General features: G+C 37.4%; 3 protein-coding genes and 1 long non-coding RNA gene across 5 annotated transcripts; 2 read left to right on the forward strand and 2 right to left on the reverse strand.

The window, feature by feature from the left end:
- Positions 1–11,202: 11,202 nt before the first annotated feature.
- On the reverse strand, positions 11,203–11,637 carry LOC142180751 (uncharacterized). Its single transcript, XM_075252817.1, has one exon. The coding sequence runs from the start codon at positions 11,635–11,637 to the stop codon at positions 11,203–11,205; it is 435 nt and encodes a 144-aa protein (XP_075108918.1).
- A 5,822-nt stretch (positions 11,638–17,459) lies between these two features.
- LOC107817780 (mitogen-activated protein kinase kinase kinase 20-like) lies at positions 17,460–19,137 on the forward strand. Its single transcript, XM_016643654.2, has one exon. It carries the CDS (start codon positions 17,855–17,857, stop codon positions 18,854–18,856), a length of 1,002 nt encoding a protein of 333 aa, XP_016499140.1. The 5' UTR covers positions 17,460–17,854; the 3' UTR covers positions 18,857–19,137.
- Positions 19,138–25,141: 6,004 nt separating this feature from the next.
- On the reverse strand, positions 25,142–29,228 carry LOC107815696 (formin-like protein 2). Its single transcript, XM_016641313.2, has 4 exons — positions 27,828–29,228; positions 27,552–27,751; positions 26,505–26,749; positions 25,142–26,026 (listed from the first exon to the last, which is right to left on the reverse strand). The coding sequence occupies exons 1-4, from the start codon at positions 29,135–29,137 to the stop codon at positions 25,337–25,339; spliced, it is 2,445 nt and encodes an 814-aa protein (XP_016496799.1). The 5' UTR covers positions 29,138–29,228; the 3' UTR covers positions 25,142–25,336.
- Positions 29,229–31,552: 2,324 nt separating this feature from the next.
- On the forward strand, positions 31,553–33,676 carry LOC142180597 (uncharacterized). 2 transcript variants are annotated; one of them, XR_012709204.1, is made up of 4 exons: positions 31,553–31,680; positions 32,606–32,670; positions 32,974–33,040; positions 33,347–33,676. It is a non-coding gene; the product is annotated as an uncharacterized LOC142180597 (long non-coding RNA). The 2 variants fall into 2 exon arrangements; XR_012709203.1 differs by having other exon boundaries at positions 32,977–33,040.
- The last annotated feature ends 38,413 nt before the right edge of the window (positions 33,677–72,089 follow it).

The following is a 72,089-nucleotide window of genomic DNA, read 5'->3' on the forward strand; positions in this document are numbered from 1 at the left end:
AGTACCCAACTCTCGCTATACAGACCTCCAAAACTGTAAAGTAAACTGAGTACCTCTATCTAAAATGATGGAAATTGGGACACCATGTAACCGAACAACCTCTGGGATATAGATCTCTGCCAACCACTCCGAAGAATAGGTAGTACACATAGGAATGAAGTGCACGAACTTGGTCAGTCGATCCACAATCACCCAAATAGCATTGAACTTCTTCAAAGTCCGTGGGAGCCCAACTACAAAGTCCATGGTGATCCGCTCCCACTTCCACTCTGGAATATCTATCTGCTGAAGTAAGTCACCCGGTCTCTGATGCTCATATTTTAGCTGCTGACAATTGAGACACCGAGCTACAAATTCTACAATATCCTTCTTCATTCTCCTCCACCAATAATGTTGTCTCAGATCCTGATACATCTTCGCGACACCTGGATGAATAGAGTACCCCAAACTATGAGTCTCCTCTAGAATCAACTCACGAAGTCTATCTACATTGGGCACACATATCCTGCCCTGCATCCTCAACACCCCATCATCACTAATAATCATATCCCTGGCATCATCATGCTGAAATTTGTCCTTTAGGACAAGAAAATGAGGATCATCATATTGGCACTCTCTTATGCGATCAAATAAGAATGACCGAGAAATCACACGAGCCAATACCCGACTAGGCTCCGAAATATCTAACCTCATGAACCGATTGGCCAAGGCCTGAACATCAACTACAAGAGGTCTCTCCCCAACTGAAATATATGTCAAACTCCCCATAGTCACCGCCTTCCTACTCAAGGCATCGGCCACTATATTGGCCTTTCCCGGATGGTACAAGATAGTAATATCATAATCCTTTAGTAGCTCCAACCATCTCCGCTGCCTCAAATTGAGATCCTTCTGTTTGAACAAGTGTTGGAGGGGCTAAGATGATCAGTAAGCACCTCACAAGACATGCCATACAGATAATGCTTCCAAATCTTCAATGCATGAATGATTGCAGCCAACTCCAAATCATGAATGGGATAGTTCTTCTCATGGGGATTCAACTGACGAGAAGCATCAGCAATAACTCTACCCTCTTATATCAACACACATCCGATACCAAATCTCGAAGCATCACAATACACGGTATATGAACCTGAAGCTGATGGCAAAACTAATACTGGAGGTGTGGTCAAGGCAGTCTTGAGCTTCTGAAAGCTCGCCTCACACTTATCTGACCACATGAATGGAGCACCCTTCTAAGTCAACTTGGTCAAGGGCGATGCTATAGATGAAAATCCCTAAACGAACCGGCGGTAATAACCCTCAAAACTAAGAAAGCTATGAATCTCTATGGCTGAGGACGGTTTGGACCAACTCTGAACCGCCTCTATTTTCTTTGGATCAACCTGAATACCCTCAATGGACACCACGTGCCCCAAGAAATCCACTAAACTGAGCCAAAACGCACATTTGGAGAACTTTACATAAAGCGTCTCCTCCCTCAATCTCTGTAACACAACTCTCAAATGCTCTGCATGCTCCTCCTGACTACGCGAATACACCAAAATATCATCAATGAAAACTATGACAAATGAGTCAAGATAAGGCCGAAACACGTTGTTCATCAAATGCATGAAAGTTATTGGGGCATTGGTCAGCCCAAAAGACATCACAGGGAACTCATAATGACCATATCTGGTCCTAAAAGCTATCTTAAGAATATCCGAGTCCCTGATCTTCAGCTTATGATACCCTGAATGAAGATCAATCTTGGAGAACACTCTCGCTCCCTAGAGCTGGTCAAACAAATCATCAATGCGAGGTAGGGAATACTTGTTCTTAATGGTAACCTTGTTCAACTACCTATAATTGATGCACATCCTTAGAGTACAATCCTTCTTCTTCACAAATAGTACAGGAGCACCCCATGGCAAAACACTAGGCCGAATGAACCCCTTATCAAGGAGTTCCTGAAGCTGATCCTTCAACTCCTTCAGCTCCGCTGGTGCCATACGATATGGTGGAATAGAGATGGGCTGAGTGTCCGGCACCAGGTCAATACCAAAATCAATATCCTTATCTGGTGGCATGCCCAACAGGTTTGCAGGAAACACATCGGAAAAATCCCTCACAACTGAAACAAAATCAATACTGGGAGTCTCTGCATTAACATCCCTCAAAAATACTAAGTATGAAAGACAACCCTTCCCTACGATCCGCTAGGCCTTTAGAAATGAAATTACCCTACTGGGAACATAATTACTCGAACCTCGTCACTCAATCTGTAGCACCCCTGGATAGCCAATGTGTCTTAGCATGACAGTCCAAAATAGCATGACACGAAGATATCAATCCATGCCCAATATCACATCGAAATCAACCATACTAAGTAACAAGGGATCCACTCGGGTATCCAAAACCCCAATAGTCACTACACACGACCGATATACACGGTCCACAATAATAGTATCACCCACCAGAGTAAATTCATGAACAGATGAAACAAGAGACTCGCGGGGCATATCCAAATAATGGGCAAAATATGATGACACATAAGAAAAGGTGGAACCGGGATCAAATAATATAGAGTCATCTTTGTGGCAGACTAAGATAATACCTGTAATCACAGCCTCTGAAGCAATAGCATCTGGTCTGGATGGAAGGGCATAGAAACGAGCCTAACCACCACCTAATCGACCTCCCCCTTTAGGGTGACCCCTAACTGACTGACCTCTACCTTGAGCTGACTGAGCGGGTGGGGAAGTAACTGGTGTTGAAATCGAAGGTTGACTCCTCTACTGGGATGAACCTCCCATAAGACGGGGACAGAACCTCTTGATATGACCCAAATCTCCACACTCAAAGCAACCCCTCGTATCAAGTGGCGGTGGGGATTGAAGGAAGCCCCGTGCACTGGGATGCCCACTAGAAGAACCAGACATAGATGAGCCCTAAACTGATGGTGCCTGAGTTGAACTCTGAGCTGGAAGGGCACTGAGATATGAGTGACCTGATGTGAACTGTGAGAACCATGGCCAGATAACCCACCACGGTGACCTGGACGGGCGGGTTCAGCATGTCTGAATGAACGGCCTTTGCCGTGCTGAAACTAGCCTCCCGAAGAAGAACCCCCAAAACTACCAGATCCCTGAGGCTTGTTGGCCTCCCTCTCCTCTATATCCTAGCGACGAGATGATTCAATCTCTCTAGTAATGTCAACCACCTCCTCATAAGAAGCGCTAGAAACTCTCTTTCTGGTCAGAAAATCTGTAGTTGATAGTTGAGGTCATCAATGAACCTTTTGATCCTTGCCTTGTCTGTGGGAACTATCCAAATAGCATGACGGGCTAACTCGGAAAATCTCATCTCATACTGCGCCACGGACAAACCCTTTTAACAAAGCTGCTCGAACTCCTTGCGCAGCTTCTCCTTACGGGAATGCGGTACATACTTCTCTAAGAAGAGAATGGAGAACTGATGTCAGGTAAGGGGTGGTGCACCAACAGGCCTACGCCTCTCATAAGCCTCTCACCAAGTGAAGGCAGCCCCAGAAAACTGAAAAGTAGTAAATGAGACCCCACTAGTCTCCAGAATACCCGCTGTACGCAACATCCTCTGACACTTATCTAAGAAACCATGGGCATCCTCGCCCTCTACACCACTGAAAGTCGGAGGCTGAAATATACCAAACCTCTCCAATCGATGTTGCTCGTCATCAGGCATAATTGGAACCACAAAATCCTGATCAGGTGCAACCGGTTGGGCTAGTGGTGCCTCCGGTGTCTGGAGTCCCTGAACAACCTGCTTAGGTGTACGGGCGGTAGGAGTCTGAGTGCCTCCCCCAGCCTGAGAAGTAGCTGCTGTAGTAGAAACTGCGACTGCCTGAGCAAGACTGGTGCACACAATCAGAATCAGAGCCAAAGTCTCCTGAATACCCGAAATGACAATAGGCACAGTCAGTGCCTGAGCTGGTACTGCTGGAGCATCCACCGATGGAGCCTGATCATGAACTAGGGCGGCGGGTGGATCTGCAAGTGTTTCCCTAGCTGTTGTGCTGGCCACACCCCTGCCCCTACCATGGCCTCGACTGCATCCTCGGCTTCTAGCGGCCCCAACTGGTGGTATTTGTGGTCGTCCATCCTGACCGGTAGCGCGTGTCCTCACCATCTGTGAGAGATTAGAAGAACAAAAGTTTAGTACTCAGATTAATAGATTGGCATGACAAGAATTCAAGAATATGAAGTTTTTCTAAAGGTTCTGCAGCCTCCCAGGGATAAATACAGACGTCTCTGTACAGATCCGCGAGACTCTACTAAACTTGCTCATGACCCGTGAGACCTATCTAACCTAGGCACTGATACCAACATGTCACGACCCAAAATCTAACAACGTCATGATGGCGCCTATCATGATACTAGGCCAGCTAATTATTACCTATTCACTCCGTTTTCCAAATTTAAGACTTAAGAAAAATCATATTTTTAAACAGAAACCCAATAAGATAAAGATAGAATTCAAATCCACCGAAAATAAATACATAATCCCGACCTCAGGTGTCACTAAGTCACGAGCGACATACTATAACTGTCTAAAATGTAAAAGACTATATAGTTTGAGAATGTCTGAATAAAAGTACTATAAGGAAGATAAGGAAGGGGAAGGCAGAACTACGGTCGCCAAGCATGTACCTCGCAAATCTCCACAGAAAGTCCTCAACTGGCAAGATCATTAACCGCTACCTTGCCCCGAGATACCTAGATCTACACACAGAGGTGAAGGGGGTAACGTGAGTACACCAACTCAGTAAGTAACAAGTCTACACTATAGACTGATGGTAGTGACGAACCAAACCTCATACAGGTTGCAACAAATAATTGCACAGAAAATTAGACATGCTTACAGTTCATGTATCTTCTTAGAAATAACCAAATATAGCATGAACAATACAGAGTATAAAGCTCAAAAAAATATAAGTACCAATGCACAGATAGCATGATCAATGTCACGCATGATATCTCCACTTATAGTGCTCAACTACTCGGTACTGTAAACGACCCACTCGGCCCAGGGAAGATCCATCCCGGAATGTACGTACATCATAGACTATAAGTCACCCAGTACAAAGGAAATACATACCAATCCACCCTCGTGGAGAAGATCCATCTTCATACCAATACTTCGGACAAGATCCATGTCCAAGGAAGATCCATCCCTCAATATCGTCAACTACTATGCTCACTGGGGTGTAAAGACTCCGGAGGGGCTTCTCTGAGACTAAGCATTATATCAATGCCAGTGAAAGCATGATTAGTATCTTGTTGCGGCGTGCAGCCCGATCCCATACTGTCAATCAATATCAGGCTTCGGCCTCACTCAGTCAATACTCTCCAATCTCACACACATGGTCTAAGATGTCGTGATACAAGCCCGAACAATGATATCATATGTTAAATAGCAATAATAGAGACTGAGGCATGATATAATATGCATGATCAGGACTGAGTATAGAATATACATGAAACTAATGACATGACAGCAAGAAACGACCTCTCGGGTCTCAACAGTATTGGCGTGAAGCCCTAACATGATATTTAGCATGATTTTGCAGCTTATCAACTTAATCACATAATTACAGCATAATATCAACATAAAAGAGTCACTAAGCGGTGCCATGGAATGATACAGGCCGCATTTCTCACGGTGCACGCCCACACGCCCGTCACTTGGCATTTGCGTCACCTCAATAGTAATCATAGAACACATAGTTCGGGGTTTTGAACCCTCAAAACCAAGTTTGGAAGCGTTACTTATCTCAAGCCAAGCCAAATCCTATCTCGCGACGCCTTTTCCTATCGATTCGGCCTCCAAATGCCCCGAATCTTTCCAAAAATTAGTATATAACCATCAAAATATGCTAAGGGAACAAAGCCCACTCGAAAATAATCAAATTACAACACAAATCCCGAAATTGACCTAACCCGACCCTCGGTCCCACGTCTCAAAATCCGACAAAATTCACATCAGTGGAATCCTTATTCCCCCACGAGTTCACTCATATCAAAAGTACCAAAATCCGCCCACATATGACCCCTCAAATTCCAAATTTTAGGTCTCCAATTTCCAATCCCTAACCCCCAATTTGCTACTAATTTTCCCATAGATTTCAAGCTTACAACCTTAAAGATCATCATAAAAACGATTTTAGGGACCAAGGACCTTACCTCTAAGAAACCCTCTTGAATTCTCCTTTCAATTAGCTCTCCAAAGCTTCTTCCCGTTTGGAATGTCATGAAAAATAACTCAAATTCGCGAAGTGTGCATATATATGTTTTGACCCAGCAAAATCGCATTTGCGGTCCAATTATCACACCTACGGACCCGCACCTGCAGTCCCAAGTGCGCATCTGCAGAATTCACTTGTCCGCCCAGCCACCGCACCTGCGGTCAAATTCCCACACCTGCGCCTTCGCAGGTGCGCCCAAAGTTCTACTTCTGCGGGCTCCAGCCTTTCCCTCTCTTGGCCGCATCTGCGACTTCACTTCCGCTTTTGCAGGCTCGCACCTGTGGTCCCCAAGACACAAGTGTGATTATGACAGAAAACTCAACAGCTTCAGCTACACCTTCCCAACTCCAAACTTCCCATCAACCATCCAAAATCACCCTGAGACCCCGGGACCTCAACCAAAAGCACGAACAAGTCATATACCACTATCCAAACTTATACCAATATTCAAAACATCTCAAATAATATCGAATCAACAAAATAACATCGGATTCAAGCCTAAGGTTCCAAAATCTTCTGAATTCCGCGTTTGATCAAAAAGTCTATCAAACCTCGTCCGAATGACCTGAAATTTTGTGCACACATCACAAATGACACAATGGACCTACTCCAACTTCCGGTATTCCATTCTGAGCCCCATAATTAAAATCTCACCTAACAACCGGAAAACGCCAAAAATTCCAATTTCGCCAATTCAAGCCTAAATCTACTCCGGACCTCCAAAACACATTCTGATCATGATCCTAAGTCCAAAATTACCTCTCAATATTATACGAACCATCGGAATTTACATCTGAGCCCTCTTTCACATAAGTCAACATTCGATTGATTTTTTCAATTTAAGATTACTCAAAAAGGACTAAGTGTCTCAAACCTTACCAAAACCTCTCCGAACCCGAACAAACAACCCGATAACATATAATACGGCTGAACAAGATAATAAAAAGCATAAATGGGGGAAACGGAGCGGTAACTCATGAAACGACCGGCCGGGTTGTTACATGGTTTTAAGGCTTTTTGCGACTGCATCAATCACGAAGTGACAGTTTTCATAATGACGTTTCCATCATTACCTTTTTTATATGATGATTGCTTCTGCATGTAAATACATCATTTGCCTTTGCATTCACAAAAAACTTTCTTCAGTATTCTTTATTTACAACATATTTTTGTTCTTCAATACGTTCTACTTCTTCATACAACTATGTCTTCTTCAAATCCTGATCCTCGTAAAATTGTTATGGTGGATGATCTTCCCCCTTCCTCTGCCCCTACCAAAAGTAGAAGAGGTGGCAGGTTACATAGTTTAGGATCTGTTTCTATCTGTAGCTCTATTTCTCATCCCAGTATTACTCCTCCATCGTCATCTAGAACTAGGGCTTCTTCTTCACACAGATCTTTTGTTAGAAGTAAGGATTCTAGTGAACTGCTTCGTGAACCCACTGTTGATGAGATCATTCATGCTGAACTTTCCTTCTTTACAGATACAGAATTGATTAGGAATCAAGTCATTTCCATGACTTCTCATGATCGTGCTGATGTTTACCTCTCCCAGATTACTGAGGGTTTGATTTCCATTGTACGTAGAGACTGTCACTGGAAATTTGATTTCCCAATTTTAGTTCCTAATGCAAATCAAAGAATCACCTCGTTCAAAGATGGCTATTCTTTTGTATATACATAGCCTTTTATGTTGGGTTTTAGACCTTCCATTGACCCAGTCATCATAGAGTTTTGTCATTTTTTCAAATGTTTGTTTAGGATAGATTGGTCCTATTATATGGAGGGCCTTGGCATGCCTTAGATACTTGTCAAACTCGACTTCTTTACCTTTCACCTTTTATCATCTGATTCATCTTTATTCCCTCAAGTTATTTTATTCTGGGGTGTTTACTCTTATGGCTAGAAGTAAAAGGGTTTTGGTTAGCCCTGGAGATGACAAAGATCGTGGCTGGTATGCCAGATTTGTTGCTGCTCCTACAAGTGGGTTAGTAGGTAAAGAAAATATGCCTTTCCTAGAGAAGTGGAATTTTGCACGTAAATTTCTCTTCCAATCTTTTATTTCTCTTCTTTTTTTGTGAAGAACTTGTACTCTCGTAACTGTTTTACTTTTCCTTTTCAGCAACCATGGGAACTGTTCAGGAAATTTCTAGTTTTCGGGGTTGGGTAGAAAATTGTTAATAGTTGCTCCAAGGGAAGAAAGGCCATGGAAATACCTTTCAAATATATTTGGATGGAAAGTTAAGACTCACGGTAACTTTCTCTTTCACTTTCTTCTTTATTTTCATGTTTATCTTGGAACTTATTAACCCTTTTCTTTATTAGGGTTTCCTATTAGAGGTGTGAATATTGCATCAATTTCTGCTTAGCGGCTCTCTATGTTAATGGCTCAAGATATAATCTTGAGTTCCTCATCAAAAAAGAAAAGCTGATAGAGCACCCAGTTTTAGGAGTGAAGAGGAGAGGGATGAAGGCTCGTTGGTTCGTAAGCCTCGAGCTAGGAGAGCTATCATTTCAGATGATGAAACTACTCCTCCTCCCAATTCTGTTCCCATACACGAACCTGAAGGTACTACCTTAGTGAGTTCTGATGATGAGATGCATGTTGCTTCCCGCGGTTCTATTGAACAACTCTTTTCACGTGAGTTTGATAAAGACTTTGGCTTTATTTCTAAAGAAATGCCTCTAGCTTCTTTTCCCGTGTCTGTTCCAATCGATTCTCAACTCCCCGCACCTATTGCTACTGCCACTACTCCGACCGTGGCTATTTTGACTCCCTAGACTATTCCTACTGTTACAACTTCTCATAATAAAGTTGGTTCTTCTAGTAGGGCAATGAAAAAGTTACCATCGAGGTTCCTAAGGATGGTAATCTTTTGAAGAAATCTGGCCAAGCTGATGTATGGCTGAAACCATTGATTGGCCCAGTTGAGAAGACAAAATTAGAGAGCCATAGTTCTTTAACGTGGATGAATGATATCTTACACTCATCTTTAAAGGTATAAGCCTTAGCTTTTTATTTTGTACGTGATTTCCTTTTCATGGGTACCACATTTTTCTTTCCTTTGTGTAGATCAACCTCATTGGCACAGAGATGATGAAGAGGATTGTTCACACAGAGCAGTTAATGAATGATTATCACATCGAGGCAGACAACTGGAAAGAGCAGTTCGATGGCCTTCAACTTGAAAAAGATATCTTAGAAGAAGAAAAGTGTACCTTGGAGCAACAGTTGAAAGTAATGGCAGCAGAATTGGAAGTTGAGAGAGCCTCTTCTAATCAGGCGGGCAAAGATAAAAACCTTCTCGATTCTTCATTTACTGAACAACTTTCTAAAGCCACTGAAGAGATTAGGGGTCTGAAGGAACTACTAAACCAGAAAGAAGTTTACGCCGGTGAGCTTGTTCAAATGCTCACCCAAGCTCAAGAAGATCTCCGAGTGTCTTCTAACAGAGTTCAATTTTTAGAGAGTTCACTTACCCCTTTACATGCTTCTTATAATGCAGTCTTGACTGAGAAGAAGAGCTAAGAAGTGAGATTGAGCATTGGGAAAGAGATTACGAAACTCTTGAAGATAAGGCCGTTATTGAAGTTAGTTGGGCTTTCTTGAACACACGCCATGACACTTTAATAGAGGCAAGCCGGGAAGGCTTTGACTTAGCTGCTAAGATTGCAAAGATCAAAGAAACTATTGAGAAAACCCAACAAAGTCAGAGATTTTCTTCACCAGCGGCAGATATTCCCGAGGGTGATGAAGTTACTCCTAGTGAAGTTGATGTTCAATCTCCTCCTGCTCAAGTTGTTCCTCTTTCTTCTGACGATGCCATTCTTTACCCTATTGGTTCAGATTTTGCCCCATTGTGAAAGTTTGAAAAGTTTAAAGTGTTGTTTCATTTTTTTTACTGGTGGAATGTTTGGAAGTTTACCCTTGGTCCCATTTAGGGTTTTTTGTATAAGACAGTCAGGTTGAAACTAAGTTCATACTTAGTTTTAACCAAGTTATTATAATATCATCTTCTAAGTTTTTTGTTCAACTTCTGTGATATTTTATTTTGAGTTTCTGTACTATTCTTTTATTATGCACTAAAAATGCTTCAGTACTTCCTGACTTTTTGAAACAAGCACGATTTATAAAAGAGGGCCCTTTTATGAACGACACTTAATGAAGAAGACGTCTCAACTTCATAATGGTATAAACATACGAAATAAGAAATAGGAACACACACGTTTCTTTGAATAACTTTGAGGAAAGTTTCGTATCATTCGAACTTTTAAATTATATAATACTTTACATGTATTTAAGTACCATCTATAATTCTTTCGTAACTGTTTTCTTTATAACAACAACAACAACAACAACTGTTTTCTTTATAACAGATTTGTAAAAAATTCAACGGTATATCTTGCAACCCATGATTAAATATTGCCTTTAACCTAAACATTCGTAAGATTTTGAAATTTACATCCACGAGTGTATTCTTCACAGGTTTTTGAATCAGGCTTGCCTTTTTGGCTCGTGACTTTGCTGTGAACTTTCGATTTGTTGGATAAACCTTAGGCTTGACTAGAATTCTGATTTTTCTATTCTTCTTTGCCTTTCTTATATATATAGTCCCACAAGTGTTTGAGATTTGAAGTATAAAATCTCGAGCACTTGATTATTCCTTCCATGTAGTCCTTTTCCTGAAAAAGGAAAAACGTATAGAACTCAGAGGTATATATATAATTTAGATGATGACTGCTTAACCCTTTATATTTCCATCAAAAAGGTTGTAAACTTAGACCGGGAATTATGTTACTTCCGCGTGTCTTTCAGGTCTAATATCATCATTTGGTGTGGGCTAGCTTTTTGCCTATCAACTAAAATTGTTAGTATAATTTTAACTATACAAAATAAAAATCATAATTGAGCGATACCTAACTGTGGGTATTTCTTTTGCTTAGGAATAGTACTTCTTCAAATGAACAACATTCCAACTTGAGGGTATAACCTTTCCATCCATGGTTTCTAACTCATAGGCACATTTTCCAATGATACCTCGAATCTTGTAAGGTCCTTCCCAATTTGGACTCAAGTTTCCTGTATTGGCTGCTTTCGTTGATTGAAAATCTTTCTTGAGTATGAAGTCCCTAATCTTGAAGAACCTAAGATGAGCTTTCCGATTGTAATATCGCTCAATAATTTGCTTCTGCGCAGCCATCCTTATCAAGGTTGTTTCTCTCCTTTCTTCAAGCAAATCGAGATTTATTTGCATCTCCTCCTCACTTGACTCTTCAGTTGCTTGGGTGTATCTCGTACTTGGTTCACCTATTTCAGCCGGAATCAAGTCTTCAGCACCGTACACAAATGAAAATGGTGCCTCTCCCGTACTCATTTTTTTTGTTGTTCGATAAGCACACAAAACTCCAGTAACACTTTTGGCCACTTACCTTTTGACTCCTCTAGCCTTTTCTTTAAGTTATTAATAATAACTTTGTTCGTTGATTCAGCTTGTCCATTGGCCACAGGATGATAAGGTGTTGAAGTAATCCTTTTAATTTGCCAACTCTAAAAGAATTCTGTGATTTTTGCACCTATGAAATGCGGGCCATTATCACACACGATTTCTTTTGGAACCCCAAACCGACATATAATATTTTGCCAAATGAAGTCCCTGACTTCTTTTTCTCATACCTGTTTGAAGGCACCTGCTTCTACCCATTTAGTAAAATAATCAGTGAGTACTAATAAAAATCGTACCTTTCCTTTGGCTTGTGGTAATGGACCCGCGATATCCATACCCACCTTCATAAAAGGTTACGGTGCAACAATCCGATGTAATAACTCTGCTGGTCGATGCATGTTGTTACCATATCTTTGGAACTTGTCATAGTTGGCCACACAGATTTCTGCCTTTTCTTCCATTTTTGTCCAGTAATACCCTGCTCTAATTAGAGTTTTTACCAAGGATCTTCCTCTTGCGTGATTTTCACAATGTCCTTCATGTACTTCTCTCATCACATATTCTATTTGAGAAGGTCTGAGACACCTTGCTAAAGGACCACCGAACATCTTTCGATATAAATTGCCTCGATCCAAATAATAACCTGCAGCTTTTCGTCAAAGTGCCTCAGCCTTTTTCTTATCTTTAGGTAGAATTCCGTATTGCAAAAAATTAACAATCTTGTTTCTCCAATCCCGGATTAAATTATTGAAATTGACCTCATTTCCATCTTGGTCGAGTGTCGAATGAAACAAATGTATTACGGAAGCATTTTCTTCATTTGTTAGTTCTGCATCGGATGCAAAATTAGCCAACTTGTCTGCTTCGACATTTTCTTCCCTAAGTATCTGCACGATTTTCTAAGATTGGAATTGCCTGATCAAATCTCGTGCCTTTTCCAAATATTGTTGCATCCTCGCCTCTCTAGTTATATAAGTCCCCTGTATTTGATTAACTACGAGCTGCGTATCGCTTTTGATTATAACCTGCTATATTCCGAGCTCTCGTGTCAATTCTAAACCTACAATAACAGCTTCGTATTCGGCTTCAATATTAGTAATAGGATGGCACTTTATGGCTTGCCTTATAGTTTCTCCCGAGGTGGGATTAGAATAATGCCCAAACCCGCTCCTTTAACATTCGAGGAGCCATCGGTAAATAGGGTCCAAGTACCCGGATTAGACCCGTTAAATACCTGCAGTTCTTTTTCTCCTTTTGTTACCATCCCTGGGCTAAAGTCTGTCACAAAATCTGCTAAGACCTGTGATTATATCGCAATTCTAGGTTGAATCTGTCACGATCCAAAATCCACTAGTCTTGATGGCACCTAACCCAACCCGCTAGGTAAGCCAACTAATAACTATCCAATTCCATTAAAGTCAACCAAACAATTAAATATAGAAGTTAACTGAATTTTATATTCACTTAGTTCTACGGCCCATTTGGCTACTCTACCTGATAACTCTTGCTTATACACTATATTTCGTAAGGGGTAGGCGGTCACTACAGAAATAGGATGACATTAAAAATAAGGCCTTAACTTTCTAGATGTCATAATTAGTGCTAAAGCAAGATTTTCTAAATGAGGATATCGAGTTTCAATAGGACTTGCTAACATAATAAATTGGAGATTGTTTACCTTTATCTTCTCGAACTAACACTGCACTTACCTCCATTTCTGACATAGCGAGATAGATGAGTAACCTTTCACCGTCCTTTGGTTTAGCTAGCAACGGCGAGTTTGACAAGTATGTTTTCAAATTTTTGAGCGCTTGTTGGCATTCTTTTGTCCATTCAAATTGATTTTGCTTTTTCAACACTGAGAAGAACTTAAAGCTTTTATCTGAAGATTTAGAAATAAATCTTTCCAATGATGTCATCCTACCTGTCAACCTCTGCACTTTTTTAATGCTCGTGAGTATATCCGATATTTCTTAAATGGTTTAATCTGCACTAGATTTACTTCAATTCTTCGGTTAGAAACTAGGAAACCTAAAAACTTACCTGAAGACACGCCAAATGCACACTTTTCGGGATTTAACTTCATATTGAATTTGCAGATAATTTGAAAAGTATCTGACAAATGTTGAATGTGATCCCCCGCCTGTGCTGACTTGACTAACATGTCATCAATGTAGACTTCCATGATTTTTCCCAGATGTTCTTGAAACATCTTTGTTACTAACTTCTGGTACGTGGCCCCAACATTCTTTAGATCGAAGGGCATGACTTTATAACAGTAAGTCCCCCTGTCTGTAATGGAATAAGTTTTTTCCTCATTTGAAGGATCCATTTTTATCTGGATATATCCTGAATAAGCATCTAAAAAACTCAACAATTCGTGCCCTGCAGTAACATCAATTAGTTGATCTATGTATGGTAAAGGAAAAGAATCTTTCGGGCAAGCTTTATTTAAGTCAGTATAATCTATACAAACTTGCCACTTACCACTCTTTTTGATACCACTACACTATCAGCCAGCCAATTAAGATATTTTACCTCACGGATAGACCCGATTTTTAAAAGTTTTTGTACCTCATCCCGAATCACCTGGTCTTTGAAGGATCCTTGCTTCCTTTTCGTTTGTTTGACAGGTGGATACGTTGGATCTTCATTCAGCTTACAGGTCATCACCTCCGGTGGTATAACTGTCATATCTGAATGTGAACAAGCAAAGAAATCTGCGTTAGCTTTTAAAAATTCAATTAACTTACTTTTCATCTCTGGGCTCAGGTTGGTTCCGATGTAAACTTTTCTATCTGGCCAATGTATAAACAGCACCACCGCTTCGAGTTTCTCAATTGCTGTTTTGATGTTTTTGTTCTCTTCTGGCTCTTAAATAGTATCAGGTCTTGAGTTTACATCCGTTTGTCTATCTTCAATTGAGGTTTGAGTTGTTAAACCCTCAATCGAATTCTGTAATTGCTATTTCACATCTACAACGTCATTTTGTATGCTTGAATCCACCACTGACTTGATACTTTTAAAAGCCTGCTGATCACCACGGATTTGCTTAATTTCCCATTGTGAAAGGAACTTAACGACCTGATGTAAAGTAGATGGAACAACATCCATCTCGTGAATCCAAGGTCTACCGAGGATAATATTGTACGCCATATCCATATCTATTACTTGAAATTTTGTATCATTAACTACTCCTTCTGCAAATGTGGTGAGTATTATCTCCCCTTTTGTGACAACTCTTGAATTGTCAAATCCAGATAACGTACGTGCTTTGGGTACAAATTTGTCATCAGCTTGCATCTCGTTTACCACTCTTAAAAGAATTATATTTACAGAGCTACCTGGATCAATCAAAACTCGTTTCCCATTAGTATCATGTACAAGTAAAGATATTACCAGTGCATCATTGTGTGGGATCAACACATCATTTGCATCTGCATCATCAAATGTTATACTGTCTTCTTCCAAAACTTGGCAAACTCGCTTCTCGTGGGTGACTGTGATTTTTGACACCTTCTTTACAGACGTATATGTCACGCCATTGACCTCCTCCCCTCCGCTTATGACATTAACTGTTTTATTTGGAGACAGAGGTTTTGGTGGCTCCTGTCTATTCTTCATATATACTTGCTTACCCTTCTCAGTAAACAAATCGGTTAAGTAGCCTTGTTTTAATAAGTGCTCTATTTCACCTTGTAGCAATCTGCAATCTATTTTTTTGTGACTGTGATCAGTGAACTCGCACCAGAAATCAGGGTTTCTTCTATTTGGGTTCGATCTCATTTCCTTTGGCCACCGCACCTTATCTCCCATGCTTCTTAAAACATCTACCAATTCAGATGTGCTAACATTGAAATTGTAACCACCAATCTTTGTTTTTGAACTTCTGTCGTTGTCCCGCGTGTCTCACTCTTTTCCAAAACTGGACGACAAACCCGAATTTCTATCCCTTGATCTAGAATCATACCTCGGGCTCTCTTGTTTTGAATGTGAATCCCTTCCTGCTGGTCCCATGTAAGGTTCGTACCTATTCTTATCGGACCTTTTTCATTTTTTGGTCGCCTCAAACTTACTCTTTCATCTCCCCAGGACTAAGTGATAGTATCTTCTTCTATCCGCAGTTTCGTGTTATACCTATTGTAAATATCATTCCAAGTTGTTGCAGGGAATTCTCGTAAGCTTTCTTTGAGTCTCTTCGTGGCTTCTGAGTTTTTTTCATTTAGATTACTTGCAAATGTCATAGCCACCTAATTGTTAGGTACATGTGGTAACATCATTCTTTCACACTGGAATCTATCTACGAATTTCATGAGTAGCTCTGTATCTCCTTGTTTTATTTTGAAGGTGTCATCCATCCTCTTTTCAACTTTTTGAGCTCCGGAGTGTGCTTTTATAAATTAATCTGCAAGCTCAACAAAAGAATCAATGGAATTTTCAATTAAAAGAGAATACCATGTTAGTGCTCCCTTTGTGAGTGTTTCACCGAATTGTTTTACCAGCACTAATTCAATCTCTTACTTGGTCAAGTCGTTGCCCTTCACGCCAGTTGTAAATGCAGTTACATGATCTCGTGGATCGGTTTTCCCATCATACTTCGGGATATCAGCTATCTTAAATTTTTTTGGAATAGGAAAAGGAGCGGCACTTGGCTTCTAGGGTTGTTGAGAATATATATCCATATCCACTCCTTTGATTATAGGTGGAACACCAGGTATCTATTCTATATTATCGTTCTGCTCCTTGAGTTGTTTTTGCAAAGTTAGTACTAAACTTTGTAAATCAGAATTAATTGGGATACCTGACCCTCCATCACGACATTCACTGGGAGTTCATCCGCTACCCGAATTAGTAAGTCATGAGCATAGATTCTCTATGGTTGCGGTGTTGTTTGGAGGCGGATATGGTGGTACAGTTGGTAATCCGCTAACGAAAGCTTAAAGAGCATTGTTCAAGTGTTCTGCAATTAGTTGCTTCAATGCATCATCAACATTTTGACCGTTCCCTTGTTGATTATTCATATGTAATGTTGATTTATTAGGTGAGTTGTCTCGGGAGTGTCGAGGAGAATTTTGAGGTGAAGGGATTGAGGTGGCATTCTCTTATTGATTCTATTGGTTCAGCTAGTCTTGTTGGTTTTGTAGGTTTTGTTGATTGTTGTCGTTAGCGGTCGACATGATTTTTTTGACGGAAAAATGAAATTGGAAAGTGAAAAGATTATCAGATTCTCGGTAACGGAACCAATTTGTTTAACCAAAAAATAGAAATTCCGGTCAAAGCCTATTTTTAGAAGTACTCGGGTTACTGATAATCAAGAAAATCAATATTCTTGCAATAAGAAAGGAAATTAGAATATGAAATAGCAAAGTAATCAATAGAAAGCAAAAGAAAGTAATTGTATTCCAATAATAACCAGAACGTGTATGTACAAATGATCTCTTTCTTTTTTATAGGAATATATGAGTATAACGTCTTTCCCCTTTTATGACCTAATCATTATGAGCATTAATGACATTAATGAGACGTTATAATTGGCAATCGTAACTGTTCATGAAGATGCTGTAATGTTTGAGATCATTCACGCTCATTAATTGCTGATTCACGAATCTTTCCTTTTTATTGTCTTGATTCATTCCGCCGGTACCTCTTCATGTAACCACTTAAACTTGAACGACCATATCTTTTCCTCTCATGGGTGATTTGCTCGTATCTATTATGACTCGTGCCTCTTTTAATGCATTTCTCCAGCTGTCGCTTTCTCAATGATAAACGTGTCTTGTCTTATCAGCCATTCACGTAAATCCACGTGTAATATTTATTTTTACCAATATAGAGATATGTGAACTTCTCATCAAGTTCGTACCTATTAATTAATTAACAGCAATTTGTAAGATTACTTGGAAAAGTGGTAATTAATCTGTTACAAGTTACAACACAGAAAAAAGAAACAAATTTTGGAAACTTTAAAACTTTAGTTTGTCGGCCCTAAAACCTTGTAACTCAAGAAACACGTAATCATACGTAGATACGGAAAAGGAAAACAAAGTAACTCGTACTAATACATAAGGAAAACAATATCAGAAAGTTACCAAAAAAAACAAAAACCAGGTTATCACTTACTATTAAGAGCAAGAGAACAATTGATTCAATGACGGCGATTAGCGATGCAGTAATGTGGACGAGAGGCAAAACCATCGGGAGAGGCAGTTTTGGCATCGTCACTTTAGCAACGACAACAAACTCCTCCGTTGATATTCCATCGACAATCGCAATAAAATCTGCCTTGTTTTCGCGTTCAAAGTCGTTACAGAAAGAGAGAGAACTATTACACGAGTTTCAAGATTGTGATCAGGTTATTCGATGTTTCGGAGCTGATGTTACTGAAGAAGGTGGAAAGATGTTGTACAACATGTTGCTCGAGTACGCATCTGGTGGAAGTTTAGCTGATCGGATTGGTCAAAATTCGGGGCAATGGTTGGGGGATTTTGAGGTAAAGCAGTACGCGAAATCGATTCTGTTGGGGCTTAGTGATATTCATGGAAGAGGTTTCGTTCACCTTGATATTAAACCGGATAACATTCTTCTTGTGGGTACCGAAAAAGTTGCCAAAATTGCTGATTTCGGGTTCGCGAAGAAGGTTGGAAAGAGTCAGAAAAGAAAGCGCGGACTCAAGGGCACGCGTATGTATATGGCGCCAGAATCAGTTCTTGATAACGAGTACGGACCTGAAGCTGATATTTGGGCTTTCGGGTGCACTGTTTTCGAGATGATTACAGGGAAGACAGTTTGGGATTGCAGTGAAGCTGACGATATTGTTTATCTGTTATGCAAAATTGGAATGGAATCACCGGATTTGCAGAACGAAAGATTATCAAAAGAGGCTGAAGATTTTCTGAAAAAGTGTCTTGTTAAGGAGCCGAGATCGCGATGGACTGCTGATATGTTATTGAAGCATCCGTTTCTTTTATCCGATAATGTTGTCGTTCGTGAGCAGACAAGAGAAAAGGAACTCAACCCACTTTTGTTTATAGAAATAGCAAGAGAAAGTGATCCATTGACCGATGATTTTTGCAATAGTACAAAGCTGAAACCAATGAAGCTATTGAATTGCAGATCCAACAAAAGAAGAAAGCTACTAGAAGGATGTTGATTATCAATTTTGATTAGAATTATACTAATGTAAAGAACTACGTTTGGGCTTGATCCCGATAGGAGTTTAGTTGGGGGTACGTAGGCAGCCTGTAATCAAGAAAAAGATGATCAGGTCCAGCCCCTTGTATTAAACAAAAACAATTGTGTGTTGGTTCTCTTTATAATTGAACAATCTGTACAAAGAGGTTTTTTGCCAAGTAAATTTGGCTAGCAATTGTAGTGCATTGATCTCTTTCCAAATTTTACTTTGAATGTGCTTAGGCTGACAATAGAACTCAAATGAATTTACAAGGACATTTGATCCACTGATTAGTAAGAATAAATTGAGATGGAACAAGAGATTTTTTTATTGAAACAGTAAAAATTGCTTACCTATTGATATGTACGTACATTTATGATCCTAAACTGTAGAAGTTCCCATATCCTGAATCATTCTTTCCAAAAACTTTTAAAAACACAGCATATAGCTGTAAACTGAATATTGGAAATTGCAGGTCCAACTAATTCCCTTTGGCCTTTAAATTTGGGGTTGGGGGGGGGGGGCGCTATTTTGCTGGCATTATCACCTTAATATCATGAACTATGTCCTTCAACGGTGAAAAATAGTCCTAAAGTATGATTTTCGGGAGGTGGTATTTCTCAACTATCAATCAGACATGACAATCATGCTCGTTTGACAAGGTCTTTTGCTCCACCAATTGACATTCCAAGCCTCTAATGCCTCTAATATCCTTTTATTCTTTGTTTCGGACTCACTAGCATCTCATATATTGAGTAGTGATTTTTAACTAGAAGTTGTTCTATCAATATAAGAAATTATGGAAGACTTGGGTTCGAGTTCCAGCACAGACAAAATACACAAGATAATTTCATCCCATTTGTCTAAGTTGTGGTGGGCAAAGTTACCTGCTAAATGTGCTAGTTGGACGTAGCTGCTGGTAACCAGTGGGATAGTCGAAGTGTGCGAGTTGGTCTGGATACCATCGTTATAATAAATAAGTAAATATATAGAAAACATTTCCTCAGCTTATGACTTTTGTTGTTCTCTGCTGTTTGACAGATTGCTATTGAGAAATAATAGCATGATGGTTATTGACTAGCATTATTTGGAAGATGCAGAATCAACAAGATAGGTAGGACGAACACCTTATAATGTACACATATAGTAAGATTACACCCATTCTGAACCCACAACTTTACATCTTAGATTCGCCTATATGCTAATAGTAAACTCCAATTTCAAGAGCATAAACTAAAAACATAACAAGCTAACTGTTGCGGAAGTCAAATGTATATAGTGTGAATAAGTCACAACTACTATACCAAAAATTATGACAGCCACCAAATAATAAATAAGACAATAAAGCAACAATAAAAGGAACACCAGAATTTACGAGGTTCGGCTAATTTTGCCTACTCCTCGGACACAACCAATATTTTATTCCACTCCAAAAATACAAGTGAAATAATACTAAAGAGAGAAGATACAAATGTCTTAAGAAGATAAGAAGGCAAATGAGAGGTGTGTTTAAATCCTAAACATTAGGCCTCCTTTTATAGGAAAAATATCCCTACCAAATGGCTAACCCACCGATGTGGGATTTGCCAAATTCAACAAATCTCCACCTTGGCAAAATTCCACATCTTCAATTTTTCTCTCAATAACAAATTTTGGTTATGTCTTCATCTTCAATCTTCAGTGTTCAACAATGTTGATCAAATCCAAACAATGTTGAAACTTGATCGTAGTTACCACCTTTGTCAGCATATCAACAGGATTCTCTGTAGTAGGAATTTTCTTCACCGTGACTCCACCTTCTTCTATGATTTCTCGTACGAAATGATACCAAACATCAATTTGCTTCGACCTTGCATGATAAACTTGGTTCTTCGCTAATTGAATAGTACTTTGACTATCACAAAAAATTGTGATACCTTTTTGTTCAACACCAAGCTCCTTTAGCAATCCTTGAAGCCAAATTGCCTCCTTTACAGCCTCTATAATAGCCATGTACTCTGCCTCTGTTGTAGACAAAGCAACTGTTAACTGCAAAGTAGACTTCCAACTAACTGGTGTCTTTGCAAAAGTAAACACATAACCAGTAGTTGATCTTCGTTTGTCCAGATCACCCGCAAAATCTGAGTCACAATATCCAATTACAGACTGATTGCATTCCTGCTCAAAAACTAACCCAACATCTACAGTATTATGAATATACCGTAGAATCCACTTCACAGCTTGCCAATGCTCCTTTCCTGGATTATACATATATCTGTTAATAACTCCAACAACTTGTGAAATGTCATGTCTCGTACAGACCATTGCATACATCAAGCTACCAACAATATTTGTGTATGGTACATTTGACATATACTCTCGTTCAGCTTCATCTTTTGGCGACATAGTAATACTAAGCTTAAAATTGGGAGTAAGTGGAGTACTAACTGGCTTAGTCTTTTCATCTATGCCAAAACGCTGTAGTATTCTTTTCAAATATTCTTCTGAGATAAACAGAGTTTCTTTGAACGTCTATCTCTTATTATCTCCATGCCAAGAATTTTCTTTGCCTCACCCAGATCATTCATCTCGAACTCCTTCTTCAGTTGAATCTTCAACTTATCAATTTCTTCCAAATTCTTGGAAGCTATCAACATATCATCAACATATAGGAGAAGATACACAAAGGAACCATCTTTAAGCTTGTGCAAATATACACAATGATCGTATTTGCTTCTCTTGTACCCTTGCCGTAACATAAACTCGTCAAATTGTTTGTACCATTGTCTAGAAGATTGTTTCAATCCGTACAACGATTTTTCAAGTTTGCACATCATATTTTCTTTTCCAACAACTTTGAATCCTTCTGGCTGAGTCATGTAGATTTCCTCCTCCAAGATTCCATGTAAAAACGCAGTTTTTACATCCATATGAACTAGTTCCAAATCCAACTGTGCTACCAAAGCCAACATAATTCTAATGGAGGAATGTTTTACAACTGGAGAAAACACTTCATTGTAATCAATTCCCTCCTTTTGAGCATATCCTTTGGCCACCAATCTTGCTTTGTAGCGAACATCTACTTGGTTAGGAAATCCTTCCTTCTTTGCAAATACCCATTTGCACCCAATTGCTTTCTTTCCCTTTGGGAGATTGGCCAATCTCCATGTATGATTCTGATGAAGGGACTGTATTTCATCATTCATGGCAATCCTCCACTTATATTCTTCTGAACTTTGGACTGCATTTTTATAAGTGGTAGGAACATCATCAGCTACAATTGAGGTTGCACAAGCAACTGTCTCTATGAGACGAACAGGTTTCGTTATTTTCCTTTTTGGCCTGCTTGTTGTTATTGATTCAAGTTGTTGTTGAGGTTCCTGAGTTGGAATCTCCTCTACTGGAACTCCTCCAGAGGATAATCTTCATTTGTTTCCTCCTCTGCTTCTTGTGTAGGAAAAATAAATTTTCCCTCAAACTCCACCTACTTAGAAGCATCTTCATTTTTTTTGGTATCTTCTGTTACCTTATTTACCATAGCAGATTCATCAAAGGTAACATCCCTGCTGAATATTACTTTCTTTGTCATAGGACACCATAAGCGATATCATTTGACTCCAGAAGTAATTCCCATAAAAATAGCCTTCTTTGCCCTTGGATCCAATTTTGACTCTGTCACATGATAATATACAGTTGAGCCAAACACGTGCAAAGAGACATAATCTACAGCAGGCTTTCCATACCATTTTTCAAATGGTGTCTTGCCATCAACAGCAACAGATGATAAGCGATTGATGAGGTGGCATGCATATGTAACTGCCTCAGCCCAAAATTCTTTGCCCAAGCCAGCATTGGACAACATACACCGTACCTTCTCCAACAAGGTCCGGTTCATACGTTCTGCCACTCCATTCTGTTGTGGTGTATGTCTGACAGTGAAGTATCAGACGATGCCATCATTTTCACAGACCTTATTGAAATGATCATTTTTGTATTCACCTTCATTGTCTGTGCGAATACACTTAATCCTCTTGCCTGTTTGATTCTCCACCATCGTCTTCCATTTGAGAAAAATTCTCAACACTTCATCTTTGCTCTTCATTGTATACACCCACACTCTTCGAGAAAAATCATCAACAAAGGTTACAAAATAGTGTTTCCCACCTAATGAAGGTGTTTTGGAAGGACCCCAAACATCAGAGTGTACATAATCCAAAATGCCTTTAGTATTATGGAATGTTGTACCAAATGTAACCCTTGTCTGTTTCCCTTTGACACAATGCTCACAAAACTCCAAATTGCAAGCCTTTAGTCCTTTTAACAATCCTTGATCTGATAGAGTTTTCAAGGATTTTCCTCCAGCATGTCTGAAGCGCATGTGCCATAGTTTGGTTGCTTCTGCCTCTTTGTCATCACTGGATGTCACTGTCGCTGTCCCAATAACTGTACTGCCATGATAGCAGTACATATTATTATTCTTCCGATTAGCCTTCATTACCACTAGTGCACCGGAGCATACTCTCATCACTCCATTTTCTGCAATGATTTTGAACCCTTTTGATTTGAGGGCTCCTACAGAGATGAGATTCTTCTTCAAATCCGGTACATATCGAACATCTGTTAATGCTCTGATCATTCCATCATGGTTCCTTAATCGTATTGAACCAATTCCATATGAGGTAAGAGGGTTGTTGTCCGCTGTGTGGATGACTCCATATTTTCCCTTTTGAAAATCCACGAACCAGTCCCTGTTGGGACACATATGATAGCTACAAGCCGAGTCCATCAACCATATGTCTGATGATGTTGATGACTCTGTTGTAACTAATGAGAAGTTTTAATCATCACAATCAGTTACATTTAAATCCATAATGGTCTTTCCATTGTTATGTTTGGCTTTATTCTTCAACTTCGGACAGTCTTTGTTCCAGTGCCCCTTTTCTCGACAAAAGGCACATTCATCTTTGCTGGGTTTGGATCTTGACTTGGATCTTCCCTTCTTTGTCCTCGTTTGATTTTGAGGACGACCCCTCATAAATAGTGCTTCTCCTTCTCCGCCCTTCTGTTTTTCTCGCTTTCTTTGTTCATAGCTGTACAAAGTCGAACAAACTTCTCTGAGTTCGTCATTTCCATGGAGTAGAGTAGTTTCAAGGTGTTCGTACTCATAAGGAAGTGACGCCAACAACATCAAGGCCAAGTCACCATCATCATAAGTTGTATCCATATTTTGCAAATCTGTGACCAACTTATTGAAACTAGTGATATGTTCATTCATCGTGGTACCAGGAACATAGGTGAAGTGAAACAGTCTCTTCTTCATGTACAATTTATTTTGACTGTTTTCTTCAAAAATTTATCCTCCAGTGCTTTCCATAATTTACTTGCAGAAGTTTTCTTTGTGTATGGATATTTCTGCTCTCTAGCAAGGTAGGATCGAATGGTACCGCAAGCAACACGGTTGATAATTTTCCAATCTTCTTCTCCAATAACATCTGGTCTCTTTTCTTCAATGGCAAGATCTATCCCTTGTTGAAAAAGGACATCTAGAACCTCGCCTTGCCACATCCCAAAATGTCTGGACCCGTCAAAAATTTCTACCGCAAATTTCGCATTTGACACATTTCTTGTCATAAGCGAAGATGCCAATGATGACGTATTGTTGACACTTGATGTAGATTCTTCTTGTTTATTGTCTCTCATATTTGACACAAATATTATTTAATAGCTGACGACACAAATCAAGATTATTTCCTTTCTGATGTAGAAGATCAGACTAAGCTGCAACCACAGAGCATACTCAGACACAACCTTGACTCAGTTTCCAAAATAAATCTTTTCTGATGTGGAAGATCAGACTATGCTGCAACCACAGAGCATACTTAGACAGTACCTTGGCTCTGATACCAATTGTTGTGGAAGCCAAATGTATATAGTGTGAATAAGTCACAACTACTATACCAAAAATTATGACAGCCACCAAATAATAAATAAGACAATAAAGCAACAATAAAGGGAACACCAGAATTTACGAGGTTCAGCTAATTTTGCCTACTCCTCGGACACAACCAATATTTTATTTCACTCCAAAAATACAAGTGAAATAATACTAAAGAGAGAAGATACAAATGCCTTAAACAGATGAGAAGGCAAATGAGAGGTGTGTTTCAATCCTAAACATTAGGCCTTCTTTTATAGGGGAAAAATCCCCCCCAAACTTAACTCCCAACCAATGTGGGACTTTGGCATTTTGCCAAACTTCAACAATATTTACTATAACATCATAATGTTAATCAATGATATTCTTCCACTTTCTCAGTATAACACATAAAAATACATACACGGATGAGGATTTACCTGGATATGATATATAAAGTACAAAATAGAAGAAGAAAATCCACAAGGGACATCAAACAGGCATATCTAATTGCTTTGACCATCTAGCAATGGAAAGGCCAGTATTTACTAGCAATGTTCTCTGTGTTATTTGCTCAAATCTTTGCACACTTGATCAAGGATAGAGAGGAAGTCCCTAACTACCATAAATATCCTGATCGGTCGAGCTTCTTCCTTGGCCGAATCACCATAGAAATATTCTGTTAGCTCCTTTACCATGGATAAAGCAACATCCTCTTGAGCTTGTATATTGATAATTTCTTCCTGTGCCTTCTTCAAATATCCATTCATCGACTCGAAAAACTTTCTGCTACTTTCACTCAAAACCAACTCTTCATTCAGCTTTAGGACATCAGTAATTTTTGTAACTCCAGTTGCTAGTTTTGCAACTTCATTGCTAAGAATATCAGTCTCCATAACAGCTGCTTTCTTCACATTGGCAAGCTCATGGCTCAAGCCAGAAAAAACCTCAAGGAAATTTTTTTTAAACTCAGCCTTATCGCAAACGACAGATTGCTGATTCTTTTCAACATTTGGATTTAGATCAGCAACAGAAAGATGAGAACCTTCTGCTCGAATAGTTTCATGAAGAACAAAATGCAAAAGGGTTGTCTTCCCATCAGCACCTTTAATATCTACAAGCTTAAGAAGCGTGTCGAGCTTGAAGGCACGAGCATCTCCTCTGTTCGTTCCAACGTTCATGCGGTTACCAGTTCTGAGTACAGCTTCTAGAAGCTTTAAGAATATCCTACTATTCCTTAGTTCTTCACATGCAGTCTGCAATGGCACATTGAATGTTAGAGATAAAAGGCTTTTAGGGAATGGTGTTTTTAACTGCATAAATTGGATTCCAAGGTTATATGATCAGCTTTTATCATCTTTGCTTTGGCTTAAATGAGGTCTAGAATGCAGACGCATCCAGGATTTAAACTTTATGGGTTCATATCTACTATTCATTGTAATTTTAATCAATTTTTACACATAAATTTACGCTCGACGTTGAAAGTACCGGGTTCAGATGAACCCAATATTCATATGCTACATCCGCCCCTACTAGAATGGCCATGTCTATGAACCATTGTCAAACTTTTAGACTTTAGTTACTTCAGATAGTAATGGGACAGATATATAAAAGTTGAATGAAAGATTTGAGATACCAATCTGTTGATAACTAGACTTGTGTGCCAATGCACACATCATATCAGCAGAATTGCTGCATTTACATACAGGAATAATGGCAAAAGCAATCCCATACCTCTAGCGTCTGAAATGATGTCCTAAGGTATTCAAAGTCTGAATCAAAACAACACATGTAAAGCATTGCATCCACCCTCTTGAATGCAAAAGGTATATCAAGAACTCCCTTGAGAAATTTCTCAGCAGGGCCTAGTTTGAATGATGATTCATCTTTGAAAACCTTCAGCTTCCGCTCTTCTTCTTTTGTAGGAGCCATCTTTATTAGACTCTCCAGTAGCTCCGCTCCCAGTGTGTCTGCGTCACCTGGTTTTTGTTTTATTACAAAGAAGATTCATAAGTAGTTCCCTAATGCAAAATCCACTTAATTTAAAGATCATTACATATGGAAATGCACACGCATGTTGCAGCGGTGCACCTGTCAGAAATGGAAGAAATAAGGGGTGGTCTTGAATTTTTGATCTTCGGGGCAGGTCACCTGATCAACGGGCAAACCTTCAAGGTCAAAAGTCAAGTTTTGCCCATTGGCCAGATGGCCTATCCCAAAAGTCAAAAGTTCAAGACCTGCTCTTTTCAAGGTCGTTTGTGTCATTGACACTGCACCATTGCCTGTGCACCATGCACCATGTGCCTATGTCCGTGCACTAATGCACCTGTGGCGTATTGCATGGTGCGCGGTCACATGTTTTTATAATAATTTTCTTTTTATTATAAGTAAAGATGTAGAACCAGATCAGATGAACATCAAAGTTCATTCATAAACTTGAAAGTGACATCCCAATGAAATAGTAGCTGTGTCTCAATACATGAATGATGGCCACATCACTTGATAGAACCAGAATTAAATGTCACCACGTTATAATGCCAAATTTGCTTTTCCTTCATTTAAAAACTAGAATGTGAAACCACCAAAGGCAGAATATAGGACCACAAAATCATGTTCCTTCCTTCTGGGAAAATACCATAAAAAGGCTTGGATTTTCATTTCATTAACAAGTTATCATAATCTGAATAAGCTATCTGATTAAGTGCAATACAAAAGGCGTCTCAAATTACTAATTTGGGAACATTTCTGAGTATGTCTAAAAGCAAAAATCTATTTATTTACCTTCTAAAAGTGCTTCACAAACTTCATCACTAGTGATCTGAATTGCCCTCAACAAAATTGCAATATTCTGAGACTTCTTCAAATCAAGCACCTGATTCTCTTGATTCATTACTGGGATCATTGGGCGCCTTACGACATCTTTTGAATTCAAATTTGAAGAATTTACAGTGAATAATGTTTGAATCATTTCCTCATTTAACCTACAACCACAACCACACTTCAAAATTAGGCAAGTATATAGCTCGGATTAAGTACTTCGAATGATGTAAATCTTACTGGAAAGTGCTAGAATTCAGTTGATCCCAAACCATTGCTCTATCTGAACTGGCCCTGACTTTATCCCAATGCAAAGGCTTGAGCTTTGGCTTCATATTTTCTTCATTCCTCCTTTCAACAGCTTCTGAACTTTCAGAATTTCCAGTAGCTTTCTTGATTAAAACTGGCACTGATCGCTCACAATTTTCGACTACTAGAGGTTCTGTGACTGTTGAACCTTCACAGAACCTTGGCCTAGGTGGTAGTGGTGGTGGAGGTGGCAGTTTTATCGATACATACCTCCCTGAATTGCTGAATTTCCTCATAGAAGACTCTGGAATTTGGACTGAGAAATTTGAAACACAAGGAGGGGAGATTCGAGTACTGCCAGAAGATAACGAAGACGATGACAATGATCCTTGTTCCACTGGTGGAAGAATAAACCTCAAATTCGATTTTCCAGAAGGACTATAGGATAATGAATCATTTGAAGAATTGGAATTCGGATATGCATTCAGGTTATGGAAATAACCTTCAAAATATGCATAGGGACTCTTTTCAAAGAAATTGGAACTACCTATATCCCCAGATGATCCTCCGGGGGAGAAGAATTCTTGCTCCTCGGCATATTCAGGTGATCCTGCCGAATCAGCATTTTTATGATTTTGTTTGAAATTTTGACGTGGCAATGGAGGGAGAGGGTGGAGTTCTGGTGATCTTAACATTTGGAAGTGTAGTGTAACACAGTCATTTGTTGCTGTGGAAGATTGAGCACCATCTTCATTGATTTTTCTAGAATTCTCAAGTGTGTAAAGATAATGTGTACTGCCAAATTCTACATGAGAGGGGGTTGCATTAGGTGAAACAAGGCGACGACTATCACTTCTCTCGTGATCATAGCTTTTGTCTTCGCGGTGAGGGTGGCGATGAAGGAAGAAAAAGAGGACAAGAGCAGTGACGAATGCAACAGAGAGGAGTGAGACAGAGACGAGAATGGCAATGAATTTGCTGGTGATGGAACTTTTAGAGGAACGCGAGGAGTGTGGTAGAATGAGAGAGGAAATGTTAGCAGGGAAAGTGGCAAGATCTTTAGAAGTTATTGGAGGAGGAGGAAAAGGCGTGAAAAATGGATAATCAAACTGAGGAGAAGGAAATGGAGGTTTAGTGTTAATGGATGGAATTGAAGTTGGCGCGAGAGGACGATGAAAGGGGAAAAGCGGTTGGTGGAGAAGCCGGCGATGGTAGTGGATAGTAGTGGCAGTGGCAGTAGTAGAGAAGGTGAAAAGGAAGAAGGTGAAGATTAGAATGAGGCTGAATAGTGAAGAGTGCATTGTCAGTTGTGAATTGTGACTGAAAAAATCTCATTGTACTGTCACTTAAAACTATCAAACAGAATAAAGCTAAGATAGGCACTTTGATAACAGTGGGGACATTATATTAATTACATAGACACTGGGGGTAATAAGGAGTTGGATGAGATTGAGAGGTGTAAATGCTATGGTCTTTGAAGAGTGGTAACTAGTAAGTGCAGGGAAATAGAGGTGTAAACGTAATAACTTTAAGTTTTGAGTTTTTAAAAATAGGAGTTTAAAACTTAAATTTGTCCTAATATTTTTCACGTGCTCAGGCACAAATACATGTGTGCGTATATACATAATGGTGGAACCAAAAATTTACACAAGGGATTCAAAAAACTTTTAGGAGCCACACTTGGGATTTAAACCTGTCTTAAAGCAACTTTAGAACCCCCTTCACTATAGTACTTGAATTTTTTTCATGTCAAGGAGATTTAACATTTCAATATAACCAAAAAATCATATTTATCCTATTTATATAGTATAATTTTTCAGCAAAGGAGGTTCGGTCTCCTTCACGCTGCTTAACGCACCGATATCTATGCTTTGACTAAAAATAATATTTTCAATTGAACTCACTCTCTATACTCTAGTTCCGCCTCTAAATTGGTAGGGAATTTAAGTTCTTAAAGAGTAGAAGTAAGTGGGGGTGGGGGATAGTAGGGGTTGGGCTGGGGTTATTACTTTGAGGAGAGGCAACTACTTAAACAAAGTCTTGATCATATGAATAGCAGCAGACTTGTCCTTGGTTTGCTCATTAAGTAGAAAGTTTGTACATTTGATGGCTACTTTTCAACATTACATGCACAAGGAGTGGGGGTCAGGAGAGGGTGAATGGTCTTCGTGGTTTAGAGGTAGGCCAGTGAAAGAAATGTAAAAGGTACAAGCCATGAATGAGAAGAGAATGTTCCTGCAGACAAGGAAGGTTGTACAATATGGTGGGAATGGAGAAAGCAAGGAAAGAATTGCTAGATCCAAATAAGGGCGAAACTACAATATTAAGTTTGGGTCACCAACTCAATAACTTTTGCTTACATCATGCATTGTATTAGAAATTTAATTACAAATCTAATTGTTTACCCTTAAAATAAATAACAATTGAATATATACGCAGCTAGACACAAATGGTCTAAGAACATCAAATAATCTATATATCTATATCTATCTATACTATATTATCTATCTATCTATATCTATATTATTATAAAAGCACGAATAATTTATGCTAAATTTTAAACGACTAAAATATCCCCGAATATTGATCGACTTTTATGCCATTAAATATTTGTATAATTTAAGGATCTAATGGTAAATTATCTAATGATAGAATTCTTTTTCGATTAAACTATACATATACCCGATCCTACAACGTTGGTCCTATTTGAATTAAAAAAGTGTGTCCATAATTTTCTTTCAAAGAATCGTTATTCTTAATTACACTTCTTTTATAATAAGGAATGTACTAAAATATACGCACGTACTAAAAGAAAATGTTAGGACTACATTCTGAAAATATCTATAACATTTTACAGAGTTGAAAATTCTTACTATCCTTTAAAGTCTTAATTTTTTGTTTATTTCACATAAAGCTAAAACTAAATTAAGTTAGTATCTTTTACCTAAATATTAGGAGCTACTACCTAATTCAAATAAATTGAGTTATTTTTTAAAATATTAAATAACAAAAAAACAATTAAATGATAATTTTTTAAAATATAAAATCTAATTTTAAAGGATAAAAAATAGGGGCAAATTTATATGAATATTTTTCTTTTACATGATAATAAAGTGGTTTTAAATAGTACAGATGAGATTGGCTCTTTAATTTATTTATTCTTACTTTAGTATGACTAATTGATTCATTTACAAATTTTTCAAAAAAAAAAAATCTATTGATTAGGTTTTTGTTACAACCCATGTTTTACAACGTGAGTCAATTGATGTAAGCTCAAAAAGGATGAAATCCTTCTACAAGGAAAAGAAAGGTTTGCCGAAGTGTTAAGCAAGTTAAGATAAATATGAGACTTGTTAATCATGATTTAAATGAGTTTAAAACCATGATATGACTATATATGTGTTTGTATATGAAGTATAAAGTTTAAGAAAAATCGGATTTAAGTTGCGGAAAAACCGACTAAAAATTTGCCTTGTAATGGAGCTTTTTGAGTAATAAATTTCGTGTACTATATGAAATCTTTTTTGGACATATTATATACCAAATTGAAGGTCTTGGAATGTAGTTTCCAACGCTCTTAATTTTTCGCTCATACGACATCCGAATGAAAAGATATAAGCGTTTGAAAAAGGGCCAATGAGATGGTGCCAAGTAGCACCTGTTTGACTTTTCAACAAAATGGGATATTTACATCCCTTATCTCGTCTTTTTCCCCATTTTTCCGGAGAGCACGACCAAATAACACCCCTAACCTTCCCCTCAAGCTCTCCACAAGGGTTTCCAATAAGATTATTATCCGGGGCACGAAATCAAGTAGCGATAACATTAAAACGATCCCTACGACGTAAGTATCGCTATAATGCCTCTCTTTTTCTTTGTAGTTTGAGTTTTGGAAGATATTTAATATCTAAGAAAATGCCTTATTTCTTTATTTAAGCTTTCAAATATGAAGGAAGGTTGATAAATACATTTCGTAATAGCTAGAACTCACGGGACGGTGATCGGAAGCCGTGAGTTCGAATTATTCGCCTTGTTGTGGGCTATTTTTGGGATGTTTCGTGTAGCTCTTGGACTGTATATTTTTCTGCTATTTAATGGAATTTTTGGAGGATAAATGGTGTGGAGAAACACCACGTAATGTCAAAATGATGGATTAGTCATTCTTTGTAATATTTTCGGGGTGTTGGACACTACTATAGTCGTCGTTTTTGGTATGAATTGATTGGGGTGTGTTGGGCTGTTGTAATCTAAATATAACATGGATTTCGACTTGCATCCACTGTAGGAGGTAATTATAATGTGTTCCTACAAGCTCTTAAGGTTATCTTGGCATTGACTAAGTTAAATGGATGAACTAGACATGAACTAGTGTATAAAGTTGCCAATTAAAAATAATTGGAGTTGTGGATCATTTTCTTTGTTATGGATATATGGTATAAGGCTGGAATTATTGATGAATGACTTCATTATCATGTTAATGATACTATTAAGTTAGAGTAAAAATTCTATAAGGGATGATATGGGGTATACGAATTCCAATTGGAGCTTGTCGCTCGTCGTAAAATAGTTGTGACTTGTTGTTGTTTTATGGTGTCTTGTTATTAATAATTATGTATTGCTAGATTTCTCTAGTAATTGTTGTTGGTATATGGTATTGGTGTAGGCTCGTGTTACAAGGGAGATAATGCCCGAATTTATATAAACGAGCTACAAGTTTATGTTGCAGACTTAGCCTTTACTCAATATTGATTTTGAATCTCCTTATGCAGTGTTAGATTGAATTGAGTTGTTTGAAGAGTTGCTTGGGAGGTATTAAGGACTCAACGTGGTTAAGGTATGTTAAGGCACTTCTCTCTTTCTTTTGGCATGATCTAAAGTGAAATGAATACGCTATTTCATAACGGATCTACTCCTAGAAACTAAGGTTGCCCATGTTGTTCTTTCCTTATAAAGTTATTCTAAGCAAGTATGTATGATCCTTGAATCCTATAGAAGCTCATATTGATGGTATGATATCCATAATGTAAATCGAAGGTGCAACGACCTTAAGTCACTCCAAAAAATTTAGAACGTGATTCCATGAGTCTAACATGCATTATATATAGCATCTATTTTACTCTACTGAGTCGCGCTATAGTAGGCCGGGTACGACACCTATTATGCAACCACTGATCAGTTGGATTTACCGAGCTCCACGTGGCCAGGTACGATTCTATTAAGCCTTATGATGGTCGGGTACATTTTTATTGAGCCCTCTTTGAGGTCGGGAATGATATGATGATGATGATGATGATGCCTACAGAGGCGTATGTCTTTAAAAGTTTATGTATATATATGTATTATGCATTTCATGTCAGTAGCCCCCAGAGGCACGCAGATATTACAGGTTGTATCTCCTCTATCTCTCTTTATATTACTGTTATTGTTTATGCTTTCCTGCTTTACATACTCGGTACTTTATTTGTACTGACGTCCCTTTTGCCTGGGGACACTGCGTTTCATGCCCGCAGGTCCCAATTGATAGGATGACATTCCTCCGAGTAGGCTATCAGCTCAGCGGAGGTGTTGGTGCACTCCACTTGCTCCGGAGTTTCCTATTTGGTCAGTATGCTTTGGATATGTATTGATTGGTATGGCAGGGCCATGTCCCGACCTTTATGATTTTATGTACTCTTAGAGACTTGTAGATAGATGTCAGGTTTATGGATACTTGTATAGTCTTGTTGGCCTATGTGTTGAGTTTACAAATGGTCATGCCGGCCTTGTAGGCCCGTATGTCACATGTATAAGTTTGTATATCATGTTGGGTCGTCATATGTTAAGTATTCCCTTACGTTTTATTCTTGTTATCTCATGATGGGTTTCTGGCTCATTTACTCAAGATAGTATAATAAGAAAGATATGTTATGCTGGTACTCGGTTGAGTAAGGCACTGGGTGCCCGTCGTTGCCCTTCGATTTGGGTCGTGACAGAAGTGGTATCAGACCAGTTCTGTCCTAGGGAGTCTACAAGTCGTGTCTAGTAGAATCTTGTTTATGGGTGTGTTGTGCACCACACTTATAAGCAAGAGGCTACAAGGCATTTAGGACTATCACTCTTTCTTCTTACTCTAGATCGTATTGTAGAGCTCAATTGTAAGAATTCAAACTTCTAAATTCTATTGTATTCTTAATACAACGATACCTCATCCAAATAGATAGTTGGTATGAGATTGAATGTGGTTGTGGAAGAGTTGAGTCAGAGGAACTCGATTTTGCATCATGCTTATGACGAGCAAATGTGGGGTCTTCAACTGATCATGTGTGTATTAAGATGTGTAAGCTTCTTGATAAGGAGTCATAAGGCAAGAATATATATCCACTCGTATGGAAAAAAGGAATAAGAGAATCGGAAAGTAGACACAAGTTTCAGCGAGTAAAACAAGCAAGATGACGAAGTGTAAGAGGTACCTAGTTAATGAAGATTATCAGTATTTACAATTCAGACAGAGAAATATAAGTATTGGTGTTACCTTCAATATTAACGGTGATATATGCAATTGACCACACCCATCTCAGTTGTGCCCTATGGGAGCTAACAAATATAGTTTAAAAGAAGAAGGTGATATCAAGATTCAATTCGGGTTAGAGTAACCAAAAATTGTGGATGGATTGTTATCATTAACTAATGTATCCAAAGGATAGTGCAAATATGGTAATGGATCTCCTTGTGAGACACCTAGATGGTGAACTTTAGAATAGTACAATCAGTTATGAATACTAGAATATTCATAAATTTCAGAAGATAGGTAGTGGGATCCTATAAGGGAAAAATATTTCCCTTAGTATGACTCCAGCCCCGAGTAAAAAAAGGGAAGATCCGAAGATCCAGTGAGATAAAGCAAGGGGAGCTAAAAGTGAAAGAACATTTTGTTCAAGTTTCAGAATAAAGTGATAGACAAAAATAATATCCGGAGAATAAGAAGAGAGTAAATGAAGCATCATGAGTAAGATATGATATATGGGTGATAACAGTAAATCAAAATATGACACGATGATAGAGTCTATAGTCGAGTGGAGGAAAATACAAGAGGTGACAGGTCTTGAGACAATAAATGAGTATAGGCCATAAAGTCATATCCTTATTTCGAGAATGAGTTGGTGACTTCAATGTGATTACCAGGAGGAAAGGTTAGACCCCAGAGTAGTAGAAATTAGTATGGGCTGGTGAACAAGATAAACTAAACATGAATTAGGGACTGAAGGATTTTATAATAGTTGATATCATGTGAATTTCAGAGATAACATTCCGACATTAATGTAATGGACAATAAAAGAATAACCTTTAAGGTTCATTTAGGAAGATGCTTCCCTAAAGCAAGCATGCGGAGCAAAGTTAAGCTTAAGGGACTAAGTGTGCCAGTTACATTAAGTGTCACCCTTGTGCGTAATAAATTCAATTATCCCTGGTATAGAGAGGTTACCGCAAGACGAGTAAGATGTTAGTGAAGATGTGAAAAAATACCAAGATGAAGAGGTAACTATGGAATAGTAAATGAGGAACCTGTAAAAGGGTGAAAGGAATGAGATTGCATCTATTCAGATCCTATAGATATGATATGACTCCTGAACATTATGCAAGCATGACGCTGGAGAGAAGCAGTAAGGGATACGCACCCGATGATATTGATAAATAAGTGCAACTGAACACTTGATACATAAGGAGCCAGTGCGAGAGGTAACTTAAGACAAAATAAATAACTAAAGAGAGATTACATAGAATATAGATATGAGAATGGACCAATGAGTGGTTTGTAGTTGATTTAGGAAGAGCCGAGTTATGGCTATACAAGGGGTTATAAGCAAATCAGCAGATAATGCAAGATAAACGTAGTGAATCCTAATCTAGTAACTTTAGTCTCGCAGATATGATGTCGTAACCTTGAGAAATATTTAGCTAGGAGTTGGGTTACTAAAGGTACCGTATAAGTGTTATGAAAATAATGGAGAGTGCCACCAAGGAGACAATCAAAATCTGAGTTTAGAAGTAACCCTACGAGCACAAGGGCATGAAGGTATGTAACTAAGGATGTTTGTAGGCGAGTAAGAACATCGAAAATTCCTTCGGGTAACAGTATAACAAGATCGTAACTTTACAAGATCCAGAAGGTCTCCTTAAGTACTACAAAGAAAGACTAGCTGAGGAAATAAGGAAGAAGGCTTCAACTTAAGCATAACGATATAAAGAAGAAATGGTCTTGTAACAATAGTCTCACTATAATATGGTATACACTCCATAAGAAAGTGGCACATATCGTGACTAATGAACGGGAAGTCAAAAGTGATATTTGAGATCATATGAGTTATAGAAAATTCAAGTATTGGTGGGCAATAAGATAAGCCAAGTATTCATGCAACAAGTGGCATAACGACCAGGAAAAGTTATTCCTTACATTTAAAGAACACTGAGAAGGCACGAAAGGAATTATTCAATCAATGATCCATAGTTAATTACGTTGTGAATGCACTTAAGACTTCAGAGTTATATCCATGCAGCATATATGTTGACATTCATACAGCTACAGGAGACTCTGGTATAAGTTAAAAGAAAGAATTAAGTCCACGTCACCTATAAAGGCTTGAATTGTTAGAAGATTATACCATGGATGCTACATAGAGTCCGTGAAAGGCTAATGTAATAGCTAATACCCTAAGCTGAAGATTGGAAGATAGCCTAAGCTTAATTAAAGTCTGAGAAGGAAGAGGAAGCTCGAAAGTTACATCATGAGTCCGATTGTTAGACCCAGATGATTATAGAAATCGTGACTCAAACCATAGCAGGAACACTTTTAATAGCAAAGGTATAAAAGAGATAGTACAACAATCATATTCTATAAAAGCTCTACGATAAAGCAATTAGAAGAGTACCAGCCTCATAAGACGTTAATACGAAGCTCCCACTAGATTGTGTATGCACCAGGGTTGCAAGTATTACAGTAGAGCTTTAAGGTATGGATGTGAATTCCACCAATGTAGAATGGAGGTTATGAAATCGATAGAAGATACGGTGCGAGATTTAAAGGTAAGTATGGTAAATGTGAGTGAGAAGGTGACAATAATATTCAAGGTCTAATGATTAAACTCATCAAAACAAGAGAGCTGATGCTTTCCATGAGCTATAGAAAGCTCGGTACACTCTGAATAAACTCAGAGGAGTCTAAGAACATGAGCAATTAGAAGAGATGGAATACTATCATAGTAGTAGAATAAGGGTGTAATTGTGATAGTTAAGAGAATGACGTTTGGGCCTTCGATTGAGTAATGATTTAAAGAAAAGGGATTTCATGGATGGTACGGTATTAGAATGCCCCCGTAAGATGAATACGTTGGGATGTTATGAAAATGCAGTTATTGAAGTATAATATCGTCCCCAGGTGCATCAAGAAAATCACTTCAGATGTTCCCCGATGAGACGTGAGCCTTAGTGACAATGTATTACATCCGAGGCGATGGTTGGAGTTAGTGAAAGACTATGATGTTTATATTTTATATCATCCAGGGAAGGCGAATGTAGTAGTCAACGCCCTCAATCGTAGATCTATGTTTAGCCTATCATATTTACAGGCATAGAAGAGTGAGATAGCTTGTGAGATTCATCTGCTAGCTAATCTTGGAATTCGATTACTAGATGCAGGTGGTACCAGAGTTACTACTTAGGACATGGAAACCTCCTCTTTAGTAACTGAAGTGAAGGAATGCCAGTATGAAGATCATGTGCTAGATCATTATATAGAACAACCCCTCAAAAGAAGAAGATACTATTTGAGAATACAAGAGATGGAGTCCTCAGATATCGAGGTTGATTATATGTTCCTAATGTGGCAGGGTGAGATGGAGTCCTCAGATATTAAGGTCGATTATATGTTCCTAATGTGGCAGGGTTGCGCCGGCAGGTTATAGGACAAGAAATGAGAAAGTAACCTAGAATTGTGTAGCACACCTCGGTAATAATACCAAGGCTATAAAACGAAATATAGCAATAGTCGTACATTCAGCAAAGTACCAAGCGAAGAGCTTAAATATACCTATATATGCCCAGAGGGACATCATGTCGTAGTTCTATATATGTATTCACAAAGTGAAGCCAAGAGATTGGCAAAAAGCTAGAGGAAAAAGGAGAGAAGAGTCGTGCATAAAAGGACATAGTCATATAGGATACATCATAGAAGGTAGTCAAAGTTACGAGATTGGAAGAACTCCGGCCATAATTCGCGAGGTGAGAATAGGCCTAAAGGGGGGAATGCCCTAGTTTTTAAATTTATTCACAGAACAATTGCCTAGATGACAAAGGACAATATTAAAGTATTCATAAGAGCCATATGGTATGAGAAAAAGAAGCGCATCCCTCAACATTCGAGGATGAATGTTCCAAGGGGGGGAATAATGTTATAACCCATATTTTTGTACCTGAAAGTACATCGTGAGTCAATTGATGTAAGCTCAAAAAAGATGAAATCCTTATACAAGGACAAGAAAGGTTTGCCGAAGTGTTAAGCAAGTTAAGATTAATATGAGACTTGTTAATCATGATTTAAATGAGTTTAAAGCCATGATATGACTATATATGATGTTTGTATATGAAGTATAAGTTTGAGAAAAATCGGATTTAAGTTGCGGAAAAACCGACTAAGGATTTGCCTTGTAATGGAGCTTTTTGAGTAATAAATTTTGTGTACTATATGAGAACTTTTTTGGACATATTATATACAAAATTAAAGTTCTTGGAATGTAGTTTCCAACACTCTTAATCGTTCTCTCATACGACATCCGAATAAAAAGATACAAGTGTTTGAAAATGGGCCAATGAGATGGTGCCAAGTAGCACCTGTTTGACTTTTCAACAAAATGGGATATTTACATCCCTTATCTCGTCTCTTTCCCCATTTTTCCAGAGAGCACGACCAAATAACACCCCTAACCTTCCCCTCAAGCTCTCCACAAGGGTTTCCAATAAGATTATCATCCGGGGCACGAAATCAAGTAGCGATAACATTAAAATGATCCCTACGACTTAAGTATCACTATATTGCCTCTCTTATTCTTTGTAGCTTGAGTTTTGGAAGATATTTAATATTTAAGAAAATGCCTTATTTCTGTATTTAATCTTTCAAATATGAAGAAAGGTTGATAAATATATTTCATAATAGCTAGAACTCACATAACGGTGATCGGAAGCCGTGAGTTCGAATTATGGGTTGTTTTTGGGTTGTTTCGTGTACCTTTTGGGCTGTATATTTTGCTGCTATTTAATGTAGTTTTTGGAGGATAAATTGTGTGGAGAAACACCACGTAATAGAAAAATAATTGATTAGTCATTCTTTGTAATATTTTCGGGGTGTTGGACACTACTATAGTCGTCGTTTTTGGTATGAATTGATTGGGGTGTGTTGGGATTTTATAATCTAAATATTGTCACACCTCCTTTTTCCGCACCCGCGAGGGCGCAAGGGAGTTTTTTCCAATTAAAGGACAATCGAAACGGGATTTGTTTATTTATTTCAGAGTCGCCACTTGGGAGATTTAGGGTGTCCCAAGTCACCAATTTTAATCCCGAATCGAGGAAATGAATGACTCCATATTATAGTCTGCGTACCAGAAATTCGGATAAGGAATTCTGTTAACCCGGGAGAAGGTGTTAGGCATTCCCGAGTTCCGTGGTTCTAGCACGGTCGCTCAACTGTTATATTTGGCTTGATTATCTGATTTTATACATGTTAAACCTATGTTCAAGTTTTAAACTCTTGACCGCTATTATTATTATTTTTTACGAGAATTGCAACGTCGTGAAAATATACCTCGAACCACGTTACATCAATGCACCCGTGGTTATTGACATATCTCGACTCGGTTGAGATTTGGATTTGGGTCACATAAATGTGCACCCGAATTAAGAAAAATAAATTATTAAGACGCGCCTAAAGCAACTAACGCATTGTTATTTTGGGGAAGGCCGTAAAATTTGCTAAACGGCCCGTCCCGGAATCTAAGTATTTAATACATATATTTTGTGAGGGCTCCGCAATCTGTGCATTTTTATTTTTTGGCGAAGCTTGCCTCGTTTTTTATTATTATTATTTATTTATTATTTTTTATATTTTTCAAAAGGATGCCATTTTTACGCCTTTAACAATACTAAACCTTACAACTTCTTTACAACTAAAATCTCATAACTTGTCAAAATTTAATAAAATGAGTCTAGTGAATGGGTGTTTCGGAAGTAATAATAACATGTACTAATAATAAATTTTTTGAATGAACTAAGCGAAGGAAAGGACGAACAAATTAACGTCAAACTTGTGTCATAAAACAACTAGTCCAACTTAATTGGATGACATCGAATAAACAAGAATCACATAACGCAAAATGAGCAAAATGCATTCGATGAAAACATAAGCCGAAAATTATCATATCAATTTATATATTGCCTCTTCGAACATTTAACGTAAAGTTTCTTTATCTAATACATCGAGGTTTACTAACCTTTGAACCTTGACAACCTCAGAACGACAAACACGACCCCGACGGAAACTCAAGCCGGACCTCACTAAACGAGGAACAATGACGAAACCTCGGAACAAACTCGACAAACCGGACCTCAACGAGCAACGATGACCTCAATGGAAATTGAAAGCTCGGCCCAAACTGCCAACGCACGAGATGTTGCCTGCTGCTGGATTTTTCTCGACGCAGCAGGTTGGTGCGAGAAAATGCAACAAAGGGGTCGTTTGGATGTGAGGAAGGAGGCTATGGAGGGTCGTTTGGGCAGTGGCCGTTGACGATGGGCAATAACGACGAGGGGGGACTGTTTGATCGACCAGGACTGGACGACGAGGGAACAGCGAGGGAGACTGGTTATGGTCACCGGACGTGAGGGAGTGGACGATGGATGTGAAGGGGCTGGTAGCGACTGGTTTTTTTCGTCGAGGGGTGGTGGTTATGGCGACGGGGGGGTGCGACGAGCTGTTTGGGCAGTGGTTTTGGAGTACAGTGACAACGGGGGTCGTCGTGGGTAGTGGTCGACGATGGCTGCTGGGTTTTGCTTGGTGTTTGGACGTGGTCGACGATGGAGTAGGGGTTTCGACCGGGAAGGTGACGTTTGGTGGTGGTCGTGAGGCGGAGAGGGAGCTGGGGGAAGGTGACGGGGTGGTGTTTGGACAGTGGAGGTGACGACGCTGCTGCTACTCGTCGGGCTGGGTAGTGATGATGGTGGAGCTGGGAGGAGAAGGGTGGTCCGTTTTCCGCTAGGGTTCGCTTCTTCTTCTTTTGAAGAAGAAGAAGATGATGAACAGTATCGAATTTTCCAAAAATTCAAAAGTCCCCCGTCCAAATGTTTTCATCCGTGTTTTGTAATGGGTTTGCCCAGAAAAATGAGCCCCACGCGTGGTGGGGTTCGAGACTTATGTCCCCCACGCGTGGTGGGGTTCCCCATGTGTCCTGGACACAGTTTATTATGGGTTAGGTCCGAAATTAGGCCTAAAACCGGGTAGTTTGAACCCGAATATTATTCTTTTGCCCGGACCCGAGAAATAGGAACACGACGTTGCTTAACTAGTCCTATATAAGCAAAATAGCTACTAAAATAAGACTAATTTAAAACAAAACTATATTATTATTTTCTTAATATTTTTCAAGATTTAAAATAGCTACAAAATATTAATAAAACTATTTTTTTGTAATTTTCGTTTTTTTAAATATTAAGATAAAATATGAGGTAATATTTTTTGTATTTTTCAAAGTTAAAATGACTATAAAACCTTAATAGAACTATATTTTTTGTAATTTTCGAAATTATATAAAGTACAAAAATAAAGTGCAATTTTTGTATTTTTCAAGTTTATGAGAGATACATAAACTAAAATTTATATATATTTTTTTTTTGAAATTTTTCTTTTTGCAACGAAATAAAGTAAAAATAGTTAAATAGCTATACTAGACCCAATTTCACATATTCATGCTAAAAATGTGAAAATTCTCGGGGAGGGTCAAAAATCACGTGCTTACAGCTGCCCCTCTTTGACTGGAAACACGAAGAGTTTTCCGACAAAGAACGACTAGACGTGTTTTTGACCCGACCATTACTTGGACGGACTACACTTAAGGAAAGGGAGGGAATGTGACCGAGCCCTGGTATCTGAGCTGCCTACATATCCTTGGTTATACAGGAATCAGGCCACGTGTAGTTCGGGATGAGAGAGATAGTGAAGTGTACCGAGGTGAAGAGCCGATCGAGGTGCCGTTCCGTTGAAGTTCCGGTCCGCGGTCCTGTCATTACAACAAAATGAAAACTGAAAAAGACTAACTAAACCTATCAGCTACTTGTTACAAGGATTCCTATCTTTAAGTCTTCTGAAACTTGGTCTTGAGTCTTGAATGGTGCTTCATACAGACTTTGGATTTGAATCTTGATACTTGCTAGTTGTAGGCGCTAGTTCTTGAACAGATCACATCTGTTCTCCACTTCCGTATTTTTCTCCTTTTTTTTTTGTTTTTCTCCTTTCTTGTTCTTCTTCTTTTTCTCTTTTTTTTTTCTTTTATGTTGTGTCCAGCTTTTGTCGACCATCTCAGATGTTGACTCGCATTCTTGAGGCGAGCTTCTGCTATTTATAACTTGGTTGAATGCTGGGGATTTTTGTTGTAGCCTTCTGCTCCCCGGAGCTGGGGATTCCCGTTGTAACCTTCTACCTTCCGGTGGGGTTACTGATTTCCAAAATCTGCAGTATAAGACTAAAAGGTATTCCTCTTGTTATACAGGTGTGCGCCTGAAAAGAAATTTAAAGAATGAAAAGTATTCCACTCGTTATGTAGGTGGGCGCCTGATAAGAAATTTAAAGACTGGAATGTATGCCTCTGTTCTATGGGCGGGCTCCCAATTTCAACACTTGAAAGTAAAGACTGAATGTATTCCTCTGTTATTATGGGCGGGCTCCCAATTTCAACACTTGAAAATAAAAACTGAATGTATGCCTCTGTTATTATGGGCGGGCTCCCAATTTCAACACTTGAAAGTAAAACTGAAATGTATTCCTCTCGTTATACAGGTGGGCGCCTGGTACATGAAATGCAAATACTGAAATATATTCCTCTCGTTATTCAGGTGGGCGCCTGGATTTAGGAAAATGACTCCTTTTTTTTCAAACGTTTTTCTTTTCTTCTTTTTTTTTTCTTCTTTTTTTTTTCTTTTCCCTTTTTTTTGGTATCTTAGGAGAAAGATTCATCAGACTAAGATTTTGATCCTAGGAGAAGGTTCGTCAGACTAGGTCTCTATCTTAGGAGAAAAAATTCGTCAGACTAAGATTTTGATCCTTGGAGAAGGTTCATCAGACTAGGTCTCTATCTTAGGAGAAAAATTCGTCAGACTAAGATTTTGATCCTAGGAGAAGGTTCATCAGACTAGGTCTTTTCTTTTTGGTATCTTAGGAGAAAGATTCATCAGACTAAGATTTTGATCCTAGGAGAAGGTTCATCAGACTAGGTCTCTATCTTAGGAGAAAAATTCGTCAGACTAAGATTTTGATCCTAGGAGAAGGTTCATCAGACTAGGTCTCTATCTTAGGAGAAAAATTCGTCAGACTAAGATTTTGATCCTAGGAGAAGGTTCATCAGACTAGGTCTTTTCTTTTTGGTATCTTAGGAGAAAGATTCATCAGACTAAGATTTTGATCCTAGGAGAAGGTTCATCAGACTAGGTCTCTATCTTAGGAGAAAAATTCGTCAGACTAAGATTTTGATCCTAGGAGAAGGTTCGTCAGACTAGGTCTCTATCTTAGGAGAAAAATTCGTCAGACTAAGATTTTGATCCTAGGAGAAGGTTCATCAGACTAGGTCTTTTCTTTTTATTATCTTAGGAGAAAGATTCATCAGACTAAGATTTTGATCCTAGGAGAAGGTTCGTTAGACTAGGTCTCTATCTTAGGAGAAAAATTCGTCAGACTAAGATTTTGATCCTAGGAGAAGGTTCATCAGACTAGGTCTTTTCTTTTTGTTATCTTAGGAGAAAGATTCATCAGACTAAGATTTTGATCCTAGGAGAAGGTTCGTCAGACTAGGTCTCTATCTTAGGAGAAAAATTCGTCAGACTAAGATTTTGATCCTAGGAGAAGGTTCGTCAGACTAGGTCTCTATCTTAGGAGAAAAATTCGTCAGACTAAGATTTGGATCCTAGGAGAAGGTTCATCAGACTAGGTCTTGTTTGTTGTTTGTTTTTTTTTTTATATCTTTAACAACCACTTAGGAGGAAATGCATCTCTTATGGGTAAAACATAAACTTAGGAGGAAATGCGTCTCCTATGGGTAAAAACAAACTTAGGAGGAAATGCATCTCCTATGGGTGAAACTTAAACTTAGGAGGAAATGCGTCTCCTATGGGTAAAACTTAAACTTAGGAGGAAATGCGTCTCCTATGGGTGAAACTGAAACAAACCTAGGAGGAAATGCGTCTCCTATGGGTGAAACTAAAACAAACCTAGGAGGAAATGCGTCTCCTATGGGTAAAACTTAAACTTAGGAGGAAATGCGTCTCCTATGGGTAAAACTTAAACTTAGGAGGAAATGCGTCTCCTATGGGTAAAACTTAAACTTAGGAGGAAATGCATCTCCTATGGGTAGAACTCTAATGATTTCAAACTAGGAAGTGCGTCTCCTATTAATGAAACCTTCGCTTTCTTTTTTTTTTTTTGAATTATTTACTTACCTGTGTTGTCCTCCCTCGAAACTGTTGGGGATTATTTAGATGGGGATGACTTTTTACCCCTTTTTTCATTATTATCTTTTTATTCTTTTTTTTTATTATTCTTCTTCTTCTTCTTCTTCTTTTTTTCTTTTTTTTTTGCATAGCTTCTTCCTTCAAATACTACCTCCCTTGAGAGTCGTTTTGCCTTTCCCCGAAAGGAACCGCTGAGGATACCGACTTTCCAACCTTGTGTTGGACCCCTCGCAACTGCTAGGGATAACACTGTTGAGGAATTATTTACTTACCTGTTGGGGGTAAAATGTTATCAGCTGAGGGTACCTGACTTCCAGAAAATTTTCTAAATGGAAGGAAAATTTTCTGCCCTAGTTTGATAATATCCCTTGTGGCATGCGTTTCTGCATCAATGCCATTTCCTTTACCTGTTTCAAATCAAACAAAATCTGTTAGTTTAAAACGTGGTGGTTGGTTGTGATACTCCTACTGGGATGGCTTTCCCTTTCTCCTTCCTTGCTCTGCGTTCAACAACTTGTTGGGGATGATATTATGTGCTGGGATAATCCCTTCCTGCTGGGGGATATCCCTCTTCTTTTGTGGCATAGCTTGGAAACTGGCATTTCCCCGACCTTTTAGTCTAGTATGGATTTCGCCAAATCATGCTCACTGCTCTCCTTGCTTTGTTCACGGGTCTTGTCTTTGAGGTTTATAACCTTGGTTTTGGCAAGGATATCCCTCTTGACGCTCGTCAATCCTTTTGTCAATTCCCTTTTGCTGGGGATATCTTTATTGACACTGGCCTCGCGCTTGTTCCTTGCTGACTATACCATTTGGATGTACTAGTCAGATCTCATCTTGAAAAGCTGATGGCATATTTGAAGTCATTTCATACTTGTTCTGGCCCGACAGACTTTATTGGGGAATGTTTTTCTATGAAAGGAGAAAGATAAAAGAAAACAAAATAAAAGACAAAGGAAACGATGACTCTTTTACAAAAGAAACTATAAATAAAAATATATCAAATGCAGATACCGACTCTAATGGCCATGACATGCGTATGTGGACTATCCTTTACCGTCAATCATCTTTCAAGATCTTCAATTGGTGATTCCCCATCTGATTCTTAATCTTATTCGACTTGCAGTGCCCGAAGGGTTTTCACTATCAAGTCTCTCTCATTTTTGGGTTCTTCTCTCAGCTTTCATCGCCTTATGGTGCCTGTGAAGGTTTTCACCGATAAGACTCTCTCATTTGTATCACTTTCCAGCTGGGGATTTGGAGTGTCGCCGGTATGACTCTTTCTGCTGGAGATTAGAGTCCTTTCTGCTGTGGAACAGAATGTTATGTTCGCCGGTAAGACTCTTCATTTGTCTGACTTGGCATCTTTTGAAGACTGATCGGAAGGTCTTTCTTTGGACCGTAATGTGGGTTTTGGATAGGGCTAGAAAGAAAGGGTATTAAAGGCTCAAAAAATGCATTAATTTTGGGTTATTAATTACAACCTTCGAAATTAGATTTATTTACATCAAACGCAACTTTTGCCCCAGTTTCTTGCTTGGGGATATTTTAATTGATTTTTTTCATTTTTCAAAACTATGACCGAGCCGTGAAGCGCCTACGTATCCTCTTTGAGGAATCAGGTCAAACGTAGTTCCCAATTCGTCTGTTTCATTTGACTTTTTTTCTTTGTTATCATTTTCCTTTCTTTTCTTTTTTCTCTTTTTTTTCTCTTTTTTCGTTGTTGTTTTCTTTCTTTCTCTCTTTTTCTTTTCCGTTGTTACTGATTCCGAACGAGGGGTATGAAAGAAAAATAAATAAGGCTCAAAAGGGGTAACGAAGGATAAAGTGTTTAGGTAGCAGAACAAAATGCCTTCGTCATTTCAGTCTTCAAAACATGCCAAGTGCAAACAACACACTTTAAATTTGTAGTCTCTTCTGATGGTGCTGGACTTGACAATTATGTTAAACATTTTATTTTTCCTTTGTCATTTCTAAGCACCGTTGGGCGACACTCTCATTATCATGACCGACCCTCATGTCAATTTGGTGAATCTTGCTTTTAACGGTTTTCTTTGTGCTTAACTTGCCCCAGTTCCACATGACTCGAGCTCTGAATAATCTCAAACCGTCCTTATTTTCTTTAAATGGTCTGAATCACCTTTCCAGGGTTTTATGATTAACTTTTAAGATTAGGCCCAAACTGGGTGCGCATGTCATGTCCCTAGAATCGGCATTGAACAAAAATGATAAAAGGACTAAACAAAAAGATGACGGAAAATAACAAAAGACCGGCTTTGTATTAGACTACCGGTGAAATGGTTTGAATAACCAAACAAAACAAACCCGAACAAAACCCAAAAAAACAAACTGGACAAAACTTACACAAACCGCTATGACTAAACGGAAAGATAAGCGGAAAGATATTGACACAAAACAATATCCGAATTACAATCCTAATAATCCGAACAAACAGAAATGACAACAAAATAAGCCACCACAAGCTTCTCTCTTGCTAACCAAGGAACGGAGCGTCCTCCCATTCTATCAAGACTGGCATCTTAGCCACTGAGCTTTGCATTAGTAATGTCAAGACCATAGCCAGCTTCAATAACATCAACCTTTAGTCAACAAGTTCCCAATAGGACTCGAATGCTTCTATCATCAGGCCTGATCCCCGCAGAGTGTGCATCATGAGGTGCAAGTAAAGGATTCCGGGTGTCATTGTCCGGCTTACCACAAACCAACCACCTTAACTTATTTGCAAAACAAACAGGTTAGAATGGACTCAGTCGGTCCTCATTATTGACAACATCTTTTTTCTTCTTTTTTTTCTCTTTTTTTCGATGTTTTTTTTCCTTTTTTTTCTCTTTTCTTTCTCTTTTCTTTTTTTCATTTTGCTCTTTTTCATTTTATTTTTTTTTTGTTGTGGTCGAATCTTATGGAGATTGCCTACGTATCATGACCCCGCATGAATCAGACCTTGCGTAGTTCGGACCAATAAAAGATAAACAATAATGAACATTTTTTTTTCTAATTTTCATATTGAAACAAACTGGGTTTCAAGGATTTAAAGATGACCCGCAAACTTGAAAATCAAACAACCCGCATGTTCGAATCAAAAGATTGGTAGACTCAAAAACAAAATTCCAGCTCCCTTTCTCTGTTCGACAAATGCAACCAAATGGTTATTTTTTGCAAATGTGGCCCCTTCCAAATTTCACATGAATTTTGAGGCCGGGGAGGATTATTTCGACACTTTACAAACTTGTCCATTCTTTTACGAAAATAACCTTTCGACAACTGAAAGATACTCTAAGGCTATTTCGGCAAGAACGGTTTAAGACGCGGCCGAATCTGGCTTGGCTTATCATGACAAAATTCCAAACGGTATTCACCTGACCGCTGACTCTTTGTTTTTTTTTTCTTTTCAAATTATAATAAAAACCTGGTATTGCAAACACGGCCCTTCATCGCCTCGGGGACGAAGATTTATAGGGCTGTGTGGGTCAACTAGACCAAAAATCCTAAAACGACCCAAAGGTGGCTGTTTATGTGAAGTCAGCCTTCCGGCGTCCCTTTCGGGAACATTCGGCTATGTCTTGATAAAACAGCGTCACCCGACTTCTTAGAAATTTGACATATATGTTTTTGCTATTTTTTTTGTTTTTTTTTTATATTTGTTTTTGGCATTTTAGCAAAAGGTGGGGTTGGACCCGATGAGGGTTGCCTACGTATCTCACATCCGGTGAGAATCAAACCCGCGTAGTTCGGGCAAATAAACTATTTTTGAGAAGAAATAAACTATATATATATATTTTATTATTTTTTTGAAAGAACGACTTCTAAGAATTCCTTTTCTTTTGACTCGAACTTTGAGAATTTCAAAAGGAAGATAATAATTTTTTTCATTTTTTCATTTGTTTTTCTTATTCTGAAGAAAAAAGAAAATGTTTTTTTTTGGAATTTTACCTTTAATAAAAGAAATGCTTAAAAAAATATTTTTTGAACTTTGAATTTTCTTTTGAAATTTTTTTTTTGATTATGTATATATTTATTTTGGAACAAATAATAAAATCACGTTCAACGCCCGACTCTTTTTATATTTTATTTTATTTTTTTTATTTTTTTATTTTTGGCATTTTCATAGACAAACCAACTAAAATAAAAAAAAAACATTTTAAAAACCAGACTCTTTTTCATTTTCATTTAATGGCAAAACAAACTATTTTCTTTTCAACATTTTTTGGAAAAAACAAGACAGAACAATGATGATTTTTTCTTCTATTTTTCCTTTGCTACTAATAAGACATTTTTTCTCATTTTCTCAAAATTTCGGCAGAGTTTCTATACTACTCGGGCATTGGTTTCTTTTTCTAACAATAAGTAGCCACATCTCTACACTGTTATTTTCTCCTCTTTTCCATTATTTTCTAATTTGTGGATGATGAAAACATACACAATCTTTTTTTTTGAATTTCCAATGTTTCTTTCTATATATATACATATATATTTTATTTTTTATATTTATTATATTTTCAAAAATGTGGCATGGGGGACATAGGGAATTTCAAGACTTCTTGGATTCCGCCAATGTTCCCCATGTGCTTTTCAAAAATGAAGCGTGGGGGACATAGGGGAATTCCAAGGCTTCTTGGATTCCACAAATGTTCCCCATGTGCTTTCCCAAAAAGCAAGCGTGGGGGACATAGGGAATTCTAAGGCTTCTTGGATTCCACAAATGTTCCCCATGCTTTGATTAAAATAACATCATGCTGGAAATGACCAAATGACTCATACGCCCTTGACTAAATACAACATGTAGCACATAGGATGCCGAAAGATTGTCTATTATTTTCAGGTTGCTTGTCCTAGACGGACCCAACCCCTATGTTGAGTCCCCTAAGTCAAATGCACATGATGCAAATAAACGTTCCTACTAGGGATCCGGCATGTGGCTTTGTTATACTAGGTTCAAAAACCTGGGTCGGTGTTCTAGACAGTGTACCCGAGCGGACAACTCGAGCTGAGGAAGGAGCTCCTTTCCGGGAACCAAAAGGCAAGCCGGCTTAGAAACTTTCCGAGCCTCTTTTATTTAGGGTATGACACTAACAGAATAGGGAGTCTCAACCAGTAAGCACATCCCCGGAGGTAAGAAGAGAAAGGTTTCGGCACAGTTTATATACAGTTCAAATAATATCAAAGCGGTAAAAGCAGCATTTAGCACATTAGGCTCAAAACATGTAATAGTCAGATAATAAACAAAGCCAAATAATAACAATTATTCTAAGCTCGAATTCTTAACCCTGAACCAGTGGTTCTGGGTGCTCTAATCCCCAGCAGAGTCGCCAGAGCTGTCACACCTCCTTTTTCCGCACCCGCGAGGGCGCAAGGGAGTTTTTTCCAATTAAAGGACAATCGAAACGGGATTTGTTTATTTATTTCAGAGTCGCCACTTGGGAGATTTAGGGTGTCCCAAGTCACCAATTTTAATCCCGAATCGAGGAAATGAATGACTCCATATTATAGTCTGCGTACCAGAAATTCGGATAAGGAATTTTGTTAACCCGGGAGAAGGTGTTAGGCATTCCCGAGTTCCGTGGTTCTAGCACGGTCGCTCAACTGTTATATTTGGCTTGATTATCTGATTTTATACATGTTAAACCTATGTGCAAGTTTTAAACTCTTGACCGCTATTATTATTATTTTTTACGAGAATTGCAACGTCGTGAAAATATACCTCGAACCACGTTACATCAATGCACCCGTGGTTATTGACATATCTCGACTCGGTTGAGATTTGGATTTGGGTCACATAAATGTGCACCCGAATTAAGAAAAATAAATTATTAAGACGCGCCTAAAGCAACTAACGTATTGTTATTTTGGGGAAGGCCGTAAAATTTGCTAAACGGCCCGTCCCGGAATCTAAGTATTTAATACATATATTTTGTGAGGGCTCCGCAATCTGTGCATTTTTATTTTTTGGCGAAGCTTGCCTCGTTTTTTATTATTATTATTTATTTATTATTTTTTATATTTTTCAAAAGGATGCCATTTTTACGCCTTTAACAATACTAAACCTTACAACTTCTTTACAACTAAAATCTCATAACTTGTCAAAATTTAATAAAATGAGTCTAGTGAATGGGTGTTTCGGAAGTAATAATAACATGTACTAATAATAAATTTTTTGAATGAACTAAGCGAAGGAAAGGACGAACAAATTAACGTCAAACTTGTGTCATAAAACAACTAGTCCAACTTAATTGGATGACATCGAATAAACAAGAATCACATAACGCAAAATGAGCAAAATGCATTCGATGAAAACATAAGCCGAAAATTATCATATCAATTTATATATTGCCTCTTCGAACATTTAACGTAAAGTTTCTTTATCTAATACATCGAGGTTTACTAACCTTTGAACCTTGACAACCTCAGAACGACAAACACGACCCCGACGGAAACTCAAGCCGGACCTCACTAAACGAGGAACAATGACGAAACCTCGGAACAAACTCGACGAACCGGACCTCAACGAGCAACGATGACCTCAATGGAAACTGAAAGCTCGGCCCAAACTGCCAACGCACGAGATGTTGCCTGCTGCTGGATTTTTCTCGACGCAGCAGGTTGGTGCGAGAAAATGCAACAAAGGGGTCGTTTGGATGTGAGGAAGGAGGCTATGGAGGGTCGTTTGGGCAGTGGCCGTTGACGATGGGCAATGACGACGAGGGGGGACTATTTGATCGACCAGGACTGGACGACGAAGGAACAGCGAGGGAGACTGGTTGTGGTCACCGGACGTGAGGGAGTGGACGATGGATGTGAAGGGGCTGGTAGCGACTGGTTTTTTCGTCGAGGGGTGGTGGTTATGGCGACGGGGGGGTGCGACGGGCTGTTTGGGCAGTGGTTTTGGAGTACAGTGACAACGGGGGTCGTCGTGGGTAGTGGTCGACGATGGCTGCTGGGTTTTGCTTGGTGTTTGGACGTGGTCGACGATGGAGTAGGGGTTTCGACCGGGAAGGTGACGTTTGGTGGTGGTCGTGAGGCGGAGAGGGAGCTGGGGGAAGGTGACGGGGTGGTGTTTGGACAGTGGAGGTGACGACGCTGCTGCTACTCGTCGGGCTGGGTAGTGATGATGGTGGAGCTGGGAGGAGAAGGGTGGTCCGTTTTCCGCTAGGGTTCGCTTCTTCTTCTTTTGAAGAAGAAGAAGATGATGAACAGTATCGAATTTTCCAAAAATTCAAAAGTCCCCCGTCCAAATGTTTTCATCCGTGTTTTGTAATGGGTTTGCCCAGAAAAATGAGCCCCACGCGTGGTGGGGTTCGAGACTTATGTCCCCCACGCGTGGTGGGGTTCCCCATGTGTCCTGGACACGGTTTATTATGGGTTAGGTCCGAAATTAGGCCTAAAACCGGGTAGTTTGAACCCGAATATTATTCTTTTGCCCGGACCCGAGAAATAGGAACACGACGTTGCTTAACTAGTCCTATATAAGCAAAATAGCTACTAAAATAAGACTAATTTAAAACAAAACTATATTATTATTTTCTTAATATTTTTCAAGATTTAAAATAGCTACAAAATATTAATAAAACTATTTTTTTGTAATTTTCGTTTTTTTAAATATTAAGATAAAATATGAGGTAATATTTTTTGTATTTTTCAAAGTTAAAATGACTATAAAACCTTAATAGAACTATATTTTTTGTAATTTTCGAAATTATATAAAGTACAAAAATAAAGTGCAATTTTTGTATTTTTCGAGTTTATGAGAGATACATAAACTAAAATTTATATATATTTTTTTTTTGAAATTTTTCTTTTTGCAACGAAATAAAGTAAAAATAGTTAAAATAGCTATACTAGACCCAATTTCACATATTCATGCTAAAAATGTGAAAATTCTCGGGGAGGGTCAAAAATCACGTGCTTACAAATATAACATGGATTTCGACTTGCATTCACTGTAGAAGGTAATTATATTGTGTTCCTACAGGTGTTTAAGGTTATCTTGGCATTGACTAAGTTAAATGGATGAACTAGACATGAACTAGTGTATAAAGTTGCCAATTAAAAATAATTGGAGTTGTGGATCATTTTCTTTGTTATGGATATATGGTATAAGGCTGGAATTATTGATGAATGACTTCATTATCATGTTAATGATACTATTAAGTTAAAGTAAAAAGTCTATAAGGGATGATATGGGGTATACGAATTCCAATTGGAGCTTGCCGCTCGTCGTAAAATAGTTATGACTTGTTGTTGTTTTATGGTGTCTTGTTATTGATAATTATGTATTGCTGGATTTCTCTAGTAATTGTTGTTGGTATATGGTATTGGAGTAGGCTCTTGTTATAGGGGAGATGTTGCTCGAATTTATATAAACGAGCTACAAGTTTATGTTGCAGACTTAGCCTTTATTCAATATTGATTTTGAATCTCCTTATGCAATGGTAGATTGAATTGAGTTGTTTGAAGAGTTTCTTGGGAGGTATTAAGGACTCAACGTGATTAAGGTATGTTAAGGCACTTCCCTCTTTCTTTTGGCATGATCTAAAGTGAAATGAATACGCTATTTCATAATGGATCTACTCCTAGAAACTAAGGTTGCACATGTTGTTCTTTCCTTATAAAGTTATTCTAAGCAAGTATGTATGATCCTTGAATCCTATAGAACCTCATATTTATGGTATGATGTCCATAATTTTATTCGAAGATGCAACGACCTTAAGTCACTCCAAAAGGTTTAGAACATGATTCCATGAGTCTAGCATGCTTATATATAGCATCTATTTTACTCTACCGAGCCGCGCTATAGTAGGTCGGGTACGACACCTATTGTGCAACCACTGATCAGTTGAATTTACCGAGCTTCACGTGGCCGGGTACGATTCTATCGAGCCTTACTATGGCCGGGTACGTTTTTACCGAGTCCTCTTTGAGGCTGGGTACGATATGATGATGATGATGATGCCTATAGAGGCGTATGTTTTTAAAGGTTTATGTATATATATGTATTATGCATTTCATGTCGGTAGCCCGCAGAGGCACGCAGATGTTACAGGTTGTATCTCCTCTATCTCTCTTTATATTACTGTTCTTGTTTATGATTTCCTGCCTTACATACTCGGTATTTTATTTGTACTGATGTCCCTTTTGCCTGGGGACGCTGTGTTTCATGCCCACAGGTCCCAATTGATAGGTTGTCATTCCTCCGAGTAGGCTATCAGCTCAGCGGAGGTGTTGGTGCACTCCATTTGTTCCGGAGTTGCCTATTTGATCAGTATGCTTTGGATATGTATTGATTGGTATGGCGGGGCCATGTCCCGACCTTTATGATTTTGTGTACTCTTAGAGGCTTGTAGACAGATGTCAGATTTATGGGTACTTGTATGGCCTTTTTGGCCTATGTGTTGAGTTTACAAATGGTCATGTCGGCCTTATAGGCTCGTATGTCACATGTATAAGTTTGTATATCACGTTGGGTCGTCATATGTTGAGTATTCCCTTACGTTTTATTCTTGTTGTCTCATGACGGGTTTGTGGCTCATTTACTCAAGATAGCATACTAAGAAAGATATGTTATATTGGTACTCGGTTGAATAAGGCATTGGGTGCTCGTCGCGGCCCTTCGGTTTGGGTCGTGACAGTTTTCTTGAACAAGTTCGTCCAAGTCTCCTATATATTGAAGTTTAAAACTTTTTTTTCGTCGATTAGATTATTTTCATTAGATGCTCATGTGCCATGAATTGTTTTTAATTCAAGATTTACATCAATTTATATTCAAATAAAAAGCAAAATACTTTAGAATAATATTATTTATGTATTATGCGTGATGATTAGTTGGACTTGATTTATAAAAACATGTGTAGGATTAATATTCTATTGCTTTGAATATGATAAAGTAGTAATTATGTTTTCGGGTTATATTCGACAAAATATAAATTCGGCATAACTTTATAAATAATAGATATAACCCTCACAAAAAGTAATACTTTTTGGAGGTGATTCAAAGATGGGCAATTATATGTTTTACTTTTGAGCCGAAGAAACCAAAGTTATAGAAGGAAACATGTACCAAAAATGTCCTCTATAAAGAAAAATTAGATGTGATACTACCACACTGAATATTTTTACACTATAAATAAGATATCGTTTAACTTAACAAAATTGATCATCTTTGTAGGTTAAGAATATATCATATTGAATTCAATTATTCTATTAATATAAATATTAATTTTTAGCATTTAATGATTGTTGTATTTTTATCACGTTAGTTACTTTACAATGATCATATCATCTTGTAAGTAAATTGTTACCAAATTTAGTTTGTTGTTCGAAATGTTCTGACTAAAGATTTACGTGCAACGCACGTGCATAAAACTAGTTATTATCTATATTATTATAAAAACACGAATAATTTATACTAAATGTTGAACGACTAAAATATCCTTGAAATATTGATAGACTTTTATGCCCTTAAATATTTGAGTTAAAGGTGGATTGAATAGTAATATTTAAAATACTACCCAAGAATGAAATTCCTCCCGAGTTAAACTCCATAGTAAATTCCTACTCTACCAATATCGAGAACTTCTAATTCAAGTTAAAAGTGGTAACTTTGAAATTTGGACAAACGTCTAATACCAATCAAGTTCCAACTTTTCAACTTCTATTTGCCATATATGTTCTACTTAATATGAAATTAAGTTCCGTATATATGGACACAAGCACTTTGAAACGACCTCGTATCTATATGGAGAAGGACACTTTGTACAATCTATCTATGATGACATTCTTTAATAATTAATACGATTTATCATCTGTTGTAAGTTTTTCTAGAAGTAATATAATTTCTTAATATCATGAATTTTATCTTAAAAATTAACCTAATCTATCTATCTAATGAAAATGTATGAAGTATCAGCACGCAGTTAAACATAATTTTTAGAAAAAAATCATATCTTCTTTGTTTTGGGTGATCTTACGGTTCGATTTAACAAACCCAATAAGAATATCAGTATAAATATTTGGCGTAATTCTGCAAATTGAGGCTTAAAAGGTATCAGTAATCCAGTTTGATTTTCTTTTCTACTAAAAGATTATGTTATCGTATATTATGTCCTTCTTAAAACACATGTATAATAAATTAAAATCATCTAAAATCAAGAATTCCAGTGTTCTAAAAAATTTATTTTATTTTAAAATATAAAAGCCTAAAGCAAGTTGTCCAAAGACCTTAACAATCATATTCTAATACATATCTGCACTGTACTTGTCAATCCATAAACAACTTGCATCACAACCAATATTAAATATTGTTACATTCTTCCACTGATATACAAATTTATTCATTGTATGTGATTCTAAAATGTTTAGTTTCATTCTGCTATTTAATTTGTCTCGCAACTATATTAATGAGTTGGTTATTATGGAGCTGATTAGCCAATTTTAACAACTATTTTGGAACACGTTTTATAATATTTGACATAAGATATTCGTACAACGCACGAACATAGATACTAGTATATTAAAAGCACGAGAAGCCCCTGAGCGAAAAGTCATTCGCCGTATTTACCCTTTATAAGTATATTCTACTTTGGATAAAATTGTAATTATAAACTCTAATAAATTTTTCCTCAATAAAACTAAAATTTGCCGTTTATTCTCGTTGTTGTTACATACGGCTTTTTCTTTATTTAGGTTCAGGTCTCACTTTAAGTTTAGAATTCTTTTTACCAAACATTTACTTAGTTATGTCTTTTAGTTGTTTACGTTTAGGATACACTTTAGATTTAGGATCCTTTATCAAAATTTCCTTATGCTGTAGATCTTTTGTAACAGCTTTGTTTTCGTCTTCTTTTTTTTTTTGGCAATCCGCTAGGCAAGCGCCTAGAGTTAATTTTTTATTAATGAAAGAAAAAAAATACAATAATTAGGAACAGTACAAATAAGGGGGATAATAGCACCGGTATTGTTACCCATATGCCTTGGCTATATAATCACTCCTCTGCGCCTCACATTGCCTTATGATGGCAGCCTCATGTAGAGGATTCATGGTGTAGCTGCCGGCAAAGTCTCACGAGGGCATATAATCTCATAGCCGTGTGGATATTTTTCCAAAGGCATAGTACCAAGGCAACTCAAATCGGGCTAAACCTTACCCTACTAATCCTATTGAGGCAGAGAAAAGGCATCACGTACTAGCACGCATGTAAAAAATAAGAACTAGAGAGTACCAAATATTCAATGATCATCACAGAGTTTATAACATACTCTGTGATGATATTACAAATGAGAATACTATATAATAGAATGAAGTACCAATTTGGTTCATGTCCCTTCTTTTGCAAACTTGTAAAATCTTCAATTTGTAATTCTTTGTTGTTTTCCTCAACCGTGTTCAAAATGTATTAAAAAATCATCATTTCTTTTTTGAACGGTTGGACCTCATTGATGTAGTTGGGGCAGCCTGCTTTTGTTTGGCAACTCTCATTGGAGGTCGCCTAACATTTAAAAAATCACTAACCTTGTCGTCCCAACTATTTTTCCTTGTATGAGATTTCCTATTTTTTCCGCTATGCATAGGTGATAAATCACCTTTTCTTGCTGCATGTGCGCGACATTCTTTCAAAACTGCATCTTTTTCTCCTTCCTCATACATATCTCTACCCACAGATACTGGATCTGGCATGTCTTGTAAAAATTCTTGTGCCATCAAACCATTTCCATCTTGTCTGTTAACCATAGTTGCCTTGTTTTGACTTTGTTTTGTGCCTTTCACCTGGTTGCTGGTCCAATCCCCACGCCCAGTGCTACCAACTTGATTTGTATTTAGAGAATTTAGGGGCTTAGAACTTACCATTGCATCAAGTAGCTTTTTGTCCTCCATCGTGATAACAGGTGCCCTTATAGATAACTGTTGTTGTCCAGCAGTTGAAGAAGTTACTGCTGCTCCTGCATTGTTTTCATTCTGCTGCTGCAATGCATCAAGCAACTTTCCATCCTGCAAAGTGATAGCTGGTGGCGTTATATCCTGCTGCTGCTGTCCACCAGTTGGAAGTGTGACTATAGCTCCTGAGGTGTTTGCATTCAGCTGCTGCTGCCCATACTTTCGACCAGCTGTATCAATCTGGTTACTAGGTGTGGCTGCATTTTGAACTATGTTTCCAGCTACTGCATCCTTGACTTTTAGAGTAGCAACTGGAGAGTACCTGGGAATGAAAGTTGGAGCGTTGAGATTCAACATGCTTTTGTGGCTCGCGTTTGGTATACCATCTGGTTTAGGCAGTGTTAATGAATCAAGTTCTTCACCTGCACTCTCCTGATCAACCTCATGATCTGCCTCTTCAGATGAGTATCCAGCAAAATCAACACCACAATCTTCTACATCATCATACTCACGCTGGTCATCCCAGAGCTTGGATTTAATTGCCATCGCCCTCACATTTGCACTGATAACCTCATTGTTATTTCCTATAGAAATCATCATCTGCCTAGATTCACCACCATGCTCACCAAATGATTCTAGCGATTGAGTAGGCACCTCCTGCACCGATGTGTTCAAAGCGACCAATGGTTGCCTGATCAGAGGCTTTGCATTCATCATCATATCCATCTGAGTCTCTTTAATGATTTTGGCTACTTTCGGACTAGAAATATGCATCTTTGGAGTACTGGACCTCGTGGTTGCTGTAGACAATTGGATTGCCATCGCCTTTTGCGCATCAACAGAAACAATGTCCTTCGACACAATAAGTCGACCACGTGTGTTCTTGGCAAGTTGTTGTTTGCTACTACCTGGATATTGTAGTTGGCAAATTTTTGGGGTTGTGTTCATCATCATAGCTTCCACGGCATCGTTTACCATTTTATCAAGCTCCGAATTGGAAATATGTAGCGTTGGCATATCTGCAGCATGAATTTGACTTGTCTCACCATTGTGATTACCACCAGATGCGATCTCAAGGCGAACACTGTCCGCTTCATTTTTCTGCTCCTTTTCACTACCTGTAAAATTATTTTTTCCAGCATCTGGTCATATCTCGTACCCCATCTGTTGTTCCTCATTAACATGTTCACCCTCATTCACCAAAGCATCGAAAGAGTTCGAAACTCCAATAGCCTTTGATGGTACAATCTAATTTTGAAGCATTGGAGTTTGCTTCTTGCTAGGTGATTTGTTCACCACTTTCGAGTTGTTACTCTTTGTAGTACTTACTACCCCTACACCTATTTTATCTTGCCCCGCAGAAATTTGATGACCATGTGCCAAAATATTTTTTCCTCGATCAACATCGGCCTGCATTGCACCATCAGTAACTAGGTGCATTCTTGTAGAGATAGTGGAGGCGTGAACATGTTTGGATTGTTTAGGCAGCCCCTTGTCCAATTTTAACACCTCATCTAGTGGCACGATAGGAGCTGAAGCATGTGTTGTATTTGAATTGTCAATAACCCCAGCAACAGAAGTCATAACCCCTTCATTAAAGAGCCCAGCACCTACCTTAAAACCTGTAGCATCTGTACTTCTCACAACATCAACATCTTCAAGTTCCTGCTCCTCATCTTACACTGCAGTATCTATTAACTGAGCTGTTTTTTCAGTTAGATCAACATGTGCAGCCGTAGATTTAATAACCCCAGTAGTAGGACGATTACCAGTTGCATTCAATGCAATATTAGCCTCCAATTGTGAACCTACAGTAGCTGATCGTCTTTCAGCTTTGTCAACTTGTCCTATCAATGTTACCGTTGCATTATTCTTGGCAAACATTGTTCGAACAGCTGCAGCTAAAGCACTGTCATTCATCATCCCAGGTACAAACGCTGGACCTTTAGAAGTTCCAGGTAAAGCTTGATCAACCACAATATTTTTTGCAGCCTTCAAGTCCTGAGCAACTCTAACAAGGGCTTCAGCAACTTGGACAATTGCACTAGAAACAGGATTACGCCTCATATGCCTTGTAGATACAGCTGTTACATGTGCTGTCTTGATCAAATTTTCAGCGTGTTCATGAGCCCTTTGAGGAGCTCTTAACACCTTTGTAGCATCTGTATGGTTAATGTGATCTCCAGCAGTTCGATCACCATCATTTAAGGCCCTCCTCTCATTCAAAAACTGACGCAAATCTCCCTTGTATTTCGCACTACCAATTTGTTCTTGACGAGGCTGCTCTTCATCAATCTGAGCATCCTCATCACGATTTTTTTTCTGAAGTCTTCGACACGTAGTTTCATCATGGCCTTGATGCTTACAACAATTACAATACAGTGGTAAATTATCGTAAACGATTTCTTGAAAAACCTCCAGTACTTTTCCAGAAATTGTATCCACACTTTGCAACCTTACGCGATTAGGTTGTTTGTCAAGCAAGTCTAAGATCACCTTCACCCTAGCAGTGCTAGGTCTGGATTTAGTTTGTGTTGCCTTATCAATGGCAATTAGTTTTCCTACAGCAGATGCTATAGACAACAATGAAGGCATCGCAAACAAATCTGGTGACAGATTCGGCAACGATATCCAAACCACTGCTTTTGTTGTTTCCTCCTTTGGGTTATAACCAATCGTCCATGGAAATACACGATATTGAAGTTGAACACCCTTATACAGCAGATAATTAACAGAGCGAGCTAAAGCACTTACATAATCATCATAACGATCAAACCTTAGCAGTAATTGTCTTGGTGCGATTAAACCGATGATACATCGACCTTTAACACCTAAGTGTTTGGGCAGTAAATCTCGTTGCTCATTGAGTTCTGGTGCTCCTGAAGATACTTTCATCACTACTGATTGATGCAAGCCTTCCTCCACAGCAAACTGTTGTCGTTCTTCTAAGGAAAACATTACAGTTGGCTCTCCATGGATGAACTGGACTAGTTTGAGTTTTGGAGTTGTGCGAGGTATGGGGTCTATTTTTGTTGCGATTTGCTGAGCATATGTGGGTTTTATTGGTGGCTCTCCCACAGCCAAAGGCTGGGGAGAGACGACAGCATCCATGGCTGCTCAAAATGTCACCATATCATTGACGTGAAGAACTGAAAATAACAACAAAATCTGGAAAATTCTGCTTGCTACAGTAAATCGCGAAATAGAATTTAAGATCTAGAAAAATAGGTTATGAATTTGAGGATGAAACCAGTTGGGGATTGTTCTCTAAGAGAAGGGGGTTCTTTTAAGACCAATCTTGTGATATTACCTTGCCGGATGCCGGAGTTATGGTCCGGTGAATAGTGACGGAATTACTATTCACCTTCTTCCTACCTTGCCGGAATCTTGTTTTCGTCTTAATTATTGTATGTAGCTTTATTTTTTTAACAACTTTTATTTGCGTTTTAATTATTGTAGGTATCTTACAATTGATCATTGGATGAAGTTCTTAAAATCGGGGGTTTGGATACGGCGATAACGACATCTCTAGAGGTAAAATTTGTTTGTTTTTGAGGTAAACATTTTTTACCTTTAGTGCGTTTTTGAAGTGAAGCAATAATAATGGTTCATGTATTCTTGACAGACTATTACAAATTAAAAAATTGTTAGATTTGTGTTTTTAGTTTACAATTTTCATATATGAATATCAGTTTAGTGACTTAATTACATATTTTGTACAAGTTATTTAGACTTTAGATTATAGCATTCCCTAATAAAAAAAAAAGGTTAGGCATTTTAACTCACGATACAAATTCAAACTTTATTAATTCAGGATTATTTTTCCTCATGTTTATAATTAAAACTAGTAAATTTATCCGTGCTTCGCGCAATCATAAAAAATATAAATAATAATTTGTCAATATTCGAATATTAAAAACATTTTAGTATTCACATCCGAAAAGATTAGATTTGTCCATTTTATTATGAATACTCGAATTTATGTTGTTACTCTTAATTGAACTTCTTCCAAATATGTAGAAGATACCAAACCAAATATACAATGCAAGGAAAAGGCATATGAAAAAAAAAACAAATTTAAATAAGAGAATCACATTCCTTTTGTAGCTTTTATCAATAATAGTAATAACGTTTGTAGACTTGCAAATAATTACTTGGCTGGTCATATTAAAACTATCCAAGAAACGAACTTTATGCTGAAAAACATATTAAAGAATATGAAAAGTTAATACACATTATTCATGTAAATTACATAATAAAAACAAACAGTTGAGAAAATGACGGAAGTATATTTTCTCAAAAAATTCACCCGGAGAAGTTAAGACATACTCACCTACATTGGATAAAGACCAAGAATGGACATGTATGGACGGAGAAAAACTCCAGAAGACCAAAAAATAAGATTTGCATAGCTTATTATCTTCTAACTCAAAAATATGGATGAACCAACAAATGTCCCAAGATTTTGACTTTTAAATCGAGATCAATAGCTCCTGTTCTAACGGTGTTGCCTTTACCGGTCCCAACTTGAGCTTTTTCCCGGCCTTTTTCCCTATGGTTTCGTTGTTTGATACTTAAATCCAGTCATGGGAACATAAGTACGAATACAAGAGATAAGCACCAGAAAACAAAAAAGCAAAAAAAGTTAAATCTGATTAAATTTCATACACCCACAAAATAGCAAACACCATAATACACAAAAGGAGACATAAATCTCAAATAATTTGAAATACTCACAAAACTATACAAAAATGCATTTTTTTTCCTAGGAGATCACATCATAAAATGCAAAAGCAAGAGTATATCTGATTAGATTTCATATATCCAATATTGATTGTATTAATGCAGGTACATGTAGCAATTTCAGCGTGAAGAGAAATTAAAACAAAAATTTGATTAGGGTAAGATGTTCCCCTTTTATGGCAGTAAAAGATCAAAGCTTTGGTTTTGTAATGTGTAGGGAACCAATTACTAATGTGAATAATTTTTCCCTCTAGAAGAAAAAACTTCATCTCAAACACCTCCATATTCATTATAAACCTGGAGGAAAATCTAATGTATGTAAAAGAAAATACAGTGACATAACCCATGATTAAAAAAACTGCAGTATAGCAAAAAACAAAATATAGATCCAAAATAAAAGTATTAAAAGGGGGAAAAGTTAACAAATACCTTTTCCCTATGGAAGAAGGATTATCATAAATTGGTAGAAATAGAATTCTATAATAGCCTTCCTTCCAGTCCTGCCACTCTATACTCTACTATTTTTATCGCTGACACTGCATCCAAAACTCAGAATTCAGACTCAAAATGTTAGTTTTTTTTAATTTGCTTTGAGGGAAAAAAAATAAGAAAGACATGTAGGAACTTACTGATTTGCAAAAGGACAATGGAATGAAGTTACAAACCCATATTTGGTGGTTCACCCTATGATGATCATGAGATGTTGGATGAAGTTTAATTTGAGTAAGAGCCGCGTCTGGCGACGAATCAGATTTGGGTATTTTTTTTTTGGATTGTAATCGTGTGAACATGTGCAATTATGTACATAATTAATGAGATGACGTTTGGAATTTTAAAATATGCATTATAATTAAAAAAGAGAGAAAAAGCCAAAAAAATTGAGATAAAAGATAAATAGTAATTCTGGCCTAAGAGAATGCCACATAACCTCTCTTATGCCCTTCAATTATATATATATAGATTACTAATTGTTGTGCCAACTCAATATTTTCTGAGATACACGGAGATAATCGACTGACTTGCAGTATGATCACGGACAGGGGCGGCCCCTCCATAAAGCAAGTAGGCATCTCCAACCTTTACCCCATTTTTGGTCCCCAAAATGGGGATTTCCCCATTTTGGGGACAACTTACTCCAACCATTTCCCCATTTTTTTTCCAAACTTTTTTATATTCTTCTCTCTCTTCTATATTATATTATTATCTTTCATTTTTTAATTTCCATTAAGCAAATTCCATCTTTTATTTTTATTAATTTGTAATATCCATAATTAAAACAATTCCATAAAACTTTAAATAATATAATTTGTAAGCAATTATTATAGATTAACTAATAATTCAAATAAAAGTGAAATCATTGTGATACAAGATTAATTAAATACATATTACATAACGATAAAATTCATTCGAAATACTAGATAAATATTCAACTTCAACCTCTAGTATTCTCCCATAAATGATCTATTAATGCATTACGAAGTGCAAAATGAGCATCTTTGTCCTTAATTCTTCTATGTCGAAATAAAAATTCTTGAAATCGTTGATTTTCATCTACTGCCATTTCTACATAAAAATAATAAATGCACGAAAATTAATTTATCAAAATTATACACCAAAGTTAAGATATAATATTAATATTATAAATACATTACATAAACATAATTAGATATATATAAAGAGATAAATTAAAAGATTAAATAATAAATAATAATAAAAAAGTAATGAATAGTAATTGGGAGATGAATAGTGTACCCCCATATTTGAGGGAATACTATTCATCCCCCATTTTGGGGACAAAAATGGGGGAGGGTTGGAGCTAAATTCCCCCAAATATTTCCCCCATTATGGGGGATGGGGGCAAGGTTGGAGATGGCCTAAAGCAACCGCTTTAGGCTCCGTATTTTTTAGGGCCCCATTTTTTGTTACACCTATTAAACTATGTATAACTTTTAAAAAAAGTTCTGTAAAGTGAAAAAGTTTGGTTTCTTTACCAAGAAAATTGCACTTGAAATGAATATCGAGCCCGAATTTCGTAAGAAACGTGCGATATATAGGAAGTAACAACATATAATAGAAAAGGTTATTTTTTCACTTCAAAATAGATTTGAACAATTTACAACATATGAATATATTTTTGGTTTTCTATTTGGCCGTAAAAACTAATAATCCACTAGATATGCCTTAATCTTGTATGTTCCTTAAAACATAATAATTCATTCGTATCTAATGGTTTGGATTTATTTTTTGATAAAAGTATTAAGGAATATAGTACAATTAGAAGATAACAGTTTAAAATCTACACTTGATAAAATAAAAAAAGATATAATTCTTTTCCAAATGCCTAAATTTCTTATGGAATAATGTTAATAACTCATGTTACCGTTGCTTCAGCAGAAAGAAGTTTTCAAAATTAAAATTAATGAAATCTTACCTAAGATGTCACAAGAAAGGTTAAATGGATTAGTTATATTATCAATTGAGAAATATTTATTAGGAGTTATTGATTATAAGAAAATTATTAACAACTTTGTATCTAAGAAAAGCTAAAAAATAGACTTCAAATAAATAATTAAAAAAATTAAAAAATTAAGGTCCCTCATAAAGTTTGGCTTTATGCCACAAAATTCGTTGGGCCGCCCTGATCACGGAGCCCTTAAGGCAAAAATAAATAAAAGATTTGCTTTACTTTTTGTTCAGGAACTTAAACACATTATTTAATAATACACATAATTGTTAAAAACTATATAATTATTGATATAGGGTACACGCGTAAAACGCGTACCCTAAGTTTAGTTAAATTAAAGATAGATAAAACGGTTAAGTCTGGCTTTAAGTTGAATCACTGAAACTGGCTCCGATCGAGCTCTCGATACGGACTCGGTTGCACTAAACAAAAAGTAACTAAAGAATGCTTTGAATAATAGCTAGAAGACAAAATAAAATTTATTTCTGTGATATGCATGCCAACAATGATCTTAAAAATGAAAGGTTCTCCCCTTTATATTGTAGGGGAGTTTCAGTCCTAATACAAATCTAAATAAGGTAAAAATCTTTCTCTTCTAGTAAATCAACAAACGCAGCTCATATGGGGCGAGATTTGTGCCATAATATCCAGTTGAGGGCGGATATTTTGGCCCCTTGTGTGTCCTTTCTAACCGTTTTTCCTTTAGCCTCGATTCTTCGTTTTGCTCGAGCTCGATTCCTTTCATGTTCGGTCATGTTTGAATTTCGGTGTGTCATTCGTCCCTGGGCTCTGATTTGGGGAACCTTCAATTGTACCCAAGCCTGCAATGAACCATGTCGTCCCCTGTTTCCTCATTAGGAAATCGAGGATAACTTTATTCCCGATTTTATCCGTACACACTAGTAATTTAAACGTGCTATGGGTTCACTGCCAATGTTAGAACCCGAAGACTATAGGAAAACCTTTTGATTTGTATATTCTATTACGCTATATATGTCCCCTATGTATACAAAAGGGGATGAATAAAATGACAAAACCCGAGAACAGATTTTGTACAAGAAGACAAGAAATCAAAACTTTACAAAGAGACAAAATCCAATAAAGAAATCTGTATTGTAGCCTGCTCATCAAAATTCTAGAGAATTCTATCAATTATAAACAGCTTCAGTCTTTGTTCAATAGGAGAAATTATACCAATGAAAGCAACTGTAGTTCTTGAGTTTGCTACCCAAGAAAACAAGTGAAGTAAATTAAATATTAGCTGTATGAAAAAGTCACCAAGTCAATTATGTGTGGTACGTGGTAGATACTAATATTACTCGCGGAGTTGGAAACTTATGAATTAATGAATGATGAAGGTGACAGAATGGAGAACAGATGACACAAATTACTAAATATTTACTTACTCACACCTACTCATGTATCGAGTCAATTAATGCATAATATATACATATATATTTCTTACAAAATGTTTATCATTTAATCATGTTTAATTACCTCAAAATGAACCATCGATAATTCTCAAACGCTCTGCTTAAGTTTGTTTTTCTTTTCTTAAAATAAAATGTTTATCATACTAGGTTTGTCCATATACGTACTCAATTACTTTACAAAACTAATGTTCGTCAGTCAAGAGATGAGTGCGTTTATATACTACTATTATATTATTTTCATTCTTCAATTCCATAAATTTTGAAATGATATTGGTATAGTCATAAGCCATCACCTGGCTCCGTACGTTAATGTATATCATTCTTCTTTGAGAAAAATAATAATCCTAAGAATATTTCTTCATAAACATGTCGTCCAGACCACCCAATATTTTAAAACATACACAAAATAAGGTTACAATTCTAACTATAAAATCATGGCATATATAGTCATAAGCCACCAGCATTAATTTTGCTGCCATATGACCAAGAGATCACGGGTTCGAGCCGTGGAAATAGCACCTTGCCGAAATGCAGGATAAAGCTGTGTACGATAGACCCTTGTGGTTCAGCCCTTTCCCAGACCCTGCGCATATTGCGGGAGTTTATTGCATCGGGCTGCCCTATAAGCTAATCCTTCTCTTTTGCTCTTTTATTGGTATATGTAACGCTCCTAACCGTAAAAACTTACTGGTATCAATTGTTTATTTCAGACCAAATAGACGCATAAAATATGAGTGTGTGTAGACTTATTTCAGTAAATCATAATTTACTGTATAAATTTTCACTTAACCATAGTATGATGTAAACACCTAGTACCGTATAAAAAAAATTCTACTCGTGTCATATGGTGTCGATAACTAATGTTTGCCTGCAAGCATATTTTCCAAAGGATACAACTTCTCTCCATCGTCACAAACTCACAGTTAGGGATGTACAAACCGAATCGAAAAACCGCACCAAATCGAAAAGTCAAACTAAATCGATTTAAAAATTCGACTAGGTTTAGTTTGATTTGGTTTGGTATTGAGTAAAAAAACTCAAACCAAACCGACGTATAAATATATAATTTTTATATATACTTTTAAGATTTTATATAGAATTTTCTTTAAAAATGTCTAGAAATATTTGAAATTCTCTTACGTGATATAATATTTAATAGAATATGAAGTGCTCCATATTTATTAACCTTAAATAATGGGTTGTATGATCACTTTCTTATCAAGTGTTAGTGAAATGTTTCAATCTCTGTTCTTCCATATTCATATGTCAAGATATATTAAATTCATATATATATATATCTTTTTCGGATTTGAAGTGGTTATTATTATTTATATATTATATTGATTTTTATGTTTAATTACTGAATTCGGTTAACCTTAAAAGTATATATCAACGAAAAATTATTGTTAAACAACTAAAAAAATAACTCATGTGTTACTAAGAAAAATCTCCCATAAGAATATTTTTAATAGATAATATGTTTATAATATTTTAAATTTTTACTAAACATATATTTACTTATAAAAAATTTAATAAAGTAAGATTGAGATATTAAGTAACAAAAAATCCGAAAAATCCGACAAATCCAAACCAATTCAAACCGATATAGTTGGTTTGGTTTGGTTTTGATAAAAACCGAACCAAACCGGTCCATGTACACTCCTACTCACAGTTATTACCCAAAATTTTAATAGGGGAAGAGACAGAAGAAAAAGAAAAAGAAAATTGGCTCAAGTAGCTGTTTGGTGAAAACTAATTCTTGAACGAATTGTTTGGTTGATCGAGGAACTTTATCATTCGATAGCGTTACCATATAGGAGTATTTGACTTCGCCTAAGATATTTTTCTAGAGCTAATAATTTACGAGATTCCTCACAAATGAATGGATGACAATGGACCAGTTTTGGCACATTTAGGGTGGTCGTTATACTACTTATTTATTGCAATCTATGATGGCCCAAAAATTTAAATGCTGGAACAAGAAAATAGGAGCACTTATGCATTGCAATCTATGATGGCCAATAAATTAATTGCTAGAACGAGATAATAGGAGCTGTGAGTAATTCGTGAAAATTACGTAGTAGTGAAAATTACGTAATAGTAACATGTAGCCGCTTTGTCTTTTTGTTTGTACCCGTACCCGTTCTTTTGTTAAAAGTCATTTAAAAAGACTATTTTGCCCTTCTTTATTAAAAGACTACTTTCTCTCCAAGTATACGCTAGTCCTCTACTGTCTCTGTCTCTCTCTCTCCCGCTATTCGCGTTTTTTTTATTTGCTCTTCTCTGAAATCAAAGGGTTTTCGTCGTTGTTTCGAATTTTCAACTGCTAGTCGTCGTCGTTCCCACATTACGATTTAATCACAGGTACATTGCATTAACTTTCTGGGTTTTATTTTACGATTTAATTTCTGGTTTTGGGTTTGATAGTCATATATTTATGATAGGGTTTAGTTTGATAAGTTCATTAGTTTTACTTTTACGTTTGTATTTTTAGGTTTTTTGAACGAGTGTTTATGTTGTTAATGAAAATTCTATAAATTCTTCTGTGATTAGACGTTCAAATTTTTAAAAAATTCAAAGTTAAACAGATGATAATGATACCTTAGATAGGAGCTGAAGTTTTTTTCATGTTTTGGCATTATTTTTTATTTTGAATTTGTGTTTTATTTTTTTGCTGAATGTTTTGTGCTTGTATGGAGAACCAGAATTAAGTTTTTGTGTTTGTAACTGATGAATTCAATCTTTAGGAGCTGAAGTTTTTTGTGTTTGTAACTGGTGATGTCCAGCTTTAGGAGATGAAGTTTTTGTGTTTGTTACTGGTGAACTTCAGCTCTAGAGTTGAAGTTTTTGTTTTATACCTGTCGAGCTGAAGTTTTTTTTTTTGTAACTGTCGAACTTCGGCTCTAGAGCTGAAGTTTTTGTTTTATACCTGTCGAACTTCATCTCTAGAGCTGAAATTTTTGTTTTATACTTGTCGAACTTAAGCCTTCTTAGGTGTTGAAGTTTTAAATGATCTTTTTTATAATGTCCTGATGTTATTATTTGTATCTTTTACATTTTTGGACAGATGGCTCCTAAAGCACCTAAAGATCCTAAAGCACCTAAAGATCCTAAAGTAGCTAAAGAAGGCAAAGCACCTAAAAAACCTAGACTACTTGTAGTAGCACCAGGTCCTTATGTCCATGAGCCTCCACCTACAGTACCAGGACAAAAATATTTTGAGTTTACAGAATGGTTTAACTCTAAGGGTTACTGGAAGGGGAACCATGATTTGAAGAGTTTAATTGCAAATTTCTTGACTCCTGCACAAAGGGATAAGCTTAATAATGGTGCATTTAGATACATTATTGCTATGGAGAATTTCAAATGCAGCATGAAGTTGGTTCATTGTATGTGTCTTTCTCGAATATTCACGAATGATCGAGACTCTATTAGTTTCAAGATTTTTGGGCATGATGTTTCCTTCACCCTTGAAGACTTTCATATTATGTGTGGTTTGCGGATCACAGCACATACTATTGAAAAACCATTTAATCGAGAGAGCACTATTCTGAAGCGCTATTTTGGTAAGTCCAAGGGTGTGAGTTTGAAGGATATTCGAAGTTTTATGACTCGCAATGTAATTCCAAAGAATGTTGTGAATCATGCACGCGTATGCGAGAGTGATGATGATGCAGTTAAGCTTATGGAAATTCTTATTGTAGAGTCTATTCTGTTTGGGAAAAATACCGAGTCATGTGTGATTGAGGAGTATGCATCTATCGTTGAAGACGAGAAGCTTTGTGCTGAATATCCTTGGGGTAATGTGGCTTATGAGAAGCTCATTTATTCAGTGAAACATGCATTGGACAAGCAGAACAAACATCATGCAACTGAGTATAAACTTACTGGATTTCCATATTCGTTATGTGTTTGGTTCTATGAGCGCTTCCCAGATAATCGGAGAAGTGTGTAGCAGAGGATGAGTACCTTGATATGACTCAGGTCCCCAGGATGTTACGTTATGTATGCGTGGGAGAGCCTAAATATCCCGAACTTTATTATATGTTCAAAACTCATGAAGTAATTTACTTTTTTTTATTTTTGTATTTGTGTTAATATGCTGATGTATTAGTTTTTTTCTCCTCATAATATACTTTTTTGTATTAAACAGAGATATCGCGACTTTAGGGTATTGGATATAATTCCTACAGAAGATGAATTGAATTCAATGCCTTTAATTGGGAAATTACCGTGCAGCCGGATTCGTTCAAATGTAGTTAATGCAGTTCCTTCAACTGGTAAATCACCACGTACTTTGAGTCAGTCAAAAGAATTGAATCGAACTCCTGTCATTGGTAAATCACCACCTACAAAGAGTCGATCAAAAGAAGTGAATCAAACTCATGACATTGGTGAATCACCACGTAGTCGGAATCAACCAAAAGAACCGAATCGAACTCCTTTTACTGGCGAAGCATCTCGTACCAAGAGTTGTTCTACCTCATCTACATCTGACTTTGATGACGATGAATTACTTGATACAATATGCTCTGTAAGTTTTGATCTGAAGTTTTTTGGGTTTGTTTTTGTAAAAGTACAACATGTTTTTTGAGCTGAAGTTTTCTTTTATATCTAAATTTTTGTTGTGTTTTTATTGTAGAGGTTAACGACGGAGGTTCAAAGGCATGCAGAAAAAGAAAGAAGCACAATCGTGAATGAAGTTTTTGATAAGTTTAAAAAGGAGGAGCGAACTGCTATTATGGATGCGGTTTTTGTAAAAGTGAAGGTAAGCTAATTTATAGAGACGTCTTTTTATTTGTGCTGATTTTATTTCAGATTAATCATTGTTAGTAATTTTTTTTCTAGGAATATTTCGATGAGAAGTTTGAACAGTTGTTTATGATTGTCAACAAATCAAATGGAATGGACGATGGCAATTTTGATTTGAGTAAGCATCAAGAATATGACAGGAGGAACGACTGTTACAAAGATCCATCGGCTTTTGAAGGCGATCAACATGTTCAAGAACAAGTTGAAGAGCACAGTTCCAGTGCAGATAGATTGAGCAGAGATGTAAATGATGAAGCACATTTATCAACTGAGAATATTGGAAGCAAGCAAGGTGCACATAATCAAGTTGTTGAGACTGAAGAACATACTGCTCATGATGCATTGCGTAAAGTCGCAGATGATAATGCTACACATAATGAAGCGGCTGTTGAAGGCGTTGAATATGTTCAACAACAAGGTGGAGAGGAACAATCCAATGTCTGTAGACAGGGTAAAGGTGGAGAGAAAGGTGCAGATGATCAAGTTGTTGGCACAGAAAAACATGCACCGAGTTGTGCTTTGGAAAGTGATATTGGAAATCAAGCACCTGTTGGTACTTTAAATCTGAAAGACGATCGTTATGCAGGAGTAATGGCGATTTGCAATGAACTTCTAGGTGGTAATACACTGGAAGTTGTTACTACAGGTACAAAGTGTAAAGTTTATAATATTTCAATTATACCTTAGATAGGAGCTGAAGTTTTGTTTTCATGTGTTTGTGTTTTTGTAAAAACTACAGCATGTTTTTTGGTGAATGTTTTGGTTTGTAACTGGTGAACTTTCAGCTATAGAGCTGAAGTTCTTTTTTTATAACTGTCGAACTTCAGCTCTAGAGATAAAGTTTTTTTTTGCAACTGTTGAACTTCAGCTCTAGAGCTGAAGTTTTTTTTTGTAACTGTCGAAGTTTTTGTTTGTGACTGGCTAACTTCAGTCTTCTTAGAGTTGAAGTTTTAATTGTTTTTTTATAATATCCTGTAGTGAAATTTTCACTACAGGTATAATTTTTTTCTGTGTTTTATATATAGAAAAACTAGTTGATCTATTCCCCCTCTTTTATGAATATGTAGTGGAAGTTGAAACTAGTCGTGGTTCAATTGCCACAACTCAAAAACTCTCTGATGATGCTCAATTGAATGAAGGTAGAGTTGAGAAAAACCTTCCAGAGAATACTGCAA

Source organism: Nicotiana tabacum, chromosome 5 (assembly GCF_000715075.1).
Source record: "Nicotiana tabacum cultivar K326 chromosome 5, ASM71507v2, whole genome shotgun sequence".
In the NCBI taxonomy this organism is placed as follows: Eukaryota; Viridiplantae; Streptophyta; class Magnoliopsida; order Solanales; family Solanaceae; genus Nicotiana; species Nicotiana tabacum.

Bases quoted from the DNA above. Each gene is read 5' to 3' on its own strand.
- LOC142180751 (XM_075252817.1), bottom strand. From the start codon at position 11,637: ATGAGTACGGGAGAGGCACCATTTTCATTTGTGTACGGTGCTGAAGAC.
- LOC107817780 (XM_016643654.2), top strand. From the start codon at position 17,855: ATGACGGCGATTAGCGATGCAGTAATGTGGACGAGAGGCAAAACCATC.
- LOC107815696 (XM_016641313.2), bottom strand. From the start codon at position 29,137: ATGCACTCTTCACTATTCAGCCTCATTCTAATCTTCACCTTCTTCCTT. The intron at 27,752-27,827 runs GTAAGATTTACA...TTGTGGTTGTAG, and splicing joins CTGAATTCTAGCACTTTCCA to GTTAAATGAGGAAATGATTC. The intron at 26,750-27,551 runs GTAAATAAATAG...AACAAAAACCAG, and splicing joins TTGTGAAGCACTTTTAGAAG to GTGACGCAGACACACTGGGA.